The 71,085-nt window shown below is 46.8% G+C and overlaps 1 protein-coding gene and 1 long non-coding RNA gene across 2 annotated transcripts; both read left to right on the top strand.

Moving 5' to 3' along the window:
- Positions 1-31,000: 31,000 nt before the first annotated feature.
- LOC128796731 (uncharacterized) lies at positions 31,001-35,349 on the top strand. Its single transcript, XR_008433878.1, has 2 exons — positions 31,001-31,402; positions 34,349-35,349. It is a non-coding gene; the product is annotated as an uncharacterized LOC128796731 (long non-coding RNA).
- Positions 35,350-38,415: 3,066 nt separating this feature from the next.
- Positions 38,416-63,885, top strand: SLCO4A1 (solute carrier organic anion transporter family member 4A1). Its single transcript, XM_053958120.1, has 12 exons — positions 38,416-38,474; positions 48,782-49,760; positions 50,949-51,039; positions 51,951-52,072; positions 52,388-52,499; positions 56,788-56,942; positions 57,622-57,817; positions 58,368-58,533; positions 59,129-59,301; positions 59,710-59,774; positions 60,296-60,444; positions 61,239-63,885. Exons 2-12 carry the CDS (start codon positions 48,935-48,937, stop codon positions 61,386-61,388), a joined length of 2,205 nt encoding a protein of 734 aa, XP_053814095.1. The 5' UTR covers positions 38,416-38,474; positions 48,782-48,934; the 3' UTR covers positions 61,389-63,885.
- The last annotated feature ends 7,200 nt before the right edge of the window (positions 63,886-71,085 follow it).

Here is a 71,085-nt window from a genome sequence, read left to right as displayed (position 1 = left end):
TTATACATGTGAATTCATATAATGACACATAATTAATTTAGAATTTGGCATTTCCGAACAGGTAATGAAAATAGTTCATTGTTGATTAATCACTTGCAAAATAAATTATTAGCAATATCGCTGTTAGCATTATGTTTATTACTACAATTTAGAGAAATTAAGGCAGTTCACTCACATTAAATTAAACACCAAAGCACAGCTGTAATATACCCTAGACAATATCTACTTACTCGGAGAACAAATGTGATGTGTGCATTACAGTACATTTGCTGGGTCATACATCTTGGATGGCCTCTTCATGTCACCACCAGAAACCCAATCCCGACACACAGATGATTCCTGCCTCTTTCCCTAAGTATAAAAATAGGATCTGCTGGACTTCAGCACTGGCTCTGCACTGCAGCGTGCTCCAGGCAGCTCAGACCTGCCTGGGATGGAGGGAGGCTCTGCAGCAAAAAAACCTGGACCAGGGGACTGGGGAGCTAAGGGGGGTATGAAGAGCCACATCCAATTCATAGAGTCACAGAATGGGCTGGGTTGGAGAGCACCTTAAGGATCATTCTGTTCAACCCCCCCCAAAAAACCATTAGTGAGAAAGAAAATCAAATTCTTCACTCCTCAGCAGGACCCTGGGTCACCGTTATGAGCCAGATTATAGCCAAATTGCACAGAAATGGGATAAATCTCACCCTGACTCAACGAGGTGCTGAAGGTTTAAACAGATCACTTCAGTAAAAGCTGAATTTAATTTTAAGCAGCTCTCTGCTGGGGTGGGAAGAGATTTTGTCCTGTGGGGAAATAGGTATCCCGTTGCTTTTGACAACTGTTTTGTCTGGAGGGCATTCAGCCTGGAGTTTAAGGAAGCAATAGGGAGAAGCCAGTAGAGATGAAGAGGACACAGATCACCTCACCACATACTTTCTGTATCTGTCTCTCTGTGGTTTTATAGCTATGGGAAATAATCCATAATTAGGTGTATAAAATAGCTCTCTGATCTCTGCTTCTGGCCCAAAAGAGCACAAAATTGATAACTCAATTATCACTGCTGGAAATACAAATAAATTAAAAGCACCTGGTAGGAGGAACTCTAAGGGAGGGACACCCATGCAGCAGAGTGGATGCTGCTCTTCAATTGTGAGCTCACAGGCAATTAGAGCCCTGGGGCTGGAGCAGGGCTGGGGACAGGCTGGGATAGTGTCCATGGATAATCCCCAAACTTTGTGCCAAAGCCATCATCAGTGCAAGGCCGATACCACCCTCTGAACCCAGAAACAGAGTCAGAGTCAGAGTCCTTTGGAAGTAGTGACACTCCTCTGGAAGAGAGGGACCCATGGCATGACCAGTGAGCTTATCTTGGTTACGGGGTGAGGGAAAGCTGGGTTGGGTTTTAACAGCTTTCAGCATAAGAAAATAATTAGTGCCTAATCCTGTCGCCAGCAAATTCCTGGGAGTTTTTGTTCTGAATTTACAAGCAGAGCAGTGCAGGATATTGAGGGTCTTCTTCACTTTTTGCCAACTCATCTGGCATTACAAAAACCTCTCTCTCCACCAAGGCTTGCTTTTAATGACTCTTGTGCTGAATTAACAGTCTGCACCGGTGTGACAATGAGAACAGTCACTAATGACCACTCTGTTTGTCTAAGCCCCATGCTGAGCACTGACTTCAGTCCCTGCCACAGACTCTCTCTGCGAAAAGGCTTCTTTGTCTTTTTAAGCAATTTAAAATGTGTAGGATGAGCTGGCCTGTCCATCCCTGCCCCATTGATATTCTGCTGCCTGGAAGTGTCCTTGAGTCAACAGCAAGCACCTGTAGGGAAGTGTGACCTGGAATGATGCGAGGAGCAGGAGTAGAAAAGCCTTTGAAATTACATATATCCAGTTCTGATGACCCACACAGTAACCAGTGAAATATTTAAATGATCTGCCCTTTGATGCATCCTCTGCCAGAGCAGAAGGGCAAGTTTTATGGAAAGGTCTGGTTTTATTAGGCAACATACTCCGTGACCCCACGGAGAAGGTGTGACAGTGGTGACACAGGGAATATGTACAGGTATTATTTCAAAAAGGAACAGGAATCCAGACAACCCCCAGGCTCTGTCCCGAACTCATTCCCCTGTATCACACTGAACAGGACACTTCCATCCATGGAATTGTTTCTTGGACGAGGGAGGCATCACCTCAGCCATTGTGCAGGGCTTGAATGATGCAAACCCCAGCCTGGGCCACACACGCCCTGTGACAGCCCTGCTGGGGACAGGACATCACCTGGGGAAAGGTGCCAGCTCTTCTCATCCCTTCCCATCCCAAGCACTGCTCCTGCTGCTCAGCCTGCCCGCAGGCATGTGCTGCTTCTCTGCCAGAGCTAACCAGGGCAGCACAATAATATTCACTTTCTGGATATGACAATGTTTTATTTAGGCAGCAGTGCTGCCCCGAAGAAGCCAGGCACACGTCACCCTTCCTGTGCCCACTGCAGGAGGCAGGTGTTAGAGCAATTCCATCTGAAAGCTTTTAGTTCCCGTAACTGATGATTTATATTTGTGCTGGAATGGCAATAATAGTAAGGGTTTAATTGCTTTAATGAAAGTGGCTTGTTCTGCAATCGAATCAATTTGCTAAGTTTGGGTGATGGAATACAAGTCTGGATTTGACCATGCTCTTCATGTGCCATGAACAAAAAGGTGCAAGCCATTTCAGAAGGATCTAGCTTGGCATAGTGAAACTTTTAATAAGTAATATCTGCATAACTAACGGCAATAGGAGCAGCCCAACCTGAAGAAAACAGATTTTACAGGAATTACAGTCTCGCTGTCACATTTGTAAAAGGGACACATGCATTTTTCAGATCTTTGCACATTAATGGCTGTATTTGATTCAAAATACAGTCAGTGAACCCTCAGTAAATGGAATTAAATGGTATGTGTCTGATTTGAGGGTGACAATCCAGCAATTGTTTCTTGTTTGAATTACTACCTGCGTGGCTGGGCACAGTGGTAATTTAAACTATAATGTTTCATTCCTCTTTAGGTATAATTTGTCTGAAAATTCATTCAGTGCTGTTCTATACTCCCTCCTGAAACCCCTCCCTTTACCATTACGGCACGCTCAGGGGTGCTCTGCATCTTTTCTGTGTGCCTAGATTTTGACGTGGTTTGGGCAATTCAAGCACACAACGAACCTGGTCCTGGTGTTTCTCTGGACCAGCCCCACCGCCCCCTCTTGCTTTAGCCATGGGCTCCTCTGCTCTTCAGGGCACAGAGCTCCATTTATCCAGCCCCAGGTCTCTGCTTTGCCTTTGGCTCAGAGCTCAGGTGAGCTTATCCTTACAGGGTTCCTCAAATTCCCCTTCAAAGCCAAGAATTTGCAGTGGCTTTGTGAACATTTAATTTTGTGTGACCACAGTTATCAGCTGCAGGGCCTGGACCTGCTTGTGCTGTGAGAGCCATAAATGCAAGGGTTACTCTTCCTCCCATCTGTGCCTTGTTTTGTTGCTTTATGTACTTTCTTTACTTTTTTACTGTTCTTTCACACAGTACAGAAGTGGCTGTGGCAGTGCTGTGCATCTGCAAGGGGTAACAAATATATTGCCTTATTCTCAACACTCCCCATTTATAAGCAATTTCTAGTCTGTTTTCGCCCAATATTGATAAACAGAAGAAAATGGAATGTATTTTATTCACCCATAAAGTCTGACATTTCCAAAGATGGAATCAAATTATCCTCCTCATCTGTCTGCAGCTCGCTGGGTTGCTCGCTAGGTACAACTTTATGCCCGCAGAGTAATAACACCTGGTAATGGCACCTAATTTCAGAGCCTCCAGAATGAGCTGGTCTAGGACAAACAGGGTTATTTTGCTTACAAATAATATGTAACACAAAGACAGACTCTGTGTCCCGGGATGATAGCACTTTTTTCTCCCACGGGAAGAGGCTGGAAATCCCTGGGAAGCCCTTGTCAGCAATGGGGCACGTTCCTGGCAGTTCTACAAAGGCATTTGCATCTTCTTGAGTTCCTGCCACTGCCTGTGGTCCGGTTGTGATTCATGATGATGAACCTTGGATTTTGTCACTGCTTTTGGGGTGATTTAGATGAAAATTCCATGTGCACATTGTCTGAGAACGTGGTGGTGCTATGAGGAGCTGTAAAGAGAGGCAGAGCTCTCCACTGCCCGCAGACACAGAGGGTTGGAAGGAAGAACAAAGAGGAGATCATAGGAAAGAGCATAATGAGGTTTAAAAGATAATTAAGGCTGCTGGTTCCCAAACACTACAGCACTCATAGCTGGGCTGGTGAGCCCAGGGGAAAGCCAAGGGCTGGAGTAAAGCTGGCAGCTGAGGCGGGGCTGCAAATGTGGAAGTGCTGCTGCAGGGAGGGTCCTCGGCACCTCTGAGCCCTTGGTCCCTCTCTCCAGGCACAAGATGTGCAGACATGCTCATCCTCTGGGATGCATCTGTGGCATTGATGTGCCAACCTTCACCTCCACCAGGGGATCCTGGCACCTTGACAAAGCAGTTTGAAACTAGGCTGAGCTAAGGGGATGGGTGGAGAATAACAATGAGCAAGGACAGACTGGCATCTAAATGTGGAAGAAGCCAGGCAGCCCATGGAGAAAAATCTGGGGAAAGGAAGGAGTGGGGATGGAGTGAGACTAAGCACTCAGAGAATAAGTGCTGAGAAGGGAACATACCCCCCAAGGGCAGAGTAGGACAGTTCCTCCCCAAGGAATTCCCCGAGTTTCCAGCACCAGGAGGACCCCTTGGTCCCTGTGGTGATGTCAAATCAGGGGAAGGAAGGCTCTCCTCCATCCTCTTCAGGACTCAAAGGCTCTTGAGTTTCTCCTTCCAAAGCCAGCGGTGTCACATCCCCCAGGACAGGGAAGCACAGGGGTCTCAGTGACCTCAGATGTGCTGGGCAGGGGAAGAAACACCCACCCAATTCCAGCAGTACTTTGTCTAACCAGATTCCCAGCAGCAAAGCAATACAAGCTGCCTTCAGTGGAAATTCCACCCAAAATGAGATCTCCAGAGTTAGTCTACAATGCTCTTCCACTCCTTCATACACAAACCATTGCAAAGATGTTTTTGTTTGGGGTTGTGCTCCTCCATGCCCATAGTCACCAACCCCTTGCCTTTCCATGTTTGCCTACTAAATACTTTAATTACCTTTTTGCTTGCCTTAGAGTGCAGAATGAATAATTAGAGCAAGAGGCTGCATTTCTCACAATAAAGCTGTGATTTTTAAGTGCCAGAGGACATTTGTGGTGCTGGAAGGGAAAGGTAATTGACATGCCCTTAGGGAAACCTCTTCAGAAATTTGGGCCCTGGTTGCTTTGAATTTATTGTCAGTGGTACAATACAGGCAGGGAAGATGATAATCCGTGCAAGCAAACAAGCAACACAGCCAAAAGCTGCCAAAGGAGAAGTTCAGCCCTGTGTCTCTGATGGCTGCGACCCGGCTGATCCTCCAGTTCTTTCTCACAAACAGTGATGTTGGGGCATTACAATTCAAAAAGAAAAAGCCAATAAAGCTCTTCTAAACAGAACTGAAAGGTCTCATCAGCAAACCCAGGACCCAGCAGGTGAAGCCCAGGAGGTGCTGAGTGCTCGGCTGTCCCTGGGGTGCTGGGGAAGATGTGTTTGTGTGGGTGATGTCTGCTCCAGGGTGCCCCAAAACACTGCAGAGCTCTCCCTCAGTGGTACACAGCGATACAGAGCTGATCGACTGCAGGCTCCCCTGGGCTTGCCAGGATTTCCAGAGCAATGATAGAGAGAATTCGTGTGGCATTCCACACCCCACCATGGTGAGAGGAGAGCCTGTCTGCTCCCCAGCCCGCATGCCATAGATAAATAAATATCTCTCTATAAGATATATATAGATAAATATGCACCCACTGTGCTGCAGAGGCAGTGAATGTGTGCCAGGTGCACAGCACAGCCTCGATTAACCCTTCCTTGCCTGGGTCACCCTCCTCTGGCAACAAAACGTGCATTAATGGTGCTCTCAGGAGATGAGTTTGCACCAGCCTCTCATCAGCTTCTGCCTAAAGGCAGCTCTGATGTCCTTGTTGGGATATTTCCAAAAAGGAATGACTTCTCCCTTATCCCAGACCCCTGTCACAAACTGCTCAGTCTTTGGGAGATGGGCACTGGCTGTCAGCACCAGGGCTCTGCAGTCCCTGCAGTCCAACCTTCCCGGGATGTTTTGCTCCCAGCTGGGTTGAAGAAAAGGCTCAGTTCATTCATCCAGATTTACAGAAGGACTTGCAGTGTCCTGAAAACAAACTGTTGTAAAAATAGTAATAAAAATATGATTAAAAAACAAATTACAGCAGAGAAGCTGACCATAGCAGAGGCCCAACAACGCCGTGGTGTTGGATACTCCACTCCTGCAGCACCAGGGGCTGGGGAAAGCATTTGCTGCTACGGGGGTGCAGTGACCTTGGGACAGTCTGGGCAGGGAGCAGCACTTGGGGCTGTAGGACTTGCCTTGCCCCAAAGGATTTTGAGGGGTTTTCCAGTCACTGCCCTTCATCTGCGCCATTCCTCAGGGCAGAGAACAGCCTCGTGCCTGCCCTGCTCCCTGTCCCAGGCCGCACAAGCCTTTGACATTGTCACGTCTTCACCAGTCATCATGTGAGGGACCACACGCCTCATTTCCCCCCAGCAGCTCTCTTTTCCCATTCTGTGATTTTGCAAAACCACCAAACCTTCCCTCATTGTACCTCCGCTTCCAAATTGTGTGTCTTGTGGTCTCACTGCTGCCGAGATCGCAGCAGCTATGGTGCATTTAAATGGCTGATTTTTTCAGGATCTGATTCAGGTCTTGCCTCCAGTGATATCAGTTTGGCTGCTGCAATGGGAACACTGTGTTAAATGTGTTGAAGTGAAGGAGAAAAACACTTGGGAGCATCAGGTGCAGTGCAGGAGCGGCTGGCAGGCGGCACCTTGGCTCCCCTTCCTCCTGCTCTGCCTAAATTTGGTGCATGTCCTGAGCATGGAGCAATATCTGCCCTCCTGGGCTGCTGGGCGTCTGCCTGGGGCAGGCTCATCCCCGGGGTGTCACCGACACCTCCAGCTCAAATGCCAAGGTGCTGCCGTGACATCGTGCCCATATCCCCAGATATTTTTCCGTGCTCCAGAGGCACACATGCACTTGTGACCTCCTGCACGCTGTCCCCTTTGCCCGAGGACACAGAGCACGGAGAGTTTTGGGTGCTGCTAAATGTCTCTGAGCAGGGGAGGGCAGACAGGGAGGTGGTCTGTGCCAAGGAATGGGTTCTATCCTGATGTTTCCCCCTGACCTGAGCAGGGTTTACCTGCAGGAGACCCAGAGGAGAGGGGGAGCCCAGCACTTGGGGCCTCAGGACCCTGCACACCTGAACACTCCCTGGGAGATCGTGCACCTCCATTCCCCACCTGACACCGTAGCTCCAGGTGCGCTTTGCAAATTCAATGGAATTACGATTTAAAAAGTAAATTAATATTTAAATTGAATATTAAATTGAAAAGAAATAATCTAGAAAGAGCCTGAGAAGCACTTAATTTCTTGTTATCTGCAAGCACTTTTGCCATGGAGAAGTGTCTGTGGGGAGGCAGGCACAGGGCAGGATGGCTCTGGCAGCTTTTAGCTCCAGCTGCACGGATTGCCTGGGGACCTCAGCACCTGCAGGCACCAAGGGCTGCTGCTGCTCAGGAAGGGGCTGATGCAGCAGTGCAGCCCTTGCTGAAATCATGCACTAGAGCTGGGCTGGGAAGCAGCAGAGCATCCCGAGGAACACTGAAGAGGCAGAGCTGTGGCACTCGGGGGTGATGCAGCCGGGACACGCCGGGCGCCACTGCCCATGGGGACACCACAGCTGTCACCAGAGGCCACACGGGGCCCACAGTGGCTGTGCTGGCTGGGCTCAGGCCACCACATGCTCACACATAATTCCTGACCTCAAGTTGAAAATATAATTCTTTCTGCCACATCTGACATTTAGCTGTACAGCGATCCTTGCCAGGAAATTGCCATCGTTTCAGTTCTGCTCCCAGCTTCCCTTCTGATTTATATTTTTGTTTTTATCCAATTTTTCTGACTTGTTTTGGTAGGGTGGACAAAATGTTCTCACTCAAGACAGATGACAGTTTGCCGATAAGAGGAGCAACTTATCACCAACAGCTCCGATTCTTTCTCAAATGCTTAGTCTGTTGGAACAGCTTTAAAGTCTAATGTGATATCACAGGTTAGCCCCAAATCTGCTTCCCCTCCTGTATTTCATACTTTATGGCTCTGAGCATCACTCCTTTTAAAACAAAACACTTCAATCTTTTTCAGATCACCATGGCTTTCCTTCCCCCCCCACTTTTTTCCCCTCTTCTTGATTTAACTATTTAAAAAATTCTTTGGGCATGGCAAATAAAATAACACCAGAGATGAGTGACCTCTTGGAAGCTTGGTGTCCTTGAGTCTAACTTTAGAAATCATTTGTCACAGGCACAGAAATGTGCACTGCAATCAGAATTAGCTGCCAGAATTTTTTTTTCAAACAATGATATTGTAATTTGAGTGACATTCTTGATAATAGTTCAGGTTCTCCAGACTTCTCCCCATGTTCCAACAAACCATGCACTAAAAAATAAAACTTCTGTTTTTTTCTGAGTTTTTTGTTATTGTTGTTATTTATCATATGGAAAATAAATGAGAGGGAAAAGACAGACAAGGAGATTGAACAGCTTTGAGCTCTGGATATAAGCCCAGTAGGCTAACAGGGTATTATACAGTTGGGTCCAGTTCAGCAAAAAAAAGGACTTTCTATGAGAACTAGGTGAATAATTTGCAATTATTAATTTGGGACATTAAAATCCAGGTTATTTTGAAATGTGCATTATGGGGTGAAATGCCCTCTTCTGCTCGTGGTTGCTAGCAAAGCACAGCGTGCTCTGATCAGGGCTTTCACTGCCTGGAATTGTAGATTTTGTAGCAAAATCACTTTTGATCTGCAAATGTCTAATTCCTGTGTGAATGTTTATCACTCTTGCTCAGGCTGCACTGCTGCCTTGCACAGGACAAGGGATGCATTGGAGTTTGTGAAGGGATCAGGTCCTGTGATCCAGGAGCAGCTCCATTGGATTGCCCTGCATTAAATAGTTTCAATTTTTATACATCAGCACAACCCCCAGCTGCTGAAACCACCCTGTGAGTCTGCAAGTACCAACCAAGAGATCCCTGCTGGGTGCTCATCAGCTGCAGGACAGCACCGAGGGGCAGGGGGTATCACCTCCTTGGCTTCAGGGTCAGTCACTGCACACAGAAAAGTCCTGAAATCCTTTTTTCAGGAGCAATTGTGGGTGGGTTTGCATCACCCCAGGGTACACGGGGTGGGAAGAGCAATTCCTGATCCCTGGATTTGGATTATGGATGAGAACTCTACAGGGAACTCACTTGAATTGATACATCTTTTGTGAAAAGCCTCTGGATTTGTAGCATTATGTGAGAGCAGGAGAAAGACTCAATGTGCTGAAATTGGGCTTGCTGGAGCTGCTGCACAGTGGTTGTTCAGGGTCGGGTCTCTTGCAGGATTTTGAAATTTCGAATGGCCTTTTTGGGGGCTCAAAACACAGCTGCCAGCCTGCCTGCCTAACCCCACCACGGCAGACCCCTCTCACGTGGGTCTGGCAGGAAGGTATCCCAGGAAAAGCAAAGCTGCCTGTCCCTGCTGAGGGCACAGTGCCAGGGGAGGGCTCATTCCTCAGATGTGCCACAGCATCGCCCCACTCCCCAGAGTGGCTGCACCTGAGCAGCATTAACCTCTCCCAAAGGGGATTCCCCAGCTGTGCCCTGGGCTATGTGGAGCAGGGGGCTGAGCATCCCAGAAAGCACAGAATCCACGGATCCTGCCATAGCAGCCCTACATAACAGCAGCAAACCTCTCCCAAGGTTGACCCTCCCTACCATGCAGCACAATGGAGCCTCCTGGGACCCCTAAGACTAAGAAAGTTTGAAAATCAGCTCTAAAAATGTGTACAGCCAACAAGGTGTCTCCTTGACACCTGGTTGTTACCTGGAAATAGGACATGGGGGGTCTTGTTAGGGCTTCGTTTTCCCTGTGCTTGAACCCCCTCAGTGCTGGCAGCTCCTCCTGTGACTTCCCGAGCCCTGAATGTGCAGAAGGAATTGCAGGAGACACTTTCACATCTCTGTGTGATGGAGTTATCCTCCTTCCACTAAATAAATGCTCATGTGTGCACTTCTAGCCTGTATCTGAACAGGAGGCACCGTGCGCCCAACTCTTTCAATTTTTCATCCTCCTGGAGGAAAAATATGATAGGAAAAGCCTAAAAATTAAAAAAAGACAGAGTGAACAGCTATACCTAACACCTTTTTCAGCACAATCCACCCAATTATTTTCCTTTCTCTGGCTATTTTAGTTTTAAAGCTTCCTCCAAATGTAGGTCCCAGGTCAGCAGGGCATTAAGGCACCCCTGAAGTACTTTGACTTTAAAAGATATCTCATGGAAAGGACACTAATCATCTCTTGCATCTTTAACTAAAGATACAGCATTTTATCTGGGATCCTGAGTGTGCCTATAAATATCAGGCAGGGAAATGCTCGATCCATTACAGAAACAGGTAACCTAAATCATGGAGCAGGCTGGGGTTAACCTTTGTCCTGGGAGGGAGCTGGACCAAAATCTGTGCATGGCAGGATGTCCAGATGATGTTACAGTGCAAACAGCATGAACAGATGTTCTCATAAAGATGTCCAGAACAACCCCATCTTCTCCAGGCTGTCTCACAGCCCATGGGCATCTCAGGTGAGAGGTACCTGCACCAGTGAGAGGTGATGGCTGATCCAGAGCATTGAGGGTAGAGGACACATCTGGAGGAGACCCTTCACAAAACAAGATGGGCAAGAGCCTTTTTCTCATCCCTGCTGCTGGTGGTGGGTGCTGGATGAGTGACCCCAGTGAAGAGAGAGAAAGCAGGTGATCTGTTTGCCATTGCACTGTACCTAGATCACAGGTGTACAGATAAATTCAGAACTTCATGGCATTTCCAACCTTTTCATTTTGGCTAGCATTTTCCTTGCTTTTTATTATCCCAAAACCAATTTTCTTTTTCAACGCACTGCTCCCCCAGAGAAGGAAAACCTCTATGAGAGCCCCAAATTAGCCCCAAATCTGCTTTTGTGAAGCAGAGTGGGCTGTGGGCTGGGCTGAACAGATCTCCCTTCTTCCCCAAGCACAGCTGGGGTCCCTCTGCACCCCAGGACAGATGCTCACCTGCAAAGGCTGTTTCCAGGAATGTGCTGGCAGGGACAATGCCAGCCCATACAGCAGGAACACTGCTGCATGTGTTATTAGAGTCATTTGTTGTGGTTAGTGAGCAAAACCACCCAAGCTCATTTCTGTTCCATTAGAGGAAGGGAAAAAAAAAGGGAATAGAATAACTCATTTCAAGGTAATTTGCTGGGGATTTTGTGTATGATCAAGAGAGTTGTAAAAAGTGGGAATACTTGCAAAAGTTTGATATGGCTTTTGAGAGAAAAGTAGCACAAGCTTATCAAACATGGACAAAGTGAGACCTATGTGGGTGCTTTCAATGCATTTTGCCTGACTACAGATCACAAACTGCCCCTCTCTGGTCTGTCCAGCCCACAGCTGCTTTTCTGGATAGTTGGATGAATTTTTGGAGAAAGCTCAGAGGAATGTCACTGCAGTGGCTGGCAGCTCCTTGGGCAAGGATTTGATCCTGTGGTTTGACACACGCAGGGTGTGATTCTCCCCTGTGATCAGCTACCACATGGACTTGGCACAGGTCCTGATTATTTTCTCTGTTCCCCACATCTCTGGGGAAGTGAGAGAAGATCCATGGTGGGCAAGGGCCCCTTCCCATGGGACACCGAGCACAAGGAGTCCCTCCAAACATGGACATAAAATTCCAAACCACCACCAAAAGACAGCTCATAAAGCACTGGCTGCTCTTAGAGGCGGACTGGAGATTTCTCCTGCTAATTATAAAAATGGCAGACAAAACCCTGCACGATATGATTTCTTACATTAAACAAATTTTATGGTGGAGAAGACTTTTAGTGGCACTATTTGCAGACCTGGCCTTTTGCCAGCTCTCTGTCATTAATTCTGCTGATCTTAAGTATCAGCTGCACTTATTCCAAGGGGCTATAAATAAACCCCTGAAGCCTATTAAAGGAGCCAGCTTCCTCAGGCTGTTTGTCGAGCCTGGACAGACTGACATGGGCAGTGTTCAGGCAGCTCTGGCCAGTGCTGTGCATGTCTGGGTTCAGGTCTTTCACATGCTCACAGATTTATCTTTCACATTGCTGGGCACAAGGAACTTTTTTATTAAAAGAAAACCTCACTCTAGGCAGGCAACAAATAGTGCTGGTCTTGTTAGGGCCAGGAAAATCCTTGACCACATGCCTGAAGCATGGAATTATTGACCTTCCCTAGCTGGAAGGGTTAAAAATGAACAGGAGATTGGGAAAGGAGAAGAAGTGGAGCTGATATTTTATAAGACAAGGAGGTGTTTTAATGTAAGATACAGAGAATTCACCTCTGCCAGAATATTTATCAGTCACGCTTGCACTCAGGGTTCCCACCATTCTGGCTCTCCTCTGGGATTTGCCAGGTAAAAATCCAGGCTATGGGTGCCCCCCACCACCCTGAGGAGCCCATGGGCTGCAGGCAGGGTGTTCCAGGATGCAGCAGCCACGCTCTGCCTCTCTGGTGCAGCTCCTGTGAAAAATGGGTGGCAGTACTAATGTGTGCTTAATGACCCGTGCTGCAGAAATGACTACGATGCAGGAATTAAATTTACAATCAACTTCCTTTTTTCTTTTTTTTGCCTTTTATTTTTTTTTTCCTCCCTTGAAACCTTGAAACCAAAGTTCCTAATCAGAAAAGTCCATGTAAGTGCCTCTGTGCTCCCAGGCAGGGCAGGTGACTGCAGGCAGCCGCAGGATTAGAGCTGGGTGTTGTCACCGTGCCAGGCGTGACACGGGGCTGCTTTGGTGGCAGGGTAAATTGATGACACAATCTCAGGAGAGATCACTAGTTGATGCCAGGCTTATTTTTGTAAGTGCAAACTAATGAAATTTAGAGTTTTAATAAAAAAAAAAAAAAAAAGGAAAGAAAAAAGTGGAAGCTACAATTTATAAATGGAATTCATAATGGACCAGAGTGCCAATTGCATTAAGGAAACGAGCAGCTCAGGCTTTTACCCAGAAGAGTCCCCAGGATTTTTTTTTTGCAAGAGGCAAGGAGTCCCAGTTTGTCCCAGTGAAGCTCCTGGATCCATCTTTCCTGGGCTCAAACAGGGGGAAACCACTATGAGGGGTTTGGGATGATGCTTCTCCTGGAGCAAGCACTGACCTCTACTACAGATCATTTCTCCCTTTCCCATTCCCAAACCACTCAGCCAGCGACCTTGCTCTTCATGTTCTGAATTTTAAAAGGTAAAAACAAAATTGTTTAAAAGGCAGTGAAAGGGATGGAAATGTAACCATAAACCCACAGTAGAGGCATCCCAGAAAATGGAGGTGAGTATCCAGGAGGAGATAAAAACACATCTCCTGAAAGGAAGGATGTGCAGCTCAGAGCAAGCAGGAGGCTTTTTGTAGCTTTTTTTTTATTTTACAGACTTTGTGCTCTCTTCTCCTGTGATTCATCACCTCTCTACTCACAGATTTGGCCCTAAATACTCTGGTGGATTAAAGAAGATGGAGGGGGCTATTTTCAAGAGTGGGAATAGGCATATCCTCAGGCACAGAGCCTGGCTATGGCCAAATCTAGACAACTGCCATGGTTTGGTTTTTTCCAACATGAAAAATTCTGATCCTATGAGTCTATGGCTCTGTGATTCTGGGATTCTGTGTTATGGGGTCAACACAGCTTGTCCTGAGCTGGATTCAAGCCAACACAACCTTGGAGCACACGCCAAAGGCAGAAGATGAGGAGGTGAGAGGAAACCTTCAGATCTTCAGCCACATGTGCAGTGCCCTAAGCAAAATTCTTCCTCTCTCTTGGCTTGACATCAACAAAACCTCTGGAAATCCTCTGGTGACCAAAAGGCAAGTGAGATTCTACCCCAAATGTGGTGTTTCCATGGAGGCCGAGTAAAAGCACTTCTGTGGGCCTGGGGAAAGGCGGCAGCAACTTGAGCTGAACATGGGAAGTGGCTGCCAGAAGCAGGTGTGAGGTTGGAGCCTATCAGCAGCAAACATGTGACAGATTGTCCCTTGGGTCATCCTGCACCCACTGCCATGGTGACCCTGGCATCTGTGCTGCGACTGGCAGTGGCTGGGCTGAGGTTTTGCCTTCCACTGAGCCAGCTGTTTGGGCTGGTGACTTTTCTGGAAGGAGGGAACTTGTAGTGGGTGAGCAGGAACAGGCACTGGGGAGTGTGAAGAAGCACCAGAATGTTTCAGCATCCATTCCTACTCCTTGCCCAAGTAAGAAATTAAGCTGTGAAGAAAAGAGCTAATGAACACACCATCAGAAATGAGAAGTACATTAATTGGCTGTACAGCAATATGGAAAACTGGGAACTACTAATTTATGAGTACAGATTCTTTCTGGAGAGTATGACTTAAACTTGGGGAGGAAATCCATGTGCCTGGAATATTAAAATCAATAGTTTTAACCTATTTAGAAAGAATTGAGTGGGAAAAGAAGGCACAGGAGGGTTAATCAATATCAGAATTGACATTGCTGTGTTTCAAGCACCACAAGAAACTAAAGAGAAAGTGACCTCAAATACCAATAAAAACCAAAAGAAGGCATTTCTCCAGACCACCAACTCTCACTAGAAAACAGGGATTACTCACTTCCTAGTCACATATCTGTAAAATTTAGAAAATTTCCCTGTGCTGTCCTGGGGAACTTCAACTCAAATGATGTGAGCTGGAGAGGTCACAGTGTTGGTTTGGGGATTTTCTGAATGTCCTAGAAGAGCTTTTTCTAACCAAAACCAGGAGGATCCTCAACAGGAATGTCCTGACAGCTGCAGGACTGCTTTCAGACCCAAAAACTGGCTACAGCCAGCACAGAGGTGACCCCGTTTTGATCGTACATGCTGGGCACAAACAGAAAAGCCTGAGCTGACAGTGGGTCCCTGTGCTTTTCAGTGTTTTGAGCCAGGTCACCTGGAGGATTTGAAACAGAAAATGTGAGTGATACTTGGCAACTCCTTGTTTAAAGCAGCTCTGGCTTCTAGGAAATCTAGTAAAACGTCAGAGTTGGGAAAGAGAAGGTTATTCTGGCTGAAAAATGAAGCTCGAAGGACAGTGAAAGTAGGTAAACTCCCAGAAAGAAGGAAGTGAAGGTAAATAATAATGAACATAAATCAGCCCCAAGCAGAAGGCTGTCAGGTGAAACCTGTGGCTAGCAGAGCTGAGGGCAACAGGGATGTGCTCTTTAGATATAAGAGACTCAAAGTAGTTGTCTAGACAGAATAGCAGACATTTAAAAATGAATACATAAAAGGCAGACACTAAATATTTAATTTCTCTATTTTAGGGGAAAAAAATGCTGAGTGAAATAGCCATGTAATATGATGATGTGAAATATCTTCTGCTCCAACTCAGGATGTTAAACAGCTGTTACTACAGCTAGAGGATTTTTTTATTTTGATCAGCAGCTCCCAATATTCAGTGCCCGAGAGTTTTAAAATCTGTCCCAGGAGCGCCCCAGGCTGGCACAGAGTTTTCCAGAAGACTGAAGCAGTGTTGACTTTGAGCCAACGAATAAATGTCGATGAGGAGGATGACTTGCGTAATTATAAATCTGATTGTTTGATGTTGATTTTGTGGGGAAAAAAAAATAATGGAAGAGCTGATAAGGGACTTGATTAATAACAATTTAAGGAGAATAACTAATTACAATCAACATGAGTTAATGGAAAATAGATCTTATTAAATGGAATTGATATAATTTTTCAAGAATGTGATTATAGATTTGATTGATTTAGTACATTTCATCAACACTGTTACGTTTGACTTCAGCGAGGCATTTAACTTAATGTTGTCTCATTTATTAGGAAGCTAAAACAATGTAAAATCAACACAGCCCTGCTAAACGGATGAGAACCCTGGTGATAGGTTTAGACATATCTGAGGAGCATCCCAAGCAGCCACCTTTCTGTTCATCACTTTTAGCAAACGGTAGAAAATCAAAACTCATTACAGTCAAAGTTTGCTGATGAGATTTGGAGTCAGACCACGGCTGGAATGTGGATGGGTCTCTGCCTCAGACCTGCACTGTTCCTGAACCAGAGGGAAGTGAACTCCAGTTGGTTTAACACAAAGCCACACTTCCAGGAGCCAGGATTTCACTGCAGGGAGGAGAGATCCTCCTACACAGCGCTGGAAACTTGATAAAACAGTGGAGTGAAATATCTCTGGTGTAACACCTAATGGGACACTGCGGCTATTTCTGGTGCCTGCGACTCCGGAAGGATGGTGATGAACGGGAGAGGTCACATGGGAATGGCTGAAGCGTCACAAAACATGCCTTATAGTGACAGACTCAAGGACCCCAATGTGCTTAGCTTAACAAAGGGAAGGTTAAGAGATGGCTTAATGACAATCCAGATGTATTCAGACAGGGTACAGGGATGCAGAAAGGGAGAGCCCTTCAATCTAACAGACAGAGCGATAAAAAGAGCTGGTGACTGGAAGCTGACGCTGTTAAATTCCATCTGGGAAGGGTGTGCTTTATGTTTGGGAGAAATAACACCAGAACAACTTCCCAACAGATGGTTTCATCATCACTGGCCACTTCAAACTCATGCTGGTTTTTTTCCTTTTTTTTTTTTTTTTAAGCCATATCTTGGATCCAGCAAAAATCACTGTGATTCAACACACAGGCACCCACGTTGCATGAATGGGATGGGCCTTTTTAGGGGTTTTAATCTTCCTAATAATGAGCATTTAAGCCATCATCAAGCACTCAAGCATTGAGTGGAACCATTCCCTTTCCCCAGAGTTATTGGTCTGGACTTGGTGGGCACTCACACAGACACCTCAGTGCCATTGGTGCTTCATCTTTGCCAGTGCAGAAGCTGGAAAAGTCCTCTAAAACCACATAAAATGAGCCCAGCCTACACCCCCCTGCTATAAAAATACCCCAAAATGCAGTGCCAAAGAGAGCAGCTCAAAGCTCTAAGTACATGAAGAAGGTGCATTCCAGTGGTTCAGTAAAATCCTGCTGATTCCCATCTGCTGCCATAGCTTGATGGACTTTTCAGGGAAATGACACATCCGTGTTCCTTAAGAGTTGCTAAAATTGTGTGTGGAAAAGGTGCAGTTTCCTAACAGACGCATCTACACCCAGGACAACACAGAGTGAGAGAGTGCTGCAATCTTGGGGACTTTCTGCAGGAGCTCCATCACATCTCTGCTCTCTGGTTTGGAAGCTGATGAAATTTCCCCTTCCATGGAAATTACTCAGCAGAAGTCCCAGCTACAGACCCCTCAATCAGGAAACTCCAGGAGCCACACATGGACTTCTCCTGGGACTGGTCTGAAAGACCCAGCTGATGTCTTACTGTGCCTCCAGATGTACTTGGGGACCAAACAGGTATAAATGCATATACATATATAATATTTTTTTCTTTGGATACTAGGCCATTCTTTCTGTGTTTTAAGGTCAGAAAACAGTGTCACAAAAAAAAAGTTTTCCTTCCAAAGAAATACTGTGATTGGTAGAAGTGATTAGATAAGAACTGATATCAAAAGCTGGACAACTAAAGTTGTTTCATAATTGGTTTCTATATATGGGACTTTATCTTCTGGTGAAGTCTTTACCTTTAAAAGCAGGTCTGTACCTTATAGAAAGGATAGAAAAGAGAGGTCATTTGTTATCTTATCTTGTAATGAGATCAGCAAAGAAAGACTTTTAGGGCCCTCCACAGCTTATTCATGATATCAGTGTGGTTCTTCAATTGCAGAATCAATCCAGATGTAAACAGGGATGCTGGGACCTTGTCTCTTCCCTCCTGCCCACATCAAGGAGCATCTGGGACCATATCTGTGGGTCCTGAGCTGTGCTGGATTTACCTCTGGTGTGATCCAAGCCATTGCTGCTGTCCCCACCACCTGCCACCTCCCTGCTGCTGTCACCACAGTTGATAATCCAGATTATCAGTGAGTGGGGAGGAGGCAGCACTGCAGGACGTTGCCTACCCTAACCCTGCTCCCCACACACACCCCTTTGTGCCTCCTGCTCAGGGCAGAGGCAATCACCCAGAAACTTCTTCAGTAGTTTCAATTCAGTCTGCCAGAGCCCTTTGCTCCTAATGCCATTTAATCCAGCTCCTTGTTAGCCAGCCAATAAGATTTTCACTGATATCAGGTTTTGGCCCAAGAACTGAACATCTTAAGCATAACACTTACATTTTGTCAGAAAAAAAGCCTGAACCAGCAGAAACTCTTTTAAAGCCAGGGCAGCATCATTACCATAGAGGCAAACACTAATTTAATGTGGTTCACAGTAACAACACACCATTTATTTAAATACTTCACCCTTTAATTTATTCAGCATTTTATATTGAAGAGTATTTTCATTAGGATTCCTCTGCAAAACCAAAGGCATTAAATCATTTAATATACTGACAACTCGCTTAATTTATTTAAGCACAGGAGTCTAATTCAAAAAAGCCAGACCTTATACAGAGGCCTGTCTTTACAGCCCTGGCATACAAGAGCCTATTAATTTCAGGGTAGTGCATTACATGAATTTATTTTGAGATCCCAGTACGTGTTCTCCTCTGGTCAGCAGCCTGCTGTGGGGCTGCACCTGCCAGAGCTGCCTTTAGGAATTCCTCCCAGTGCACACCAGTCCCACTCAAAAGAAGCCTTTTGCTTCTGCTAGTGCTGGTGAGCACCCAGCCCTTTGCATTTGTCACCTGGCTGGGTTTGGTCCTTGATATGCCACAGAGTGACCAGCATGGCTGGAGCAGCAGAGGTCAGCAGGGAAACAGAGGCAAATCAGCAAGCACTGGGGTCATCAATGATGTCTTCAGTTTAGCTCTCATGAAATGGCACTCAGAGCACTTGGTAAAGTCTGGGGGATCCATTGCAATGCATCCCCAACTGAGCTGATATTGAATTAAGCAGAGATACTCAGTTCTGTGATAAGGCCTCTCCAGCCCTGCCCTGAAGGTGCTGAGCAGCCTCAGGACTGTCCACAGTTGTCACATCAAAGCTCTCACACTCTGCCTGAAGCAAATCCTCCCCTGATATTCTGGGTGTTCAGCTCCTTGGGCAATCCAGCCCTTGTGGCTTATTACTGATGTCCCCAGATGTGCCATAAGAAATGGCAGAGAGGAAAATTGTCACCTATGACAAAGCTCTGGGTGATATTGGGGTCCCTGCTGGCTCCTGGCTTGGCTGCTTTCCGAGACTGGTGCTGAAGCAGAACCTGGGAAACAATAGCACATTTTCAATAGGATGCACAGGGTGACATTAATAAACATGAGGGGGGTTGATATGATCAGGCAAAAGCAGCACAACGAAATGAGGTACCAAAAGCAGGCTGGAGAGGAGGGGAAGGCACCTGAACAGGGTGTTTAATGACTCACCCGGCTGCAAAATGCAGCGGAGGGCAAGGCTGGGAGAGAAAACCTTTTAATGAATTCAACATGTGTGCACCCTTTGAAGTCTTAGCTCCCCATTCCCCAGTGGTGTTTGACCCACCTGAAGATATGGATCATACAGAAAATAATAACCAGTAAGTAATAATAATAATAGTAATAATAGGAAGAGCAGGACCTTCAGCTTCAATTCATATTTATAATCCAGCAAATATCTCACCTAAAGCCACAAGATTTATGGGTTTGCATCTATAACTAATATCCTTCCTTAAGCAGGAAAAGGTATGTTTTCCTACAAATAAATCTGGTGCTTCAGACCTGGATTTTGAAGACTAATATTTAAATCCCCAGCAAGACACAGTTATTGATTGTATAGATGCATACAACAAAGACACACCATGCACATTTATAGAGATAGCATTGTACAGCTATTTTAAAAATAAATAAAGTTTCTCTTTATGCAATAGATAAAGCTTAATCAGGAAAAAAAGGAGGAAGATGAGGAGGTCGACTTGGTGTCTGCTTCAAACTGTCCCTATTTCCCAAAGATTTCATTTGCATCAGGCCCCTTGCTAAAAGCAGGGCTGGTTCTGGGCGCCGAGACACATAAAGGGCTTTGAGACAAAGGTAATCGATTTGGTTTTAGTGTTATGAGGAAAATAAACAGTTAGGCTGATATAACAGTAAAAGGGTCAAGCAGGGTCAGGGCTAATGAAGTGACTTACAGCAGGCTAGAATTAAAACACCCTTCCTTTTCTCCATCCTCCCCTCTAGGAGTGATCCTTGTGAATGCCCAAAATCACACCCATGTGTGACAGCAAAGCACCAGCTAAGGGTCACTTTGGGCTTTGGCTGAAAGTTTCCATGGCCAGCAGCACCTGCTGAGCTATGGAAAACCCCAACCAAGGCAAGCCCTGCCCTTCAGCTCCACATCAAGGACCACAGCCACTGCACATAGTCAGGGAGGCTCAAAGGTGCCCAAAATCAACCTTGCAGAGCTGAACTGGCCACTGGTGGTTGGAGGATCCCTTTTTCCTCAGGGGTTTCTTTTCACTTTTCTAAGTTGTAATGAGTGAAGTGGGAATATGCTGGGTAAGGAACCAAACCTAGGAAAATACAGCTTCTCTGGAGCAAGCATGGATATATCTGAACAAATATTAAGAATTACTGGAAATTTAAACATAGGCACTCAACTGAGGTCAAGGGTGGAAGCACCACCTCACTTAGTGGTGAACTTACCAACAGAGGTAAAACACTGCTGCTGTTCTGTATCTAAAGAGTAAAGACATGAACAGAGCCCCGACACTTGGACTGTCCTAAGGCATATAACACCCCCATTTAATGGAGATTTTAGTTAGTCATGTTCAAATACTATTAATCAAATAATTTTAAAAAGCTTTTATGCACTCAGTCATTTAAGGAACTTATCAGTGACTGCATGTGAGAGCCTCATTCAAACCTCATGGGGAAAGAGCTTGTTGTCCCCAAATTATGGGCTCCCAGATGGGAGATTACACCCAGGAGAAGGAGAAGGAAGGAACTGGCAATAACACTTGGGTGGTGCCACAAAAGGGTGTGAGTCCCCAGGCAGGCTGGCTGCACCCTGCTTTGGGGAGTCAGCTTCACCACCCACGGACTGGAGATGGTCCCTCCCAAATGTTACTTTCAAGTGTCACAAAGCCTCTGTGGAAGGAGGGAAAACAAAAAGCTAAAGAAAGCTTTGGGTGAACGCTGTGCTGCTCCAAAACCTGGTGACCATGGAGAAGCTTTCCCTGCAGAAATGCTGTCCAATGCACACCCTCATGATTTTCATCTCTGTGAAGAACATGGGCTGTGGGTGCCCAGACACTGCTCTTCTCTGCAGCTCTGAAAGGGGAGGAAATTCATGGCTGTTGCTCTGCAAGGCCAAGCACCAGTAGCACAGGGGCTTGGGAAGCTGCAACCAGTGTGGGTTACTCAGCCAAGGCAGAGCTTTGCTGCAACTTGGTTTTCATGATTTAGCATTCCTGCTGTAAATAATTGATACTAATGTAAGTGAGATAAGAGACAGACTGTCTGTGGGCTGGGAGGAAGTGGATCCTGGTGACATCCACCTGGAAATGTGCTTGCGGGTTTGTCTGAAATAAAAACGTTGAAAAAGCCAAACACGATGTCCAAGAGGTGGGGAGGGAGCAGGGGTGGGAAAGGTAATCAGTGATCAGCCCCGAGCACTCTCATATTTCTAAGAAAAAGGTACCACAAATAATTTCCTTAATAAGAGAATTCCTGCACTAACTAGCACGTTCTCTCTCCCTGAACATGGCTCTCACACTAGTCCTGCATTGCCAGAGAGCTGGGTGGGTGTTAGCACAATTTAAGGAATTAAAATGTCATTAAGGGGGTGCATGGAGCACAGCCTTCCTTGTTGGACACCATGCCAGCAGGAAAATGCCAGTGAGCTCAGCGTATCTGATGCCTTTGGCTTAGGTTATCTACAACCAGCTGAGTACCAGGAAGGAGCTCTCCTGAATCGCAGGCTTTGAAACTGGAGAAGGCAAAATTATATCTCTGGTCCTGCGAGGGCGGCCGTGAGACAGGCGATGGAGACAATCCTGCTGGGTGGAGAAGGGGAGATTTCCCTGCTGGGAACCTTGGAATCCAGCATGTCCCCAGGCCCATTACACCATATCCATTTCTAAACCCTGATTTGGAGGCTGCTATTGGCATTTCACATCCTCTGAGGAGTCTGTGCCCGGCGGCAAACCGACAGTCACTTCCCCCTGCATGACATAATGCCTGTTTTCATCCTGTCTAGTGGATATTAAAAAAGATAAGTGTCAGCTGAAAAGAAAAATGACATCACTATTGAGCCACTTTACAGCTCTCTGCTTCTCTCTCTTGCATGTCTCCGTCTTCACATCCCACCTGTGTTGCCTGTTGCTCATCAGCCCAAGGACCTTCCTGTAGCCACTGCTCAAGGTACGTGTGCCTGATGGTTTTAACTTGCTGGAGGATTCAAGTGCCAAAGTGAAAGGAATTTGCAGAGGCAATTCCTTCATTTTAAACTATTTTCTTGTAAACATAGGGAAGGTCCCTCATGTCCTCTGTCTGCCGTGCCTACAGCAGGCAGCTTGTTGTACTCCTCTCCTGAAGGCCACACCTTTTCACATTACTCTGGTAAGCACATATTCAGGGCTCTAAATTTGTTTAAAAATACAGTTCTTAACCTAGAGATTTCATGCAGAAAGGCAGAGGAAAAAAGCTGCTTTGGAAATGTTAGGATGGAGCAGCACTGACTCATCAGTGATATGAATGGGGAAAGCCAGAGGGACCTTCTCATCTCTAATGTGATTTTATGATTCAGTGAATAATGCATATTAGCATAATACTAACTAAAAAAATCCATACTCATCATAGAATCACAGCTATCAACATTATCCTATTATTAATTATTAACATTTACACTATCAATCAGCCCCTGGCTGACTGATAGCTTAAAATCTTGCATAAAGATTGTTACAACAATAGCCACAGTACATCACGTAATGTGCTTCACAGTCGGGTTGTCATATCCTCATCTATAAAGCTTTTTACTAATGCACTTTACAACATATCTTACAGTACATGGATGAAGAATGTGGCTGCACCCAGTAATAATTCCATTAATTATGAATAAAGCATTTACAAATGACATCCTTATTTAAAATTAGTGATGAACACATTTTGGTTTAATGCAGATGCACTGTGTAATTTGTAATTGGATAAAAAGCAATGCTGGCAACATGGGGTAAGGAAAAAGGGCCAAGATCTTATGGTCTTTGCATCAGCAAGGAAAAGAGGGGAAAAAACAGTGGAGAAAATGATTGACAAACAACAAAACATTGGCATAAAGCTGACCAAACTCCAAGGTGATGGTTGAAAGCAATGATTAAAGGTGCCCTGCAGAGCTGAAAGGGAAAAATCCTTACCCACTGACCTTGCACTGCGATTGTGTTAATAAAACTCACTGCTATATTAATAAAGTCTATATTTTCATTGCTTTCTCTCATTTCAGTGTTTTCAGCTGGCTGGCAGCTCACCAAGACTCGTTAGCCACATACAGTTTGCCTTTGCAGTACCTTGGTACCGCTTTGTCCTGTAGGCTCCCGGAGATGGCAGAATATTTATTACATACAATATTTCACTGAGGCTACTTACGTCAAGAGGCTATAAATACATTACTCTTCCTAGTTTACTTAAGGGATAAAAAGTGAGTAGCTAAGTTTACAGAGCAGGCTCAGGCTCTATTAATGTGTGGTCTGTTCATTTTCATATAGATCTCAATTGTTTGAAATTATTTTCCAGATGAATCCTGTGAGTGATTCTTGCCTTGCTGATCATTTCCGAGCACTGCTGGTCCACTTCTGCAGTGGTCATGTTCAGGTTATTACATGTATTATGGAAGAAAGGTTAATTTAAACTCATCAAGATTTTTGGTAATAAAGTAATGGATATTTATGTGGTCATAGTTTTCTACTGAGAGCCTTGTGCCAAGAACTTCTTATACTGAGGTTCAACTATTTCAATATGTCCCAACTGGGGAGGCAAAAATCCCAGCAGCTCACTTCTGGCCACAGAGCTGGGGGGACAGGAACTTTGGTGGTCAGGAGAAAATCAGCAAACTCCTTTTCATTACTTTTCTCCTGAGTTTCCCCAGTGTTTACAGCAGTCTGGATCAGCAAAGTGCCTGGATAATGCACAGGCCGTGGTGTCATGTGTTGGTCTGTTAGCACAGAGCCAGAGCTTGCATGCTGCTGGGTGCTGAGGGCAGTGCAAGGTTCTGCAGACTGAGAGAGTCAGAGAAAAGAGACCTGGATCCATCACATAAAATTAAGGGAAAAAATTGGCTCAGGAGGGACCTAGTTTTGGGTTCATGCAGACCTTTCTGCAGGTTTTCCAAGGAGATGAGATTGCAAGAGCCAAGCCAGGCAGGAATTCTGTCTGAATTATTTTCACATTCCCTTTTAATGTCCCATCCATGGGTGATACCTAATGCAGAGCATGACACCTGACATGGCCCTTTCCCCATATTTTCAAGTTAATAAACATAGTGAAAAATAATACACAGTGTTTATTGCCTGCACTGTCAAGGAAGACACTGCATTCCCCCTCTCCCCCCAAACCCAGGCAGTGTAGGAGAGGCTGCTGTAATTACAGGTCTCCTTGTGCAAGACTGCTTTGAAATTCCCAATATTTCTCCAAACCACCAGCAAGCTGGTTTTCAGAGCTGCCTGACAGAGAATTTATTTATTAAGGTCCTGGCTGTTTGCAGCAGTGGCTGGGCAGCAGCAGTTCCACAGAGTTATCAAAAATCTATTTCCTTGCAGAGTCACAAGTAAAATATCAAACCCCCTTTGAAAAGCCAAGTGCAACATTTACATTTTAATCTCCCCAAACACTTTCCTTTCTGACAAACCGGGTTTTTTGGTCTGTGTGTTATGGAGAGGAAAGGCAGCAGGGCTGGAGGAGGAAGGTTTATAGCCCTGGGAGGAAGCGTGGGCTGCTCGGAGCGTGTGACACCGCTGGAGTGGCACGGTGACTGCAAAGACTGTCACCCTTCAGCACTGCTGGGGCCAGGTGAAAGAGAAAAACAGCCTGGCCCCAAAATCTAGCAGTGCAGGGGCATCAAACACCGAGCTGGGTTAGCAATGACATGTACACGTGTGAAAGAGGAGCACCAGCCCTGTGCTGTGCTGGGCACAGCCTCTCCTGGCTGCAAACAGCCCACACAGGGGATCAGTGTGGGCTCGTGTGCGGCTGCCAGTGGCCACTAGCAGCCACTTACCTATAGGGGCAAATAGCCTTTATTTCACTGTCTCTTCACACTCCTGCCTACAGGTTAATTGGGATGAAGTGGAGGGGCCCAGCTCCACAGTTTGCAGTCTGGCAACAAAAGCGACTCTGCCTTTGCCTTGCTACCAGCGGGGCTGAGGTCCTGCTGCCTCCGTGGAGTCGCTGCAGCAAACCATGAATTATGGATGAAATGAAAAATCCCAGCCCGGTGCACAGAGGGAATATGCAAAGTGCAGAGCGATCACCTTTGTGTGTGAGCCTTGCTTTGTGCCGCCTTCACATGCCATGAGGCCCAAAATACTGGGCTCTGCTTCGGCCTGCCCCTCCCTCAGCCCACAGGGTCAGGATTCCCTCCTCCCGAGGGATGTGGGCTCTGAAATGCCATTCCTTAATTTGAAAAGCATGTCCTTGTGCTTTGTGGGATCTTCCTGGGAGCTCCTGAGGGTGCTGCGTGGATGAGCTGTGTGGAATTCACATGCACAGGCATCAGGCAGGACGGGTGTCTGGGCTGGGCTTGCCCTGGGGAGATCTGGCATGGTGCAGATCCCTGCTCCAGGTGTGTCCTGAGCACATGGACACACATTCCAGGTGAGGTGAGGCAGGAGTTCCCACCCAGGCTGGCTCTGAGAGCCTTTCCACACGCAGAGGAGCCCTCCAGGGATCTGCAGAGGCCACAATTCCACCAGAGCTCCCTTTTCTTGAAGCCAAGTGTTGGAAAAGTGCTTGGCATGCTCTGACTTCAAGACCCTGTGATTTGGGGAAGCTCAGTCCCTCTACTCATAACTTCTCCTTCAGAGAGAAGATGTCTTTCAGGAACCATTTTTAAAATGTCTTTTAATTTTTAAATGCTTTAATTCATTCCTTGCAAATGCAGCTCTCTGCTTTTGTGCACCATCTAGTAATGTGCTTCCACACAGCCATTTCTGAGTGTGCAATATCAACATCTGTGCTAAAATCAAGGAGAAATTTTTCCCTGAAGCAAAATTTTGCTCTGTATTATTGTTACTTTTTTCCCCTATTTAATGATTTGCTTGTCATGGGGCCTCTTCAGCCTCTTATTTTCAGGAAATGAAGGTTCTCTGCCTCTCGCTCCTTGTCAAAGACACCCTGGCAGGAGAGACCATCGTCACCCTTGTCCCATGTCCTAAAAGCATTTTATTTAGTGCTCACTAAAACTGTGCTGCAGTAAAGCACCTCACTGAACTGGGTGCCTGATATGCAGCAGGTTGGCAGAATTAATTCATTGTTGTTTCTACAGCATTTTGAACTTCTCCTGTTACGTAGGTGTCAATAATGATAATAAAAATAAAACAATTGTTTTATTATCATTTTTGTTTTTATTATGACTTTCCATCATAGCCAATGATGAACATCCCCCTGTGCAGATATTTAAGCTATCCAGTGGGAGATGGTTTGTTCTTAATTTTGATTATTTTAAGAAGTCCTTCAGCACATCAAATAATCTCCCTAGGCAAGGATTTATAGGAAGGTCTTGAGAACTGTCAGAGTAATGCTTTTCCAGCAGTGAAAACTCAACCTCCTCTTTGATTTTCATTTCTGTTTTGTCCTGGGTGTAGCTGCAGCGAGTGCTCGGTCACAGCCATCAGGATGGAGGAGATGTGTTGTCAGTCGTTTTATTTTTGATCCCATTTGAATGTGTCAGTCAACTGCCTCGAATCAAAGAAAGTGAGAAGGAGCCTTTAACAGTTGTGATTGAAAACTTCAGACTTACCTTTTTTTTTCTTATTTTTATAGACACTAAGTAAATGGTTGGCAGGTTCTTGTGAATCATAACATTTCTAAATATATCAGAGGCTTTTTGCCAAGCTGCTGGAGAAGGTGGTGTCTATTCCTATTGACTCCTTTCTCCCCTTCAGATTACTTTTGCATTTAATAATTTCAAATCATAATGCAAAAAATCAGGGACTCTTAACTAGGCTGGCTAAGGCTGTGATTAATGAAAGTGTAATGCAAGCTACTGTACAGCCATTAGAAACCAGTTAGCTAATTAGTGTAATCACAGAGGTGGAAATAATTAAGAGACCATAAAATAGAGGTAACCAAATAACAACGTTTTCCTCTGACCCAGAACTGGTGAGAAAAGGATGGTTTGTTAGGTTAGGAACAGAGAGGAGTGAAGATGGAATGTTCAGTGAGTAATCACTGTCAGGGAGGTCTCAGAGCACAGACAAGTAGAACCGAGCAGATTTTACTCCAACGTAATCCAGACTGCAGCAGAATCCTCTGGCAATGGTGCTTCACACCTCTGCATCCCTCTCCTATCTTATGCACTGCCACAATTCAGTGACAGACAATCAAGACAGTGTGAGGCAGGAGCTGGCTGCCTTGCTTTTTCTTACTTTGTTCCCTTTCTCCTTTCCCAGGTTATTAGCAAATATAATATTAAAACTAACTTCACCTTGCAGTGCCTGAGTGAGTGACCAGGTTTGGTTTCAGGAAAAGGAGAAATCAGTGTCCTAAGGTGTTTAAGAAGAAAATCCTGTTAGAGGATTCCCTGTATTTATAGAGCTCCTAGTGTATTCATGTATGTTATTCACTATAGTTTCACAGGACTCTACAGAGTATTTCTGGGCAGAGGAGGATGGTGTAGTGATCGATAAGGGTGGCAATCAGTTCCAGAGCTGCTCCCAGGAGATGGGTGTCAAGCAGATGTGTCATCCCTTCAACCCTTACCTGCTGCTTTTGCACCCAGCACACTGGATCCTGAACAACCCCAAAATGTGCCCCAGTGCTCCCCATGCAGGACTGTCCAGGTCAACGAGAGATGTGGGACAGTGTGGTGGGCTGGATCTCACCCTTGGGGATTAGAAGTGACCTACGTCTGGCTGCTGGATGAAACAGCTCCATGTAACAGGCAATAAAGATTCCTAACCTGTAATTTTCCAGCTGGAATGGGTCACCACTATGCCCATCTCCATTGGTTCTTAGCATTTCTGCCACGGTTTGTGTGTGTTTCGTTTGACCTGGGTGTAATGAGCAGAGAAGAGGAACGGAGCTGCAGACACACAATCAAGGCTCAGCCGCCAAGGCTGATGAGTCTGCCGAGACTGCTAAGTGGGTCTTCATTAGCTATTCACAGGCGAAGAGCAACCCTTATTTATTCTTCTTTCCTAGGTGAATCTATTTTTGAATATCTTTTGTAGTGATCTTGTCTGAGGAGGGTGGCGGGGAGATCGGACGGAGGGCACCACTACTGCCAGTTAACTGGATTATTGTCCTGGAAAAACAGGCTGTGACACCAAGCTGGCAGCAAGCTGCAAAGAGGAAACAACGTGATGCCATTTGGAGAAGGAAGGAATCATTTCCCCAGTGACATCTCTGGTGGGAGGCAGAACTTTATCTTCTCTTTGCAGCTCAAATGAAACATCACAGCAGTAGCATTAACTGTGCTTCCACGTTTCCAGTTTGTCTTTTCATTAACTTTTCTTTTTTTTTTTTTTTTTTTTTTTTTTTTTTTTTTTTTTTTTTTTGTGCTATAGCAGGGAACACGCTTTCCAGGGAGGGTTTGCAGGTGAGTCACTGGAGCTGCAAGCCCAGGATGTCCCAGGTGGGTCCCCAGGCTGTGGCACATGTGGCACTGTTGCAGCCTGGTGGTCTGCAGTGAAGAAGGGAAAACTGATTTATGTCTGCCAGTCTGGTGGAGAGGGGATTTTGGAGCAGCAGGTCACGGTGAGCCTTGCTCCAGGTGCGCTTTCATCCCCCCAGCTCGGACATGTGGATCACGTCCTGCGACATCCTCGCAAACAGGACAGTGCTTGACCTCCGGCAGCACCAGTTTCATATGAGCAAGACGCTTTTCCACACTGGGCACTTTAACGCTCTCCTTTAAGCTTTTCCTTGGGCTGGGCTGGGCCGGTGAGGTGCGGATCCTCCCACCCTCACCTGCCTGTGGCGAAGGCTGCCCTCTCCCGACGCGCTGGCATCCGAGGGAGGCGGTGGCTGAGCCGCGACAGCGTCCCCTGCTCCCCGCTGCACCGTGCTCAGCCCAGCGCCGTCCCGCCCCATGAGCACACACCAGCACGGCCTCGGGCATCCCCCGAGGTGCCCGGCCCCATCACCTCCTGCCTCTGATGCTGGATCCAACCTGCACCGCGCTCCGGCATCACGGGGATGCTGCTTGAGGAACCTCCTGCTGATTTCCTACCGATGCCAGCCCTTCCAAACCTGCCCAGTTCCTTCTTCCTTTTCGTTTCGTTTTTATAATCTGGTAGTGTAGGTGTGAATCCCGTACTCCTTTGAGTTATTTTTTCCCAGCTGAGTCTGTTTGTGCTGCAGACTGTGTGGGTGACACCCTCGGGAAAGCCACGTTTAGCAGTGCATTGCTCCAGGAAAGTGTTTTTATATGAGCAGAGATGTGAGACAAACTCTTGCACCTCTGGGGCTGGCAAACAGCTGATCCATGAGAGATGACTTTTTTTTTTTCCCCCTTGTCATTTTGACCTAATTTGCTGAAAGAGAAACATCATCCAGCCTTCCAGGAAATACCACAAATCTTCTATCTGACATGAGAACATAAACCTTCAGTAAGGGTTCATCCATTCTGCACCTTAAGCCTCTGGAACCGAGTTGTGGACACTGGAGTAGGAATCTCAGCCTCCTGAATCCAGGGCTGCTGAACCTGAGTCCCTGCACCTCCCCAACTCCATCCCCATCCCCATGGGGTTGGCCCTTACTGAGCTGGTTCTGCACCAGCTCCTCTTGGAAAAAGTGGGGGGTTTGCCTGAATCACCCTGAGTCTCTTAAACTTTTGTGGGTGACATGAAACCCCCTCCAGCGCTGTATGTCTGGCTGAAATGAAACACAGCTTTACAGCCCACAGTAACCCACCTTCCCATGCTTCAGCCTCCCCCAGTCACCTCCCAGGAGAGGCTGTTGCACTGCAGAGGTTTCGGGCTCTGCACCCCACGCTCAGCAGGGCAGCCCCAGCTCACACCTCCGAGAGCACATTTCCTGAGAGGATGCCTGTGGGTCCCTGACCTTGCCTTTGTGTACCAGCCTTTGTGGGTTGTGCCCCCACCCTGCCTTTTGGGGGACCATGGAGGCCTTTCTGAGAAGGCAGCAGAGCAGCTGTGGGGCTCACATGTGGTTATTTGAAGACAACAGGTTATTTGTGGCAAGACGTGGCTGCAAAATTTTCCACCTCCCATCCTCCACGAGTGGTTCAGGAGGTTTTTTTTTGCTCAAGAAATTTGTGCTTTTATTTTTGCTCCCCTTGGGCTATATCCCTCAGTGTGCAAACTCTTTGCTTCATGGCTCTTTCCCAGAGTAGAGGTACCCCAAACCCCACTGGACGCGGGGAAGGACTCAGAGCCACCTTTGCACTTTGCTGTGTGTCCCTCTGGATCAGTTCAGTGACATTCCCAACCCTCAGCGTGCTGGGGATTATGGCTTTAACTGAGCCCGCAATGAAACCCTTCCAAAGGCTCCAAACAGCAAAAGTTGTTTTTTTTTTTTCTGCCTGGACCACTTTTCCTTGTTTTACCACTAGATGGGAGAGTGAGACTGGGCTAACTCAGCTGCTCCCCTCCTTATCCCGGTAGGAATTCCGAGAAGAGAACTGAGAGATGCCTGAAGGTCATCCCACCTCAGGATCGGGTAACTCCCACAATGGCTAGTTGTTGCTCAACCCCAAAAGTGCCCTGTTAGGGGCACTAAGGCTTGCCTGGTGCTTTCCCAAAACACCAGGAACCCCGTGGATCTCACTCTGTCCTCATGGAAGGGGCATTCACTTACACAAAGACTGGATACATTCTTGGGGTGAAACACTTCATATTTTTCCTCAAATCCACCTGTCCTAGAGCAAAGGGAGATAGGGGAAGCACTTGCAATTCATTCCCCTCATCTGTACCCCAAATTCTGCTTTCCAGGAATCCAGGTGCCCCCAAAAATTGTTTGGAGAAGTTAAAAATCACAGAATGACAGAATGGTTTGAGCTGGAAGTGACTTTTGGAGATTATCTAGTCCACCATCCAAGAGGTAAATATAAAAAAAACCAGCATTTTCTCCTCTTTTCCTTCTACAGGATTTTCTTTCTCTTAAAGGATTCTTGTGTAAGGATCTTCCCAGTGATACCATTTTCCTGCAGAAAATAAAACTGGGCTGCTGCAATGATTGCATGTGGAGGAGGAGAATTCATGCCTTGGTCTGACACCGCTCACCTCGGGATCTGCCGTGGGTGAGGGAGGGGCAGCCCGTGGTTCATTAATGTCTTAGTAAATTTACTTTAACTGCAGCACTTCCCAGCTCCTGAGACTTCCCAAGGGTTTGCTGAGATAGGGTTTATTTAGGAATTCTATAGCTACAGAAGCAGTTTCTCAACCCAATCAGATTGTCCAGTTGGGCTATTTTTATTATTGTTAGGTTTTGGGCTTTAAAAAGGAACATCTTGCTTCCTGGGATTTCACAGATTTTGCAAGAAAGCTCACAGTAGACAAATTTTCCAACTGCCTGTGTGATGAAATCAGAAGATGCAATCCCTGTAAAGTGGAAATTATCTTTTTGGAGGGTTTTGCCCTCCACCCAACCTTCTTAAATTGCAAGTTCTTTAGAGAAGTGACTCATTTTATTTGTTTAATGCCTGGCATAGTTGGGTAATGAGATGAAATAATTCTAATAACTTCCCTAACTGCAGTATCCTTGTTGCCCCTATTGGGGTCTCCTGGCTTTGCTGCCACAGGAAATATCTGACATTATCCTGCTAGACAGGAATAACAGCTTCTTTAGAAGACAAACGCTGGCTTTTTACTGGATCTATCTACTCTTATTTTCCATAAGCAACAGCCACCCCACCCTGGATGTGCAACGAGGCCATTGAGTCACCATGAAGGAGTGACCAGCTCATTCACCCCCCAGGGGAAGACCAAAAATCCCCTCCAGAGAAAAAAAGAGACATCTTCCTTCAGTTGATAATTAGAGGTGAAAAAAAGGACATTCCAGACTTGGATTTTTAAAATCAGGCAGAAGTAGTGTGATCAAGACCTTATCTGAGATAGTGACAGAATTAGCCTCGTGATTTCTTCTCCACGTTTACAGGGATAATATTTTTCCAAAGTTCGAAGTCTTCCTCTGCAGGAAGCATGTGATTTTCAGTCACACCATATTTTGGTGCTATGAACAATTAAAAAAAATCAATTTCTGGAGCGATATTTTCTATGTTTATAATCTCAGAACTAATTACGGGACTGGAAAATCGATAGCTATCTGGAAATCTTTCCAATACGGCCAACTAAGCATGCTAGAGATCATGCTGGAATATATTCTTCCCAAACACATGCTGCTCCTGACCATCTCCCAGATCCCAGATGATACCACTATCAATAAACCTCTGTACCTCATTGCACTGCAGCAGGGGGCATTGGGCTGAGAGAATTGCTGTGAGCTGGAGCAATGCTTGTGCCAGTATTGCAAGCCAATGACAAAAAAAAAAAAATATGAAAGACTTAGTTCAACAGAAAACTAAAAAACTATTATGAAATAAAGTAATTAAAAGTCCATGCCTTAGTAATAATGTTGTTTTTTCATTAGGATTTATTAAAATGAAAAGTAGAACCTTTGGTGACTGAAAACAACCTCATCTTGTTTCCCAGCAAGAGAGAAGCCGAGTTAAATGGGCAGTTTGATGGTGATTACACTTCAGAAACACACGTAAGGAGGAAGGGTGTTGCTCTGATGAACAGACCTCCTCTTGCTGTACAAACACGCTGTGTTGACCGTGGCAAATGAGCTGGAATCAGAGCTCAAACCCTTGTGCTGGTGCTCTCCACCACTTCCCACACACCGCAGGCATTGCCAGGATCCTCTCCAAGATGCTGCCGCCTCCCTCGTGCCCTGTGAGAGCTCAGTGTCTCTTCCTTGCCGTGCTGGAGCTTGTGCTGCTGCTAAATGAGGACTAAATATTCCCACTGGACACAGTGCCAACAGCGCAGTGAGGGAAGCACAGACCTGGGTGCAGGGCTCCCATTTGCACTCCTGCTTGGTACAAGAGTGTGATGAATTCTGAGCTGTCACAATGCCACAAAGCATTTCCTCTGGTTTTATATGTTTTTTCTCTGATTATTCTTCATAGTTTTTTCCCTCCAGTGAACTGAACAGAGGAAAAAAACAGCTCTGGGGCAAATCTCTGCCCTCACTGCCTTCCCAAGCTGGGGGATTATCACAGCTCCCCAAGGTGGGGGATCCTCCTCATCCTGGATTCCCCCAGCTCCCCAAGGGGGGGATCCTCATCCTGGAGTGGAGCTTTGTGTCTAGCAGCCCATGGAGGTAAGGGGCAGCATATGCCTTGCCCCAGCCCTCATCTCAGGAGACGAGCCATGATTTATAGTCCCTCCTAAATAAGAATTTGGGAGGTTGGTTATGCTCAAAGAATTTAAATTTTGGAGAGGAACACAATGCATGCAATGATCTGGGTGGTAAATATTGTTATTATTAATTCCTGTTTGCACTTCTGTAGCACTCCCACATGCAGCTGAGGAGCTCCTGTGCACATTGGGACAGAGGAAGGAGCCCTTGAGCTGCTGACAGCCTGCCCAGAACAGCGGGCCCAGACCTGAGAGGGGCCAGGGGTGATGAGGGCAACAGCACCCAGAACACAGCAGCGGTGTGGCTTTGCTAATCTGGGCTGCTTTCTGCCAAAAAGCAACAGTTACAAGAGCGTTGTGTTCATCACCACCAAAAGGGAGTGCAAATCTCCCTTTTAACTGCTCAGGCTGAAATGTCCTTGGTGGGGATGCAGAGCTGCTGGGGCCATGCTCTGCTCAGACTCTGCAGGGACAGACCTGCAGCTGCTGCACTCAGCTTCAGCGTGTGTTCCCTTCACATGATGGTGTCTTTGGACTCTGCTATCATTCTTGAAATTTTAATTTCATATTTCCTTCCAATAAAACTCAGCTGGAGTGCGAGAACTCACTTCTGTTTCTCTCTTAGGAAAGGAAGGCTGCGGTGTCTGCACATCACCTAAGGGGAATGACCTGAGGAAAAAGAGCTCAGACCCTTCAGAAATCTTTCAAAGAGAAGCCCCAGCTCTCCTTTATCTCTTTTAAAATTAACACATCATACTTTGCACATGTTGAGCAACAAAGTTCCTAATATAGCTTCCAAAAACCCCCAGGCCCAGTGGGGCAGTGCCATTGTTTTACAAAGAGGGTGAGAGCAGGACACTCACTCCCCTGGCCAGCGACAACAGCACCTCAGGGTCACCCTGAACTAGAGGTTTGCACAGAGATTATGGGGTTTAACAGCCACCAAAGCATGTGTCACCCATGAATTTGTATAATTCTTCTTTAAAGACAGTTACACTTTTGGCTCTGTGATGCCTCGGCCACCAGTTGCTGTTGTTTAATCAGCAGCTCCTACCTCACCCTTTCATTTACAGGAACCTTTGCTCTTGTAATAATGAAGGCAACTCACAGATCTGAGCAGGACAGATTCTGATGGTCCAGTTTGCAAAGACAACAGGGTCTCACAACAGGATAACACAAGGGCTGGTAAAATCCCAGGGGAGATTTTCAGAAGTGCTACTCTCACTGCAAGCCAGCACCAGCAGTCTTGAAAAATCCCATATTTATTTGTTATTTATTATATGTTTCCTATTAATAAATTTCTGTCTCAAATTATACTTATAATAAAACACTAAAAATTCTGCTTTTGGGAAAAAAAATATCCAGATCAGTTCTTCCTTCCTGGAGATTTGCTGCTTGTTCTGCAACAGGAGATGTGAATTATGGAAGTATTAATAACAGCAGTATCAGGAAATGATCATTCAGGCAGCAGAAATCCATATGAGACATTATGGCTTTAAATAAATTGTTCATTGCTATGTTAATCTAATCTTGTAAATACGTGCACACTTAACCATATTAAAAATGTAAATGCTCCCAGACCTGGACTTCATATGATGAATAAACAACTCCCCCTTTTTTGCCTTGTCAGCTCTGTTGGTCTCAGAAAAACAAGATTTGATGGTCATTGAAAAAGTTGGTGTCTGCACAGATTTAGCCAAAAGATTGTCACGATGATCACAGGGCCCACGTGGCTCACAGGGCTGGACTAGAAGAAACCTCTTTCAACATCTGCTCATGACAGAGCAATTCCAGCTTCAGGAGTGCCTCCAGCCAGTCACTTCCCCTCTGTGGCCCTGAATTTGCATTCATTAAACCCAGAGTTTTAATGATTTATGGAGATTTATAAAAAATGGCAGTGCAGAGCTGCTGACACTCCCAAAGCTTCTGACAGGAGTATAACACATCATAAATCCATCCTGGTGTGAAATATTGAATGAAAACTGGTGCAGGCATATCTGCAAGTGTTAACATGACCCATAAAATCAGGGATTCAGACTAACTAAAATTATCAGCGTGCCCCAAACCCAAGGAGATAACAAATATAATAATAACAGTATAATAATTATACTAATAGCGTTACCAGTCTCCTTGTCATTGTTTATTATTGTCACTGCCCTGATAATTCTCAGCTCCAAGGATGGACAGAGGCAGACAGGCCCCATGCTTTGAGAAACAACCTCTGTGCTTTGGGAAACAAATTCCAGCTTCCCCTATCCCTCAGAACAGCTACCAAGATGTTTGGGATAAGCCTTTGGGAAGGCTCTGGAGGAGCCTTCTGCCACTCACACAGCAAGGTGTGCATTGGCTCATGCTGAGCCCCAGGGTTGGGGAAACTGGAGTTTAAGCAAACATGCCCCTGGGACAGACTCCTTTTTATTTACAAGTGAATCAGCAGAGATGGCAAGGCTGATTTGCAGTGCCTGCCCAGCATCTCTTGAAGATTTTAGTAGGAGACAGACTTCTACCAGACCTCTGTCCTGCCTTGTCACACCTTCCCCCTTGGTTACCTTATCACAGTTGCTATTAGCTCATGCAAATCCACAGCACAAGCTCCTTATCTTTACATCTTCCTCATACAAGAGCTAACCTACTTCAAGGTGCTGAACAAAAAAGAAAAAAAAAAAATCACTAAAAACAAACTCAAAAAATTACTCTGCACCTCTGAGGACAACTTCAGCCAAGGCAGAATAGACCAAAATACATGTGGAGAAGTGAGCTGAGCTGAGCTGAGCTGAGCTGAGGAGCAGGATACACCAACCTGCAGCCAGAGCCAATGATTCACTCAGCTCTGCACCGTGGAATAGGAAATGTGGGGGCATTCCCCAGCTCAAATGCCCTGGATGCACTGCTTCACCTTTGCACATCTGTTGTCCTTCGACCCTGTTTATTTAGAATAAAAATGGTTTGAAACAGGGCCTTATTCATCAGTGACTGCACAACACCAGCCAGAACAATACCCCAGCTTTGTTGTGCAGGAAATGATTTGTATATAAAAAAGCAATATCAGTTTGTATACATGGAGCAAATGTTTCCTAGTTTTCCTGGCCACAGCCTGTTGTAAACAACAGGCTCTCCTACACTTCATTTTACTTTAAAAGCAGCTTCAACAGCTCCCAATTCAACCAAAAGGACCCCACAAGGACCCCATCTACCTCCAGCTCCAAGGGAAGCAAGAACGGCACAAAAAGGCAGCATCTTCCAGCTCCATCTTGGAGCCACAGAGGATGAGGAGGAGGCAGTGATGTGAACAGCACATTACCAAGCCCAAGACAAGCTTTGATGAGCTGCTGGGTCTGCTTCTGCCACAGCCTCTGCCCCAGCTCTTGGTTCCTTGATGTCCTTGGACACTGCTGCTCCTGCACTGTGCACAGAGGGGATGGCAGGGCTTGGCATGGCAGCTGGATATCAGATGTCTGCCCACGTCTTTGCCCTCCTCTCTGCCTCATGCAGTGTTAGCTGGGCTTTTCCATTATCCAGGTTATCCTGTACACTCCAGGAAATGGAGTGCTGATTGCACTTCAGGAGCTAAACATGCAGGGCCTGAATTATTTATCTATGAGCATGCAGAACCGAGCCAAATCCCCAAGTGATGTGGAACAGCTCTTGGAAGAAATGCAAAAAGGGATGCAAAGGCTGCACGGGTGGGCATGAGAAGCTGCATGGTCAGAGCCTCACACGTGCACATCACATCTGCTGGGACTCTTCCTGCCCATCCAGGTGGTTTGTGTACTGGAGAGTGTGGAGCGCTCAGGTGTGGGCTCTGATCCGGAGACTCTTCTGTGAAAACGCTCAAGAGCCACCTCTGTGCCTCAAACCAACCACTGAGATGACGAGTCCCCAAAAAGCAAAGAAAAACGCCCAAACAAATGTGCTAATGCAAATTCAGGGGGTTTGGGGTGTTCCACAGCTCTCCTGCTCAGCTCCCTCAGCTCCGGAGGAGTTGTGCGTCCTCTGCTATCATTAGCTCAGTCGTTTCCCGTCTACCAGCACGGTATCGTGCCACGCAGATAGTGCCACGATAGCCGTGTTTGTGTCCCGGGTTCAATAATACCCCTGCACCTGCTCCTCCACTTCCCCTTCTACGCCAGCTCAGCTCCAGCAATAGCTGCAGGAAAGAGCAAAGTCCTGTCGTTGCTCTCTGCCACCACAGATGCAGATGCAGCTCCTCTAGCACTGTTTTCCCCTCGGTTTGGGGCAGAGATGCATCCCAGAATTTCTCCATGAGCCTGCCGGGGGTTCAGGGAGGCTGGGATAGCCCCGGACGAGGGTGGGCAGCCCGAGCCTGGGGGCTGCGAGGCTGCAGGTGCGCAGGGGGCCGGGAACAGGCAGGGTTTGATGTGATGCCGAAGCCCTTACCCCTATCCCTACCCCTGCTCTCTCCTCACCCCCTTCTTGTCGCTCCCCCACCCCTCTCCTCCTTTTCTTGTCCCAGACACAGAACCCTCTCCCTGCCCTTCCTCTCCCGCTCCCCAGCTCCCATCCCCGTCCCTCTCCCCGCATCCCTCCCGTCCCTCCCTTCGCCCGCATCCTCTGCCTTTCCCCGCTTTCACTTCGGCCTCAGTTTCCCCCCCATTGGCCCGGCGGGCGGCGCCGGCCCCGACGATTGGCGGAGGTGTCCGTCCGTCAGGGCTGCCCGCCCCGGCCCCGGCCCCGCGCCGGAGCCCGGAGCGGAGCTGGCGGAGCGCGGGCAGCGGCGGCGGCGGCGGCAGGTACCGGGCACCGGGCATCGCACCGGGCAGTGCAGCGGGCAGGGGGTGCGGGGAGAGATGCGAGACCGGGGGATGCCCGGGAGAGCCTCCCCAGCCTCGGCAGGACCTGCCGGGCGGCGCCCGCGCGGCTGCGGGGGAGCCCCGAGGGCGCGGGGATGGGCGCGGGGGATGCGGAGCTCACGGGGGGCTCGGCCGGGGCTCAGCCCCGCTCGGGGGGCTTTCGGTGGCCACAGCGCGGGGTCCGTGGCGGGAGCAGCCCGGTGGATGTCACGGGGGGAGAGTCACCGAAATGGCCCAAGTCATTGAGGTTTTCCGCTTTGCGATGGTGCGCGAGGATGCTGCAAGGTTGGGTTGCTGCCTGGGACTGTGCTCGGACGGAATCACTGCGGTTTGGGGTTTTCCTTGTAGCGTGACCGTGTCTTGCTATGGAGAATTTAAAAGATGCTAATTTCCTTTAAAAGTAAGGAGGGGTAGTAAAGTGGCACGGCAGGATCCTTACAATAAGAAAAAAAAAAAATGTTACGTTAATGATAAATTAATCTTTGTTTCCCAGGAGCAGAACTGAAGTTAGTAGCAGGATGCTGGGTGGAATCAGAGCACTTTAGTTACTTGCCCTATATTACTTTTATAACCCATTTGTTCAGATGATACAAATCAAAAGCTGCTGTAATAAAACCATGTTTTTCAGCTCTGAGAGTCTAAAAAGCACAAGTGGACCTTAATCACATGAGTTTGTTGCATTAACATTTTATTACCATTTTATAGGCTGTTTGATTTTACCAGGCAACACACTGCAAGCCTGAAGTTATCCCTGCCTGGCACCTCTTTTTTTTTAATATATATATATATATATATATATATATATATATATATATATATATATATATATATTTCTGGGCTTCTACTTTCTGTAGTGCCACTTGGTTGTAAAAACACACATTAAAATAGCCTTTGAGGCAGAAATTAACACAAAGGAGATAATCAGAAAAGTGTGTCAGAGTTCTTGTAAACGTGAGAAAGGATGAAGCTGTGGGGGGAGCGGGTTAGTCAAATAATGAAAAGGAAAAAAAAAATGTAGCTATTTATATGCAAAGAGGTCTGGCTTGCAAACTGCCAGAAGTGGTTGGAAACTGAAGCAGCAGCTCTGTGCACTGGGCGGGCTGGGGGGGACAGATCAGAGCCACCTGCCCCGCCACGACTCCATCAGAGCCCTGCGGTGAGTGATGAGCGTGCTCAGGTGTCACAAGTGCCACCTGAAGCCCTGGGAAGTGGCAACTCCACTGATACTCCCTGAAGTTCTCCTGCCCATGGGGCAAACCTGCTGCGTGGCAGTGGCAGAAACACAAAGTGGGATGAGAGATGAGACTGGGAAGCAGCGATTCCTGCCATATTGGGTTGGATATTCTTGGCCAGTGAAACCAGGAGCTACCTGAGCAAGCACTTGCTGGAAGTCTTTACAGAGATTAGAGATTTGCAGGCAAGGGGGAAGATGGGATCAGCCACTAACAAAGGAAATACCCACCGGCTTAGGGAGATCAGCATCCAGCTGCTCGGTGCCTCATGACTGCAAACTCCTCCAGGCAGTTTTAATCTTTTTTTGTGCCTGTACCTTTGCAGCATGGAACATGTTGGGGGGGATCTTGCCCTCCCATGTGAGGCTTTACACCCTGCAGTAGCAGGGAATCATGGCTCTGTTTTATGCAGCTCATTTTGCTCAGTCCACCCCAAAAAGCATCACTGAACACTTATTTTGCTTTTCTTTATTTTAATTGGGTGTGCCAAGCCCAGAATCCTGACTTTGCACGGATGAAGGTGCTCATATGCAGGATGCCATGCATTCTGCTTTGCCATTTGGGTTTTTTGTCTTCCTCATGTGTTCCTTGAGGTGTTGCCTGTAAGGTGATTATTCAGAGCCTGGGACATTTGTATATTGCATAATCACAGTGAATGGTGGAAAAGTTTTGCAAGACTCTGCACCCACGGAACAGAATTGGCAGATTTTTGCTGGTAGGTTAGTGAGATGCTGGGTATGATTTCAGGGGAAAGGTTCCCCTTTGGATTTTGTGCTTAATGAATTGAGGTCGCTGTGTTAAGGCAATGTGTAAGAATTATCAACCACACACAGGCTCTTACAGGTGTAATGAACTGCATCGGCCTGGGTTTCTCTGGCCACTCTGAAGGGTGCTGTGCTTCTGCAACAGTTAAAAACTGCATTGTCTTGGTCTGGCGAGGGGCTTATCCTTGTGCAGAGAAGCAGAATTTGGGAGCTGGAGCAGCCCAGAGCATGCCCCAGGCAGGATCAGGGGCTTTGTCCGCAGGGTCGGTGGCAGCATGGCTCTCCCTGCACCTATGCCCAGCTATCCCAGCCCTCTCTGTCTGTGGGATCTCCTCTCCTGCAGCTACTCTCCTTTCCCTTTTCCAAACTGATTTATTCCTAGGCCTCCCCACCACAGAATTAGTTTTGTTCCATCTTGGCCCTGAGTGACCTCGTGGCGTGCGAGCGCGGACGCTGAACGGCAGGATTGGAGAACAAAGAGTTCCTGCACGCACGTTCCGGGGAAAACGCTCCCAGAGAGGTCAGAGACTTCATCTGCTTTATGAATCCCAGACAAAAGCATCCATCCTACTTCAGTAGATAGGATAAGTGATTGTAGACAAGTGCTCAGAGAGGGCCACTAACTTCAGTGGATTTTATGTCAGAGCTCTCTCTAGTACAGAGGAGAGCATGTGATGAGGCAGTGAAGTGTTTATTATTAGCAGAGCAGTGTTGTTCTAACCTTAAATCTCTCTTCAGGCAGAAGTACCCCTGAACCTGTTCTGCAGTGTTGCTTCTGCCAAAAAGAGTGTCATTCCACCTCTCGATTGTAAATGAGCTTGAGCAGTGGGCATATGTTAGCATTGGGAAATATTCTGTTTATTCTGGTTCACCTCATTCAGCAAAGTGCTGAGCCTTTCCATCAGCTCTTGAAATTCCTAAAGTCCCCTTTATTCACTTGTGCTACTTTGCTGACATCTGTAGAGTTACAATAAAACTGAATTTAATTGCTATTGTTAATGGCATATTGCTGTATGGCACCAATAATCTTCAGTCACTGGAACTCCCAGAGCTTGGCTTGGTTGCTTCAAGAAAAAAATGAAATGCTGACAAGCTTTGTTTAACTGTAGCTGATGGTTTGAAGGAGTTAAGGAGTCATTTTCATGTTGAGAAAGCAAGATTAAACACTTTTTTCCCTCAAAAATACTTTGATTTTGTAATCTGGCTGAAAAAAAATCCAAGAAAAAGTATTCCCCTTCGGCCCTGAGTTTCTGCCCTTCACCTCATAGCTGCTCTAATTTCTGGTTGTGGGATTTTGAGTCAGAGAATGAAGAGAAGTCATCCCTTTGAAAGTGTTCATCATTTCCTCTTGATGACACAAATAGGGATCTGCCCTCTTCAGAGAAATCCCCCAATATACCACAGCCTGTCAAGATCCAGGGTATTGCATGAGCAAATGCAAATTATCTGCAAGCTGACATTCTGTTTATCTAAAATAAAATGAAATAAAATGAAGTGTGACTCCTGTTTAGATCATCTTTAGGGGGTGGGTGGGGAGTACTTGGTATCAGGAAACTTAGAGGCTGCAGATGCCATGTCAGAAGTCTTACAGCCATGTGAGCCTGTGCCAGTGCTGGACCAAATTCCCTGTGCCACATCAGGTTTGTGCTGAATGGGTTAATTTTGCACCATCTGGCTTTGTGCTAGATCAAATATTGTTTCTGTTGTGGTAGCCAACATGAGGCCAGAATAAGCTGGGAGTAATATCCTCGGCTAATCCAACAGAAATATGATTATGTACCTGTTCCTTCTCCAGATCATATCTGCAATAATGGGTGATTTAGCAACGCAAAATAATTCTTGTGGAGACAGGGGAGAGGACTGAGGGTGGGGCATTTCTGCTGGGAATAGTATCTGACAGCTGGGGTTGTTCAACCTGGAGGAGATATGGCTCTGGGGAGACTTTAGAGCCCCTTCCAGTGCCTAAAGGAAGCTGGAAAAGGAATTTTTACAGGGGCATGGAGTGGTTGGACAAGTAGGAATAGCTTCAAGCTGAAAGAAAGTAGTTTTAGGTTAGATATTAGGAAGGAATTCTTCCCTGTGAGTGTGGTGAGGCCCTGGCACAGGTTACCCAGAGAAGCTGTGGCTGGCCCATCCCTGGAAGTGTCCAAGGCCAGGCTGGATGGGGCTTGGAGCAGCCTGGGATAGAGGAAGGTGTCCCTGCCCATGGGCAGGAACTGGATGGTCTCTGAGCTCCCTTCCAACCCAAACCATTCTGCAATTCTGCGACTTGAGGGCTGTGGGTAACCTGAATGTGATGATCTCCTTGCAGTTGGCAACAGACACACAATAGGAATGTCTAACTCAGATTAGGTACTTAGCTTTAAGCAAGTCACTATGAGACAAAAAATTGCAGTCCTAGTGCAGAATGGCTTCCTAGGGAGTCACCTGAGACACAGAAATTGAGGTGATTTAACTTTGCATTTTGCACGCCGCAGTGACCTCCAAGGTGCTAATCTGAGGTTAACCAAAGCAGAACAGCTGGAGTTCTACTGCATTTTGAAATATTGCACATTTCAAGCAGTGAGTTCATTTAAGTGCTGTCTGGGAGGCTCTGCTGTTCCCCTGCTTGGCAGGAATCTCAAGACTAATACCTAAGAGGATTAGGGAGCATCGCTGGATGTTAAACAAGATCTAGGCTAAGCGGTGTGCACCGGTGAGCTCGTGCTCCCAGGGCTGTTTGGGGAAGCTGTAACTTGCTGATCTAGAAAAAACAAGGGGGTTTGTGGGGAAATACCCTTCCCTCAGCTGAATCCTTCGTGTGTGTCTCTCCTGCTCCCACCTGGCTCCGTTTTTCCACCTGCCCATCTCATGTTGTCCTGTGCTCACTGCAGTGGTGAGTGTTGCAGGAGATGAACAGCAAGTTTCTTTTTCTGTGATGATTTTAGCTCTTCTAATGTGCTCCACTGAGCTTTGTGTTGTCCGGTTGGACTTGAACGAGTGGGCATCCAACCCACCAACACAGGGCTGAGCTGGAGAACTTGTCATAGAAAGCTCAAGCTGAAGTCTGTCCTTGGCTGGTAGAGCAAAATGACCTTGTGGTACATGATTTTCCCCAGAAAGTCCCCACAGTGCAGAGAAAGAGGGGCTGGAAGTCAATTGTGTCTCAGGAAAAAGTGAGGTTCTAGGTAGTTTCATGGTAACATTCCATCTGGTTTTCTTTTTTCTTTCTACCTTTTTATTGATCAAACCGTAAGTATAAAAAAGTGTAAGTGCCTGTAAACCATGGTAGGTGTCAACATTAATGAAATACATCTATTCTGAAATACATCTATTCTCAACATCCTTGAGTTGTGTAACACAGGATGTTGCATTTTTTGCATTTTAGTGCTTCTATCTTTAGAAGCACCAGACAATCACATGTCTCATGTTCTTTATTTGGGTTTTGCTCATTTTGTTTAATTTCTTACATCATAAAGGATTTGCCTGAGTCTGCATCTTCTGCTTGGAAACAAAGAAAGGACAGCTGTAGGAACTAACTGGTAATCCTTGGGAAGAGCTGACCAGCAGCTCATGCAGAAAGAGTGTGCTGAATATAGAACATTCTTTAATGGGTTGTGAGAATCCAAATGATGGGAAATAACACCATGCAGGGCTCGGGGTTGGGAAAATGTATCTGGAAACACCCAGCTCCACGGGCAAGTGACAGTGATGGAGAGCACAGTGCTGTGCTAGCATGGAAACCTTCCCAGCTTTGGCCAAATGTATGGGTAGGAAAAAGACATTAAAGCAAGAGTGACATTAGGGAGGGGGAGTTAGGAATTAGCATAAAAGACCCTTTTGTCTGGTTAATCTGTGCTATGGCAAAAAGCAGTGTCCGGGTTAAATCTGCTCCGTACGTTGGCACTGCAAGTTTTTAAAGATGGTCTGAGGCAGCTGCAGCCAATTGTATTTGCACAGATAAGCTGGAACAAGTAAATAGACTCAGAAAATCTGGCTAGATTTATCTTCAAAGCATTTTGAAGCAGCTAATTGAAAATTATCCAAGCCACCTTCCTGATTTCTTGCATATATTGCAATAATTTCCCAGTGAATAGAAAGCACTTGGAAAACATACAAAGTTTGTGAGTGCTGAGCTCTATTATTTGGAATTTATGTAATTATAAATATGTCCTTGCTCATGTGATAACTTGAAGCCAGCTTCTGCTGCTCTCTTTCATGCTTCAGACTCCACTAGGGCTAATCATGTGAAAGCAGGTCTCTGACATGAGGAGTGGGTCAGGATATTCCTATTACCCCCCATTCCTAGGGAGTTCCTCCCTCATCCTCTGTCTGTCCCTGCAGCACTGATGGTGAGCACAGCATTCGATGCATGGTCAGCTGGCTGCTCTCTGGGTGTGTTTCTCATTCCTGAAACTTTTCCATGTGTGCAGGACCATGCTGTTCCCACAGGAATTGCTTATCAAAGGCTCCAGTCTGGTCCTCATGCCAATCCCACAGCAGCAGCATCCTCTGTATTGCTGATCCAAAGGGATGCTTTTAAAAACTGGGCTTTAAGGTTTACACTTGGTGTGAGCTGGGTTTACACTTGGTTTACACTTAAAATATAAGGTTTACACTTGGTGTGAGCTGGGTGAAGTTCCTCAGCTGCCAGGAAACCAGTTCAGTGTTACTCAGAACAACTCACTCATCCCATTCTTGCTTTTATCTCCCTTGCACTGAACCAGTGCCATAAGGACAAGCCCTGTTCACAGGACTGGATTTATCTCACTTCTGGGAGGCTTCCCCACTCCTAAAGCAGCCAGTGGATTACACTTGATCCATATGGTGTTTATCAGCCATGACAGAAGGAGTGCTGCTAATCCTCTGAAGCCAAACTCTCCGAGGAAAATTCAGTGTGTGTTACCAAGAGAAGTTAAATGGACAAACCCAGATGAATTTTTCCCTTGCTGCAGTAATATGAGCTTGGTACTTGGATGTGGACTTTCCCAGATTCTAAGTACTTGATCAGTAAGTCCAGGCTCACTCACACATCGAGGAAAATAAAAATTGAGGAGACCCAGGGGAAAATAAAGGAGACCCATCACAACCACCAAGCATTGCCTGGGGCTGCTCCTCTCCTGTTTGCAGAACACTTCCTGATCATTTTTAATCCCTTTCCCCTGTTCATTAAGAAATATCTCCATGTATGCAACAGAATTGAAAAAAACGCTAAGTCTACTCATAAACTGTGCTCAGCTGTGGAAAGCAGAAGTTATGTATAGATGTTATTTGCCACAATAATAGCATATAAAAGTCAAAAAAACGTAATGTGAAAAGGAAGATTAACTATTATTGGGCATGCTTCAGCAAATGGGATTATTTTGCATGTCAGTTATGAGTTAATTTGCAACATTAATCTCATTGCAGTCCTTGGCAGAAATACAAAATGTTTTTAATTGGTCCTGTGACTTTTTAAATGATCACCTGATAAAAAGCTCGTAAGTTTTACTATTGATTTAATACTAAATATTATGGGGGGGGAAGTCTTTACAGATTTCATCAGGAAATACAAATCATATGCTTTCATTGCCTTGCTCTTTCTGCTGTGTTGACTCGGTAATGTTGGCACTCTGAAACCAGCTGTACAGTGGGAAAAAAAAGTAGAAATCTTGCAGCAAAATGAGGAAATCTATGGCAGAGAGATAATAGCATTGGGACTGATTCAGTGTAAGCAAGAAATCACCCGCTGAGTCATTAAAAACAGAGATGAATGGGAGGCAGTAAATGGATGGCAGGGAAGAATATGAATGATTAGGAAGTGCATGAAGTTGCTTGGATTTTTTTCCCCTGAAGATTATACTTTGTCCTCTAAAGTGGCATATGGCTCCTGTGAAAGCTGATAGCCACAGTGAACGTGTCACAGCCAGTTTATAAATACTTCAAGAGATGCCAAGCAGCTCGGGGGGCAGCACAGAGCAGGAGTGGGCTCCCTGCCCACGGCACCTGGGCACGAGTCATTAGCCCAGGTCCACTGGGACGTGTACAGGAGGGAGGTGTTGGGGCTGAGAAGACTTCTGGGTGTGGGGAAACATCTGCTGCCTGGAGGAGAGGTTGGCTTCTTTCTTGGAAATGTTTCACCCTGTTTGCTGTTAACTCACACTAACAGTGGCAGGAGTTGAAGAGGGGATGATTGTGGTCACCTGGGTCTGATGGCCCAGACTGCTGCCACCAAGGAAATAAAACCTTTGATGAAGAACTGTGATCTCTTTCCTGACTCATGAAATACTAAAATTTCGATATAAATTCATGAGGTATCAAAGGAGAGATCCCAGTGTTTAAAGGAGTGTTTCCTTCAGGGTGAAGCTGGGCCAGTTGGGGAGCTCACAGCTCCTGCTTGCATATCAGGTAATAACAGAGTTGTGCTTTTTCTGTCTGCTGAAATCAGTGAGAGCAAAATCAATCCCCAGCCAAGAAACCTTCTTTACAAGTGCAGTCAAGTGTAACATCAGACATGAGTCTGATACAAGTTTGATAGGAGGAGGGTGCAGCTGCAGCCCTGGCTGCTGTGCAAGGAGGCGTTTGATTTACATGAGTACGAACCATTCCGCCCCTTAGAGCCTGATTCAGCGCCTAATAATCACTCCTGACTTTAACAGAGTGCTAAAGCAGGCTTATTTATTGCTTCCAATATTGCAGCCAAAGATGAGAAACAGATTTAGAGCTGTAACAGTCATAAGAACACTGAAGAGACAAAAAAGTGGAAAAAATAGAGCCTTGCACCAAGGCATCATTTTTTTTTGTGCCAGCACATTACAACAGTCTGTCTCTGCAGCAGAATTTCAACCCCTGCAGTCAGTTTTTGCATTTACACTTTACAGATCAAAGTTACCTGCTGTACTCAGCCAGCTAAGGCAGGAGTTACCTGGAGGAGTCCAGCATGGAGCTGCAAAGCAGTGACCTCCTGCCCACCAGGCTCAACCTGCCGTGCGCTGTCATCAAATCTCTGCTGGAATCTGGACCTTGAAATAGGAAATAGTTCATGAACACTGCTCCCCAGACAGGGTAGTTAAGATAAAGTTATTTGCAAGTGAAAGCTGGCCCTCATTTGTTTAACCTACTTTGAGCAGACGTTTTGTAGCACTCCTGACATGAATGTTAAAATTTGGTAGCACATGTGGGCTGTCCCCTGCCCTTCTGGGGTAGGAGCAGCACCTTGGTGGTGCTCTGAGCATCACTTTCTGCCAAGTCCTCCTGCCCCAGTGCCTGCAAGACCTGCTGGTGCAGAGAAGCACATCTATTTAGCAAATGTCAATCATTTTTTTACAGCAACACACAGATAAGTATTAAAGTCTTCACCAAAGGCTGCAATATTCCCAGGTTACAGCCATCTGAACATAGTTCATTTTATCAGGGAAAAAAAATGCCTTTTTTCCTCTTCCATGCTGATGAAGCTGTCATCTCAGGGGGAGCATTTTTGTGGGAACCTCTTGAACAGATATTGGCAAAATTATCGAGAAATACAGGCTGCTTTGAGGATGGTCTCTAATTAAACAGTTCTCACTTAGCATTTTTTTGTATATTTAAGACCGGTATTCAAGGGAGAACATTATTGTCATCATTTATAGTTGAGCCAAGGCATTTAAGGAAAAATACTCTTGGTTGCTGGCAGGGTCAGGTGATGCAATGCACAGGAACAGGGTGAAAGAAGGCAGTCTGCATTGGTAATCAGGTTAGAGTCAGCTGCCTCTGCCCTCCAGCCTGCTCTGAAATGGCATGTAGTCTAATTAGTTATAGAAAGGATTTTACTGAATACTTGTAAACAGATCTGAGGGCTTGGAATAAAATCAATCTGACTGTGGAAACTTTTCAGGATAATTATAAACTGTTATTGGCAGAGTGTGAAAGAGAGACCAAAGGACTTCTAGCAGTGGGAAACTTGTAGCTGTGTGGGCTGTTCTCAGCAGGGGGAAGAAGGGGGATGGAGGTTGTGAGGGTCTCACTGGGTCTTTATCAGAGGAGGGATAAGGGGCTTCAGTCAATGGGGACATTGCCTTAGAGTTGCTTTTCTTTTAAGGCTCTTGAATGTTTTGTTCTTTTCTGTAATGTTGGTGATGCCCTGACACCTGACGTACCAATACATCCATCCCATGCTGGAAGGCACGTGACCAGGTGAACTGCACAGTGAAATGCTTATACTTATTAAAAAAAAAAAAGTGAAAAAAAGAGAAGAATATTTGAGGGCTTTGAGCATGGTTTTATATAAAGGCATGTAAAAATTCTCTTTGCACAGATCAGAATGGTCTTGGCTCAGACTTTCACCGTCTCCCTACTGAAGTAAGTGCTGAAAATTGCATCTTCTGGACAGGCTGGTCCTCGCTGCCCCACAAAGCCACCCTGGCCACCAGCCCACCTCAGTCTGCCACTGGACTCTGCATTCCCGTTCATGGCAATGCCCCAGAACTCCACCAGAGAAAATGGCTTTTGTTTCACTCAGCCCCTCGACTTCTCCTGCGCGTGCCCTCATCCCGGCGAGGCCGGCCGGCCGTTGGGTGCAGTGAGCGGGGGGGATGGCTGCAGCACCCCCCTGAGCAATGGCATCGCATCCTCGGGGGCTCCCAGCCCCTCGGGCTCCTGCGCCGAGCCCCTCTGCACGGCCAGCCCGGCACAGGAGGAGACGCCGTTCGAGGAAGGGATCAAATACGTGTCTGCTGAAGGGGAGGAACTGGCCTGCGGCTGGTGGGGGTTCACCCCCGGCTGCTTGCAGCTCTGCAACACCTCCAAAGGGGTCTTGTTCTTCCTCTGCGTGGCCTCCTTCCTGCAGGGCATGACCGTGAACGGCTTCATCAACACCGTCATCACCTCCATCGAGCGCCGCTTCGACCTGCGCAGCTACCAGAGCGGGCTGATCGCCAGCTCCTACGACATCGCGGCCTGCGTCTGCCTGACCTTCGTCAGCTACTTTGGGGGGAACGGCCACAAGCCCCGCTGGCTGGGCTGGGGGGTGCTGGTCATGGGCTTGGGCTCCCTGCTCTTCGCCCTGCCCCACTTCACCACGGGGCAGTACGAGGCGCGCTCGGCAGCCCAGGTGGGCGTCTGCGGGGGGAACCAGAGCCTGCCCTGCTCCCAGGCTGCCTCCAGCCTCTCTGGCTACAGGTTTGTCTTCATGCTGGGGCAGTTCCTGCACGGGATGGGAGCCACGCCGCTCTACACGCTCGGCGTCACCTACTTAGACGAAAACGTCAAGACCAACTACTCGCCCGTGTACATTGGTGAGTGGGGCTGAAGGGCAGCTCCAGCCCTTTAACAGCAGGGTGATGGGAGGGAGAGGTCACAGTCCCCAGCCCACACTGGGGGCACCTCGCCCGACACTGTTTTGTTCCTGTTGAGGGGCGAGGTGGAACTCAGAGGGACGTGGCAGCTGTTGGGGAGGTTTTGATTATTTACCAGGAGGAAAACTGTGAGCTCGGTTGGGTGTTTTTCCTCCCGCAGCTCGTGCCATGTGGGTGGGGAGTGCCTCCTGCTCCTGGCGTGGGGCCAGCCCATGTGGCATTAGCATCACTGGCAGACAGCCATGAGGCTGTACCCCCATCCGTGCAAGGGGGCATAGAATCACAGCATGATTTGGGCAAAAGGACCTTGAAAGGTCATCTAGTCCAACGAGAAGGGACACCTTCAACTCGATCGGGTAGCTCAGAGACCCATCCAGTCTGACCTTGAATGTGTCAAGGGATGGAATATCCACCACCTGTTTGGGCAGCCTGGGCCGGTGTTTTATCACCATCATTTATATCTAATTAAATCTTTAGATCATCATCCCTTCAGGCCTCAGCACAGCAGGGATGGTCACTGGGCTGCTCAGCTACTGCTGGTGCAAAGCACAGCCAAGAGAACAGGCTCAGCTCACTCCTCTGTAGCACTGGTCACTCAGCAGCTGCCAAACACTTACAGTCCTGCTGGTGAAAGTGCCAAAAAGGTGATCTTTTAGCAATTTTAAAATGTGTCAGTCTGCCCACGCTGTATCAGAAGGCTGTGGAGTGTGGGAGGAGATCACCAGCAAGTTGATCTTTCCATGTTTCATGGTTTAAACAGCAAACTGAAATAAGTGCCAGTAGTGCTGTATTTAGTGTAGACATTTCATGTTGTCAGTGGGGAGAGAATCCTGCTGCTCATTGCTGTGGCAATGATGTGGCAGTGGGATCAGCTGCATCCCTACTAAATATGGTTTAATTCTGAACCAATTTTGCCTGCCCCATACTATAAAACTTCCCAGGTTGGATGCAAAAGCTTCCCTGGAACAGAAGCATGAGAGGAAAACTTGTTGGAACGATCTGGGTTTGTGTTTTGGTGGTTTAGGGGGAAGGGCATGAGGCAGCCAGAGGCTGAGCATCCTGCATCCAGGGAATCGGGCTGGGGATCCCTTGGTGACGTTGTCTAACATGACTTGTTTTCCCTTTCAGCTGTTTTCTACACTGCTGCAATCCTTGGGCCTGCAGCGGGTTATCTGGTAGGAGGAATGTTTCTAAATATTTATACTGAAATTGGCAGAGAGTAAGTCGTTAAAAAAAAATCTTGTTCCTTTCCCTTTCTGCTCTGTGTTTCCTTTGGGGTAGAACAAAATAATACCAATGATCTGGAGCAATGAGCTGGTGGCTGGGTGGAAGTGTGCCTGGGGTGTTGGGTGGTGTGTCTGCAGGCAGGGAGGCTGGAAGGGTGGTTTGCATTAGCGCTGCTGCTGAAGGGAAATTGCTGACAAACCTGTCAGCTTAAATCCTTCCTCACGCTGCACTGCCTGTGCTAATGAGGCTGTGAGCAGCAGGTGAAATTTCTGAATGAGTTCCCTGATGAGGTAGTGCTCCCAGCAGTGCTACTCGCCCTCCCAGTCATCACACCAGGGTGCTTAGTCCCTCCTTGCTTTGTAATATTTGTGATTTATTCTTTTCTTACAGGCTCTTTGGTAGATCACAGAATCACAGAATGCTTTGGGTTGGAAGGGACCTAAATGATAATCTGGTTCCAACCCCTCTGCCTTAGGCAGGGACACCATTTACTTGACCAGATAAATGGATTAAAAAGGGGGAATGGGTTTCCAGGGGAAGAAATTAGTTATTTCCACCAGTTTTCTTGCAAAGGGTGTTTTTGGGGCGGAACAAGGATCTTGGCAATCCTCAAAGCAGAGCTGAAAAGCAGCAGTGAGGTGAATGTGCAAACCTGAGATTAAATGAGAATGAAATGGTGTGGTTTCCTGGGCTCGTGTTGTGCTCTGGTGAGGCAGTGCTGTGCTGAGGCAGGAGGAATGGTGGACATGGCATCCCCACCAGATCACTCAGTGTCCTTCGCTGTCACCCCCGTGACCCCCCAGCCCTGCCAGCCGCAGGGAGAGGCGCACGGAGCTGCCCCGCTCCGTCTCCATCCAACCATCACCTCTCTCCCTTGTGTCCCTTTGGCTTGGCTTCTTGCAGGATCGACATGGCCCCCGAGAACACTCTCTGGGTGGGGGCGTGGTGGATCGGCTTCCTGGGGGCCGGGGCCGCCTCCCTCCTCATCTCCATCCCCATCCTGGGCTACCCCCAGCGCCTCCCAGGTATGGGGCTCCTGCTGGGCTCGGGATTTGGGGCAGGGACTGCCGGTGCTCCCGCTTGTCCTTGAGCTTCCATCCTCCTGCACGTGTGTAGCTGGGGGTGTGGGAGCAAAGGAACAGCTTCCTGCATTTAAATTGTAATCCCTAAATTATTTCACCCCTTGGGCTTTCCATCTGCCTCTGTTACTGCTTCTCCCTTGCAGCTGTTGGTGGAGGGAGGATGTCATGTTGCATTTTCCCCCTGCACATCCACGGCTGCAGAAGCATCCACAGCCCGTGTCTGACACGCTCCTCGTTCCCTTTGCCTCTCATTTTCAGGATCCCAGCGCTACATCGTTATGAGGGTGTCAGAGGCTCATCAGCTAAAGGATGGGAGCCACAAGAAAGCGTCGGATCCGGACTTTGGGAAAACGGTGAAAGATCTGCCTCGGTGAGAAAACCAGCCCACACAGAAGTTAGGGAGCCCTGTGCAGAGGGGAGGGAGAGTAATGAGCCCAAGCTGAGCTTCCTTCAGTTCTGCCAGCTCAGAAGTGCCCTTCTTCAAGCAGTGGCACTTCCTTGCAGAGGAGGTGCCTGATCCTGTCAAGGTCTGGGAGCTCTTGGCAAGGAGGCTGAGCTAGAACTGGTGCTGAGGATCACACAGGGGAGCAGGGGACAAGTGGCCGGTCCCATCTGGGCTTTCAGAAGCTCATGTCCACCTGCAGTCCTGTGCCACACACTGAGTTTTGCTGAGAATGGCTTGATGCCAAGCTTTAGGTGATGGGAGATGCCCAGGCATTGCCAGCTCCCTCCCTCTCCCCAGCAGCATTATTTCTGGCTTTCTGCTTCTGCCTGGCCTCACCTGGCCCAGTTGCGTGTTTCCAACAGCTCCTCCTCCCCAGCCCCTCGGGGCTTTATTCCTTTCCTCTATTTTTACTTGGGTTAGATCCCTGTTTTGTTATTTTTAATGAGAACGAGATGAAACAGGCCTTGTGATCCTCACAGCTCCATTCCAAACCCAGGGAACAAAATATACCACACTGTAACTTTCAGTTCCTTTTCTCTTTTATTCTTGGTTTCCTTTTTTTTTTTTTTCTTTTGCCTTCACATCTTCCAACCACCTTTTATCTATTACTACTTCTTATCTCTCTAGCAAGGCAGTGACACAGCAACTTGCTTAATCTTGAGCTGCTGCTTGGCTCTGTGATGGGAACAAAGCAGGAGCCAAAATAAAATGTGTTCTTTTAACCACATATTTTTGTTATGGATTTTTGAAATATTTTATGGGTTTTTTTTTTTATGTGTTGAGTTGTATTGAAATGGAGGGCAGGGGGAGAGGTGCTGCTTTATTTATTGCTTGGGGTTAGCTGGCATGGAGGCTCTGGATGTTGCAGAGATACCTGGATATTGATTCCTTTTGGAGCTTGCAGTCAGTAAAGGGATCTTCCTTTTTTTTTTTTTTTTTTTTTTTTAATTATTTCTCCCAGGACCGTTTTTAGGGAAGGTATTTTATCCACGTGTGATGCCTGCTCGCTGCAAAGATGTTGCTAAACCCCAGGCTGCTGCCAGCAATCACTTCTGAGCATTAGCTGTGTTCTTTGTTGTGCTGGCAGAGGAGGATGGAAGCAGGTGCTCAGAACAGGAATTTTCAGCGCCAATTGAGCTGTGTTGTGTCAACACAACAACTCACACCCATCTGAAATTCTTGGAGACTTTGTAGGAAGTTTACCAGGGGTTAAGGCAGTTTTATGGGGAATATTACGTTGAACAGATTTCAGTGCTGTTATTAAATGGCATTCTTGACTGGGTGCCATTTTCCGAGGTCATGGTTCATTCTCCTCACGGAAATTGAATTCAAAACTTGCATTTAAATAACGATAAGTCTGTGACTAAAACCAACACAAACAGGGCAGCAGAGAGGGATGGAATTCAGTGGTTGATGCTTTTCTTGCTTGTCTGGAGCAAAGCTCCTACTGTTTGTGCTATCTGACAGCAGGAACAGAGACAATCCTCCTCCAGGAGCATCTTTCACACCTGAATACCAAATACCCAAAGGGAACTTGTATCAGGCAATTCAGACCAGTCCAGACCTCAGTGTGGTTTGAAAGCAGGAACCCAGCAGACTTTTGTGGTCCCTGGTTTTGATTAATGAAAGGGAAGTGCCTTCAAGGCTTTCTGCTCTGGAAACTTGCATTAAAGAGGAGATCCCATCTGTGCAGGCAGCTCTTGGGGACACGTGGACCAGGCTGGAGGGTGAGGCTGAAGGACACTCACTCCCTGTTCCTTTTGTACTGGTCAGGGACTGTGTACTACACATTTTCTCACAGTACAGGCAGTAACAGTCTCACAAAGGTAAGCAGAAATACTGATAAATAAAATACTGTTCCATGCCATCAGGTCCTTTCTAAGTGAGGTTCATGAGTTGCTGCATGCACAGTGCTGCCTGAGAGCAGGAGCTGACAGGAATGCAGCCCATACAGCCTAATCCTCTGCCCTGGAGGCACTTCTGTATTAACTCTTGGGTTGAAAAGGCCTGATAAAACAGCATTTTCCTTTCTCTGCTTCCATATGATTGCTCTCATGGAGTAACCCCTCCTGTCAGAGCAGAGGGACTCAAAGGGAGGGCATGTAGAGCTGTACCAAGAGGAGGCTTTGTCCCTGCAAGCTGCAGGGTGGAGTTTGTGAGGATCACTCCCTGGCCTGGCAAGCCCTGATCTTCAGCATGAGCAGCTGTGGTCAGTATTTCACTGATCACTCCTGGACTAGGGTGGGACTTAGAAAAGCCATGAAATGAAACAAAGGGAGGTTGGTTTATGTTCCTGTGGGATGCACGTGGTGCCCTCTGTTCCCTTGGTGCTGGTGGCAGTGGGTGTCATTTTGTGCTGGAAAAGCCCCCATTCACATGCTGTAATATTGCAGAAATATCCATTTATCTGGGGTGTTCTGGGCATGCCATGCTCAGAGGAGCAGGCTCTGATCATGCAGGTGGTCCCAACCTACTCAGAGAACCATTATGTGAGAAAGAGTTTCTGTATGTGCCCGTATCAGTAAAACCTTGGAGGGTCAGCTTTTTTAGGTGGTGGGATTCTTCTCTGCAGTGCTGGGGCTCCTGAAATCCCTTTGGCTGCAAGAATTGAGCACTGCCAAGGCTATGCAAGAGTTAGGTGATTTCTGGGTGTGTTCAAAGTCCTGCTGATGTAATAAAAACGTTTGTGCTGTCTTTGGTAAGGTTTTATGTGCTACAGCTCCTCACAACTACATCTTCTGTCTTCAGACAGATTAAAGTCAGTAAATCCTTATTCTTAGTGCTGAAAGGAGTTCCTTTGCATTTTCCTACTTGCAAGTCCAGCCTGTAACTTTTGGGCAGAGGGTACAAAGTCACACTAGTGCCAGGGAGTAACTCTTCTCTGTAAAAAGGTGAAGGCACTGTCCGTTTTCTGCCTCAGCCACAAGATCTACAAGCATTTTCTCACTAAAATATTAGGCTTTATGCTTCTAAATTAAGCACAGTCAAAAAGATCTGGAAAATAAAATAGTACATTAAACTAATCCCAAGAGCTAGGCACTGTAAAGCCCCCTGTAATCAAAGTGTAGGAATGTGTGGTATTTCTGTCTTTCAGCTTCTTTGTTCTTTTGGTATAATGAAATTCTCCAGTTCATGTGAGTAAAGTTGCATAAATCTGACTCTGAGCCTCAGCACGTCTCTCCCTTGTCTGTAACAAGGCAGCTTTTCTCTGATCTCACATTTCCACCAGAGCAGGAGGTGGTGACTGTGCCTTTCTGCTCAGTGAGCATCCCATGGCATTGCTCTTGCAGGATTTGTGCCCATCCCAGAGATGGGATAACCCATGGCACCGGCCTGGGCTTGGCTAGGGGGAAGTCATGGGGCAGAATTTGAAGCTGGTTACAAAACATCCCCTGCAAAGCAATGTCAGTCCTCTTAGTCCAATATCCGAGATAGTGAGAGTTAATTGAGACCATTCCTGTGCCTGAGGGCCTTTTCTGCATCTCAGGGATGGAATTGTTGCTGGATCTGCATGTAAATGACACATGGCAATTTCTCAGGCATATCTGCAGCTCTCTCCTAAATCCCAGTGGGTCAAAGTAAAATGGAGTTACTCAATTTATACATTAAGCTTCAAGTAAAACTGGGCTTAAGCTGTGGCAGAAAGATTGCTTTCTGTTTTTCAGGTGTCTTGGAGGTGTTTCCTGCATGTAGAAAGGCTTGCTTGGTATTTCCCCTGAGTCACAAAACATCTATGGTTATCAGAGGTTGTTATTGTTCTGAGAGTGTGGGTGCACAAATAATGTGTGTATGTGAGGATGTAGCACAAATTTGCTCTTGGTTGAGTTGGGAGCCCCAAGATATCTGCCAACAGGCACTAATAAAACCTTGAAATGGTGGAGATTTGGTGAGGAGTAACGTCCTCTCAGTATTGCCCCATTTAAACAGACAAAGTACTCAGCCTGACCCTAAATGTTGGAAAATATTACTGAAATCATCCATGTAGAAGTTGTGGGTGCCCTTAGTGTGAGTTCCATCATGCACATACCCTCTGTGTCGCTGGAAAAGCTCCTTCAAACCCCAGTTAGCTTCCTTTTGGTGTTTTTCCTTTCAAAGAGTTGCAGGATGATGGGATGCTGCCTCATCTTACATGTGATCCTTCTGACTTAGAAGACCAGAAATCAAAATGTGCCTGAAATCAGTGATTCAGTTCCAATATATTTCTTCTTCCCAGGTCAGTGCTGCTACTTCTGAAGAACCCCACCTTCATCTTCCTCTGCTTAGCAGGAGCAACTGAAGCAACCCTGATTGCTGGGATGTCCACGTTTGGACCCAAATTCCTGGAGTCTCAGTTTAGTTTAAGTGCCTCTGAAGCTGCCACCTTTTTTGGTAAGGAAAGCATGTTTTTGCAATGTTTTCCCATTTTGCCAGCAAATAGAAAGAGCACTTTTAGCTTGTTTAGAATGGAGACAGATGCTTTGCAGTTTAATTATGGACTGGTTATCCCCTTCAGCTGTTAGATGGGATCATTTCCTATCAGCACACCTACACCCTGTGCATTTCCAGAGCTGCATCTACTGACATCAGGAGGAAATGTGTCACTTCTGTAGCCATCTGTTACCCTCTAGAGGAAGGCAAAATAACTGTAATTCCTCCTAGTGCATCACCAGGAAACATTGGCTGAACGTTTCCTCTGAGGAGGGATGTCAGAGCTGGAGGGGATATTTTGTCAGCATCCAGAAACTGGGAGGATCCTCACCTAAGTGCTGTAACATAGACCAAGGAATGGTGTCCAACAAGCATCAGCACTCATGGTGTGCTCCTCAAAGAGTCAGTTTTAAGATCTCTGGGTAGGAAAAGCTGCCTTTACAGGCTCATGACACATTACCTGAACTGTTACAGAGGACTACCCACTACAGCAACATCCACTGAACTCCCACCAAGAAGCCACACAGAATGCAAGGAGTCATTTATATGCAAAACACACTGCAATTAATGTATTCAAACCTGAAAACTCCTTGCTGACATTTCTAAACTCACTTGTGAGTTTGTTCCTCTTCTTTTTCAGGTTATCTGGTCGTGCCAGCCGGAGGGGGAGGCACATTCCTGGGAGGATTCCTCGTGAATAAATTTAAACTGCGCTGCTCAGGAATCATCAAGTTGTGTTTGCTTTGCACAGTGTCAAGTCTGCTGGCCATATTAGTTTTTTTTATCCACTGCCCTAACATGCCCATGGCAGGAGTCACCCAGATGTATGATGGAAGGTAACAACAACCACCCTGTCTGTCTGTCTGTCTGTCCTGAGGGGCTCTGCTCAGAACAGGATAACTCAAACACACAGTGCTGGTGGAAGTCATGTGTGGATGTGTTGGGGGTGAAAGTTGGTGTCTGGTCAGTCCTACAGGCAGAGGTGAGACACAGAAAATAAATGTCCTGAGTTTTGCAGAGATGAAGTTTATGGAAGAGGCTCCCTAGTTAGTAAGGGAGGGAAGATCAGCAGCACCAGAGTGGGAGATACTCCACTCTTCAGCTGCCTTTGCAGCAGCCCCCATCTCTATCCAGTGGGATAAACTGGACCAAAAGTGGGAATCTCCTCTCTGAATGGAAGTGTCACCCTAAGAGCTGGTCACTTAAACTCCCTTGGTGGCTGTGGGAGAGACAGCTCCAGGACATGTTTAAAATTTGGTGGGATGAAAGCCTTTCCAAACCTGGCTTTATGCTCCTTGGGGGTCCATCACAACTCCCACTGTCCCTTCCTCTCCCCATTTCCTCCTGTAAAGTGCTGCTCACTGACTGCTCCTGTGTTTCCCTCAGTGCTTTGCCAGGTGGGCACCTCAACCTGACAGCAGCCTGCAATGCCCAGTGTGGCTGTTGGCAGGACACCTACAGCCCTGTCTGTGGCACTGATGGCATCATGTACTACTCCCCCTGCCACGCTGGCTGCAAAAGCGTGTCTGTAAACCTCAGGAATGGCAAGAAGGTAGGTCTGAAAGCACTGGGCATGAACAGGGTGGTGGCACATCTCTGGAGTGATTTGGCTGGCTCTGCAAATGGTTTGAGCTTTGTTGTAAATCAGTGTAAAATCAGGCAGGGCAGGGTGGATGTTCTGAGGTACCACGTGAGATGAAGGCAGAAGGTCCTCTGAGGTCACCCTGCTTTGCTTCTCTCGTTGTGTCCAATCGACTTTGCCTCATTCTGGGTCAAACTGTGCTGAAATCCATGGAAAATCACCCAGGCAGGCAGGGAGCTTGGTAAGCCCCTGATTTCTCTCCTAGTGCTCATTTTGGGTCTTGGATGAACATGATGCACCTCCTCATCCTTCCAGCATGTTGCTCATGGAGTCAGGCAAAGGCTTAGGGAGGCTAGAGGTGGTACTCAGCTGCCTGGCAGAGTTGATTTCCCTTGCTTGATTGACCTGTTTGGAAACAGAGGTGTGTCAAAAATGCAGCTTGATTTCTACTTTGTTCTGGGAGTCTAACCAGCTGCTTTCTGCCCTCCTTGAATTTCTTATTTTTAAAGCTTTGACTGTCACCACGCTCTCCTTGGCAGAGCCCCCACCAGCCTTTCTTTCCCAGGTCTACCAAGAGTGTAGCTGTGTTGACAAAGCCCTCTTGCCTGGCTCTGGCAAAGCAGAGGCAGGGAAATGCACCTCCTCCTGTGCCAAAAAGCCCTTGCTCCTGTGCTTCATGTTCGTGGTCATCCTCTTCACCTTCCTGAGCAGCATTCCTGCCCTGACTGCCACTCTGAGGTAAGCACAGGATGGCCTCGTCCTCTGCCAGCACTGCAAGAAGCCTCAATATCCTCCTGTCTGCTTTATCCTGCTGGATCAAGCATGGGAAAGGTGTGATGGGAACCACTGAGTTAGTGGCAGCCTGGAGACATCAGGACTAGTTCCTGTCCCAGTCTAGCTGGGAAAGGAAATTTCAGCACTGGGAGCTTTGTCCTGGGACATGGGATACACACATTTACAGCAGGGGTGGAGGGACATTGCACTGGCGTGATCCTAAATCTGGATGGAGGATGCTAAATCTCATCTCAGGGATGGAGGTCCCAGGTGTGCTGGACATCCCAGGTGTGCTGGGCTTGAGGACTTGGAGTTGTGAAGCAGGGAGGTGCAGCCTGGCAGCATTTTTAAACAAAGCCTTTTCTTCCCCAGGTGTGTCTCTGACAGACAAAGGTCCTTTGCACTCGGGATCCAGTGGATTGTGGTACGAACCTTAGGTATGGAGCAGGGGGAATTTGCACACCACAATGGTCTGGTGGTTCTGGGAGGTGTGTGTCAAGCTGTCACCAAGAGTAAAACACACTCTGGTTGGAAAAGAAGGGAGTAGGACACATAGTGCTGAAAAGGAGGATGCTTTCTTTCTTTTGCTGTCATCCAGGACAACCTAATTCCCTTTGCATGTGATTTGCAAACTCAGTGGAGGGTTCTGTAACACATCACAGGTGACAGAGGTTCAATGTCCTGCCAATGTGCCCTAATTTTAAGGAAAAGGAGCAGAGATGTTGAAGCTCCTGTGAGTGTCTTTTGGCTCTTGTGCAACATGTAGGTCAGGATGGCCAAAAGACCTGCTGGACCCTCAGATCTTGAAATCCAGCATATTTTTGATACCTGGTGGCTCTGGATGCTGCAGGATGAGTTCTCTTATCCTTACTATATAATATTATCATGATATCAGCAGAACTCGGTGCTTTTCTGCAAGGTGCTGCCCAAACTGAAGGTGCCCTCTCTCTGCCCACAGGAGGCATCCCTGGGCCCATTGCCTTTGGCTCCATGATTGATAAATCCTGCCTGCTCTGGCAGGACCAGTGTGGCGAGCAGGGCTCCTGCTACGTTTACCAGAACTCAGCCATGAGCCGATACACCCTCGTCGCTGGACTGGTCTACAAGGTGATGCTGCTGCTTAACTCCACTCCCTGGTAAAGCAGCCAGGTTTTTAGGACATAACGTTTTGCTCTGGGAAAGAATTTTACAAAATTGGGTTGCCCTGATCTGGCCCACCCCCAGACAAAAATAAATTTTCACACAAGAAATTTCTCAGGGAAGGCAAAAGTGCCGTTTGCTTCTCATCAGGTAATGGTGCTCCAGACACCATCATTCTGTTAAATTCCTATTATTTTCTAGGATTACAACTTCTATTGCACCATATGAAATACCTCCTTCCAACAGCAACAAAAGTAATTTTTGCTAGAAATGGAGTAAAATACCCAAGTGCAGTGTATTAGTGAGAGTGAGGGATGGCATTGTGGGCAGGCTGTAAATAACCATTCCCCAGTCACTGCTAGAAAATAAGAGAGCTTAGAGCTGTGGGCTTTATTTATTAGCAGAAAACCATCATTTTAACTGCTTCCAAACAAGCACTTGCCCTAGATAGTAGTGTTTAGCAGCTGCTGTGATAAAGAGGTTTTCAAAAGCCTTCCAGCAAAAGGCTGAGGCAGTGTTGGCTCATGCAGCACTGTGTTCCAGGTGTCTGTGTGGGGCTGAACTTTTCCAAATTCCCATTGCTATGGGGCTGGCTAAATTCAGATTTTTACCCCCTCTAGTTCTGTGTGCTGCTCTGCTTCCCAGGCTGGCCAACATCTCCTCTTCCCCAAAGCTTGGTCAGCAAAGCTCATGGCAGATGTGGGGTGGGCTCCTGGTTTTGGGGGAGAGCAGACAGTAATGGGGTGTCTCCATGGCTGCAGGTCCTCGGGACAACCTTCTTTATAGTGGCCTGTTTACTCTACAAACCCCCACCTGCAGAGTCAGCTCCAGGCAGCTTGGATGCATCCGAGAATGGCACCAGTGACCTCCAGGAGCACAAGCCTTCACTGCCAGCTGAAGAGGATATATAGTGCTGTCCACATGCAAGTGACTTTTTCAGCCTCAGAAATACCACAAGAAGACATTATGCAGTATCTCAAGGGGTTTTTAAATCAACAGTAATATTTTAAATTTTTATTCTTTTTTTAGTTGAAGATAAATAATTTAAGTAACCACTGGTGTGCTTTGCTATTTTCTTAACTGCAGAAGCACATTTAAAGTTGTGTGCTGGTGCCACGTGCAGTTATTTAATTTTATTTAAAGAAAGGGCTACTATAGCTTTATTCTGTGTCTGTGACAAGCCAGGACCACGTTCTCCACTCGTGGAAGTAATCATTGGTAACTCCAATGGAGCATGTGAGGCTTAAACCACCAGAGGATCTGGGCTGACTGTATTGAATATCTCAATTGTAAAGCCAACTGTAGCAAAACTTCTGCTGGGATTTCCAAGCTGGGGAGGAGCACTGCTGTTCTGCAGTCTGCACTGCAAAGGGGTCAGCTGGCCCTTGAACTGCTGCATGCAAAGCAGACAGCCCTGGCAGTGTCCTCCTCCTTCCCATGGCACACAGAATCACTCTGTTCAGGAGCAGCTTCTCTCATTATGCAAGTTCCTATTACTGGGAGAGGAGATTTGATTAGCAAATCCATCAGTACACTACAGGCAGCCATTCCCAGAGCTGCCAAGCACTGTACACTCACTGCCTCACTCATTGCAGGGTTTACACCGTGGTGACAGTTTGGTTTTTTTTATTTGTGTTGTTTAAAAGTGACGCCTTTTGTAATGTACTGTGCAAAACCTGAACTTCTTGCTGTTTGCTGGGCGTGGGAAGATGTGAGCTACAGATCTATGCAATGTTAACTTGGGTTGTTCTGTAAAGACAGTGGGTTTGGGTAAACAGAAAGGTTGCAGTGAATTTAGTTTGTCTCCAAACCAGTAGCCTGAGGGATGGGTCTGCCTTGTGGAAGGGGGATGCTGGCTTGTAACTGCTTGCAAGGAGAGAGCGCAGCATTCCCCAAACGACCTTTGAATGTGCTCTTGCAATATTGATCAGAACCTTTCTGAGGGGCAGAAGTGGAATTGGGGCCTGTGTGAGTCTGGCTTCCCTCTCAGTGCAGATGAGGCCAGGCTAGTGCTTGGTGTGCCAGTGTTTGCACAGCCACATGGTCCAGGTGCATGCTCAGGGGAGGCAGAGGGAGCCCCTGGAATCCTGCCTGGTATAACCATGGTCACAGGACAGGACAGGACACCAGGACAGGACACCAGGACAGGACCTGCATCACTGAGCTGCACAACTGGTGCTTCCTTCGTGCCAGCTGCGACTCACAATTACTTTGTAGATGTTTTTGTATATTTTGTGTATTTATGCTTCCACAAATGGACACAGCACAGGATGGGCATTTGCTTCCTTCATTAGCAAAGGACTGACTCTCAGAGTGTTCCTGTTGCAGTCAGGGATGGTGCTGCTGGGAGTGTAGTTGATATTCAGGTCAGTGGAAGAAAGCAGCTTCTTCCATTCACAGATCCCCTTCCACCAAAGCCAGAGGGTGACCTCCCTGCTTCCAAAGCCCTTGTTTTCCAGCCCCTGTCGAGTGCTGGGACAGACTGTGCACCCCCTGCCCCATCCCTGGAAGTGCTCAGTGCCAGCTTGGGTGGGGTTTTGAGCAAACCTGTCTAGCTGAACATGTCTCTGCCCACAGCAGGGGATTGAAACAGAATTATCTTTAACCCAAACCATTCTATGATTCTGTTTTTATCTCTAATAACTGCTGGAAAAACTAAAAGTGATAAGGGCAAGATGGATGGTGGCTTTTGGCTGCTTGTGGAAGGACAGCTGGTGCAGCTTTGATGGGGCACAGTGTGCAGGAGAGCCCTGTTTTTCTAGGGAGGCAGGATTAGACCCACTGATGCAGGATTTAACCCCAACACTGCCCCAACACCTTCACCTGGGCTTGGAGCCACCTGCAAACACAAGCCTGTCTCCAGGCCTTGCCCTTCCCAGCTTCGACACTTGGGGTACAAGCAGGGATCTTAGATGGGGAAATGCACGAATGTATTTTGGGAGCTTATTTCATCTATGATGTATTTATGAAAGTTAGAAGTTTTTCTTTATATATATATGTATGTATGTATGTATGTATGTATGGGTGTATATATATATATATATATATATATATATATATGTGTGTGTGTGTATGGGTGTATATATATATATACCCATACATATATATATATATATACCCATATATATATATGGATATTGCAATGCAATTTTAGTGTTTATAAAATGAGCTTTACCTGAGTGTGTTGTTTCCAGAGCTAAACAAAAGCTCCTTGGATTCTGGGCATTTATTATGTTGCTGTGGGACTGGTAATTCAAGGATTTTAGTAAGCAGCAACATGACATTCCTGTTCCATAACCAGGCTGTTTAGGTATACAGGTCATTTAAAATATTTGGAAGTATGTTTCCCAGTCTGATATGAAGTATTATTTTGCCATAAAAGCATAGAAATATAACCATTCTTTCACAGGTACTTGTGTGTGTGTTTTTCATCACTTGTCACCCTTCCCCAGCTGCAGTTCTTGGCAGGGGTGTCTCCATGGTGCCATTTGCTGCAAGGCCATCGCGGCATCTCTGAGGAGGAAGGTTAGAACTCAGGTTTGTGCTTCATTTGCAGCATTAATAAAGCCCCTCATGGCTACAGGAGGTCCGGGCATCAGGTGACATCGAGGCCCTGTGAGTTGGTGTCTCCTGCTGGCTTACCCTCTCCTCCTGAGACGGGGGATTGTCGCTTTTGAAGGCAAAAAGAAGTTTGTGCTTGCTGGGGAAGAAGAATCATTTCCCTTCTTCATCCACAGACCGACCCTGTTGAAGGCATGGAGTGTGTGCCAGCCCTGCGGTGGGTAAGTAGAGGTCAGAAGTTGGTGTCACCTGTGGTTTGCTCGGGGCGATTTGGGAATGCAAACAAACCTCACTTGGTGCTGAGCAGAGCCGCGGGGAAGTGAAACAAATGAGCGCCCGGGGGAGGGCACCAGCAGGAGCTGGATGTTATTTACTGTGAGCAACATCCCAGGCAGTCGATGAGCCGTTCCTCTCTGCTGAGGAGTTTGTTTGGAAGCTTTCTAGAGGTTTTAAAATGCCAGTAAATAAAAGCTTTGAGTGACACACAGATGGTTCTGCAGAGCCTCCAAGCCTTCTGCTGCTGCCGCGGTCTCTCCCACGCCTGGCACTGCAGGAGAGCCTCGGTTCCTCGCTGTCCCAGCAGCTGCATCCTTCGGCTTCCCCTGCCCCATCCCTGCAGCTCTCCTGCCCTCGTGCCAGAGACAGGAGCGGGAGCAAACCCCAACAATTCGCTTTCCATGCTTAGCTTCATATAACACAGGAAGGAAAAAGAAACACCAACCAACCAAACAGAACGTGATTGGCATGGTGTGATTTCAGCAAAAGGAAGAACGCCCCTCTTTTTCCAGGGGTCAGCCCCTGCTCCTGGCCGTGGGTCAGGGTTTTGTGCAGGGCCAGGTGGCACTGGGGAAGGTGCCACTAGATGGCAATGGAGCACGGTGCCATGGCCAGCAGCTCCGTGTGCTGGTGACAGCGGGTTCCTGGTGCTTGATGGAGAGCACAGAATTCCAGCCAGTGCACTGGATTCCAGCTTTGCAACAGCAAAACCACAAATACGTTTTATGAGATCCAAATAAGGTCCAAAAGTAAAATTGTAGTATCTAGTGATGCATTATTCCAGGGAAAATGTACAATTTGTAAGCAGAAAGCTGTGCAACGGGTGAGGGTTCAAACAGAGCAGCTATATTATTTCTAAAAAAACTGGTAAATTCTTATTTGAAGTGTTCCCTTCCCAAGCTGGGATGGAGGGCTCTGAGCTGTCATTCAAAGGGAAGTTTTTGTATTTTGATTTTCTTTCTTCAGATGTTATAATTTGGGTTGCTATTTACCTGATCCTTTCACCTCACTCTCACACAAGCCTGACTGGGTTCTCCTGAACTTAAAAGGATGTTTGTTTGGAGCACAGGAATAACCCCTGGTGCTCTGGCCCAGGTGGAACTCCATGGTAAACCTTATACTGAGCCCAGTGGTCTCTGTGTCAGGCTCATAATTAATAATTTATCTAATTTGCTTTAAAATCAAACAGAAAAAAAGAGGAGTGGTAGGTTAAGGGAAATGTGTGTGTTTTACCAGCCAGGGCAACCTCAACCCAGCAAATGTGAGGGTGGCCAGGAGGTATGAGGGGTGGCTGTGGGTCTGCCAAGGGAGCAGAGCTGGCTTTCCATCACACAGTTCCAGGGAATTTGAGGAAGCAGAATGGGCTAGCATTTTCTCTTGCCAAATAATTTTCTCTGGAACAGAATAAATGCCAGGATTTTCTTGTCTTCTCTCAAGTTTTCATATTGACCTGCAAGCAGCAATTTTAGAAGAGGAAAATGAGACCATTCTGCTCCTTCTAATGAGGTGCTGCATGTCTTCTCCAGCCAGGAACTTGCCATCCAATTTCCTAGAGATACACAGAAGAATGAATCTCACATTAAATTCGAATTTACCGAGGTGTTACATCTCGCCTGCTTCATTATCAAGTAACACTCTGTCAGTTAACAGAGTCCTGAGAAACCTAAAAGTGCACACAAAGGGAGGAACCCACCACAAATTCTCTTACAAACCTCTCCTTCTAGTGAGGGGGAAGCAGAGCTGCTGTAGAATGAATGTTGCAGTAGTTCAGTGAAACACTGATGCACGAGTAACTATAGAAACTGTAGCTCCACACAAGAGTGTTCAACATACTAATGTGCCCTGCTTCAAACTCGTGTGAAAAATGTGATCTCTTACTATTCTGGCTTTCTGGTTTAAAAATACAAACCTGTTCCAAGTGGAGCAATGCTCTGAAAGTTGATGAAATCACAGATGAAGCCTTGCACCTCAGCAGAGGGAAGAATAGAAAATCCTGAGCTACCCAAGCCTCTGTGGCATTGCAGATAAAATCTGCCCTGTAGTTCAGAGAATCATGGAATCATGGAACCATGGAACGGTTTGGGTTGGAAGGGATCTCAAAGATCATCAATTCCACCCCTCTACCATGGGCAGGGACACCTTCCACTATCCCAGGTTGCTCCAAACCCCATCCAACCTGGCCTTGGGCACTGCCAGGGATGGCACAGCCACAGCTTCTCTGGGCACCCTGTGCCAATTCCACCTGTACACTTACCACCTGAAGAGTAGCAATGAAAGTATTTTTTATAGAAAAAGTGAATTGCTTGTTGTCTCTGCATGCCTTCATTCCTAAAGAGGGATTGGCAGAGGATTTGTCTTGGGAGATGTAGACACTTCATTTTGCTTTACTCTGTAAGGAAAAAAAAAAATCAGGAGGGTTGAGCTTGATGCACCAAAAAAAGGATGGATTTTTGATTTTTAAACATCAAGGTCCATCTAACTTCTCAAAAATTTGCTGCTCCCTGTGCTTCTCCTGAGGGACAGCCCAAGCTGCTAAAGAAACCCAGTCAGGGGCCTTCTGAGGTGTGGTTCATCTTTCTTTAACAATATCTTAAAACCTTATTTTCAGCTATTTTTTCCCATTTTTCTCTTTTTAAATGTGATAATTCCCAATTCCCCACCAGCAATCTGGGAAGATCATTTGTGCAATCCTTTTAACACTTCAGTTGGATCTGCTCTAAGAATATTCCCTCATTAAGGCACTGCAGTGTCTTTCATTTTCTCTGTGCTGGGAGCTGGGCCCTCAGCAGTGTGTTACCTGCATCTGCATAAATCAGATAACCGGGAGGAAAACTGATGAAGACCCAATTTATCAGTGTTTTTCAGAGATCTCACACTTTGCAGGTCGGTGGACTTGTGAGTGTTCCTGGCACCTTATCTGCTTCTTGTCTTGCTCTACATCTTACGATGCTTTTCTCGTGGAGATAAGGCTCCTCTCATTTTCCCATAGCTCTGTTATTTTGCTGTCCTGGAGATCCCCGCAGCTCCACGTGGGCTGGCTCCTGGGAACGCCCGGCTGGGTTTTAGATTCCTGGGGAATCCTGTGAAGGCTGGAGAACATCTGCTCCTCCCTGAGCTCCGCTGGGCCAGCGCGCTCCAGCTCTGTGGGCGCTGGGAGCCGCCCAGAGCACACCGAGAGCTGCTAAACCTCTGCCTTCAGCCTCAGGCATTTAAAAACTGTGGGGACAACTAGAAATCTTCCCACTGGGCTGCTCTCCTGCCCGTCCCCAGGGTGGGCACAGGGGCTGTGCAGCTGCTCCCGGGGAATCGCCTCCCTCCGGAGCATCCCGCAGCCAGGTGGGTGATGCTCCCTGCGAGCTGCAGGGGAAAAACCCAAGTGGCTGTAGTCGTGTTTTGCTAATCTAATTAGGCAAAAGAACATCATTAATACTCTGTGTGTCTAATTGATTAACATTCCCGCTAAGCGCAAGGTTGCTCTCATTAGCGGAGTTTCGGAGCCGCCAATTCCTCTTTGCCCCAAGTTGCAAATGTGTTGTGCTATCTCGAAGGCAGCGCCTCCTCTCCGCCTTTGTGAAGTGCTTTGCATTTTTACGGGGCTGTTAGTGATGAGGAAAGGGAGGAGATGGGGGAAAACCCCCAGTACAGAACAGCAGAGGGTTTTGCACAATGAAGGTTTGTTACCTTTTGTGCCTCATTAACAGTGAAAGGCAGAAAAATTAATATTTTTTTCAATCTCATAACAATAACATCATTTTTTTTCCTATCCCAAAACATGACAACAAGATTTTACATTCTGCATAGGAAAAAAAAAAAATTAACAGGGGCTTCAGCGAGCTGAAAACCTGGAACTATACAACTTGTTTCCATTGGAATAAATCAGACCTCAAAATTTTCATTGTGCAGGTCTTCTTTCTTTTTTTTTTTTTTCTCCCTTTCTTTTTTCATTCAGTTTCATAAATATCTGTATACTAGTTTTTGCTTATACCAGGAAGTTTCAGTTCCTAAAAGGATAAATGTGAGATGATTTATGTCTCTTGCCAGATACACACTGACCAGAGGGATTTCCCAGGCTCCAGCAGCTGATCTGGGTGTAGGAACAGAATTAGATTTAGACCACCAAATTATTCCTTTTGCAAGCAACTAAATGCAAATTCTGCTCATATTTTCCCTTTTTCTCGTCCTACAAGAGGGATAAAAGAAGTTATAAAAATATTAAGAGCTCCAGACTTTCTTAGGGAACTTACCAAGAGGCTGTTTTTCAGGCAGCTTTGCCCTGTTTCCTAGAGGGAAAAATGTTTCCCAGGTTTTTTTCTCAGTTGTATTTACCTGCCCCAATTTTCCCCAGCAGCAGAAATCAGTCTACAAGTTACACATGGTCCATCTGAGCCCATCCAGGGCAAATAAAAGCCCAGGGTGAGGCCAGTGCTACAAAACCTCCCTAAATGTGGGCTGGCCTCTGTATTCCCTGGCCGTGTTTGGTCTCATTCCCCAGAGTGGTGACAAATCCCCTGTGAATCTGGGTCACACCAGGACAGTGACAAAGGGGCAGCACAGGCTGTGTGTGCTGTGGCTTCTGCTCAAGGACAGCCCCTCTCCAGCTGGGAAAAATGGGTTTATTCTTCAGGAATGCACATTTAAAAAAAAAAAAAAATTGCAAAGCAGATTAATGCAACTAATTGAGTTTCATACTTTCTTCCTATAGAGTCATTGTGGAATTTTATTTCTGTTTGTTCCAGGGGAGAAAAAGGCACTTCCAAGAAGCAAATAATTGTATTTACAAAATTATTTTTGTGTTCATGGGCTCCTGGGGGAAAGCAGCGGGAATTAGCGGGGCCGTTGTGATCTGACTCACAGATAAACTGCTCAATGGACCCACTTCCCAGACTGCTGCTGCTAATTTAGGCTGGCATTTGTTGATTATTTTCCTTTCATGTTGCTCGTTTCCTCTCGCCCACACTTCTCATTTCAGCAGGACAAAGCATCCAAAGGCTCAAGATGTTAAGGGAAGATCCTATCGCAAATGCTGCCCTGTGCCAGGAGGCAGCTGCAGGTTATTACGGTTTATTCTTGTATTTTTCTGGCTTCCCATTTCCAAAGGGACACAGCTCAGGGAACCCAGACTCAGGGAAACAGTTTTCCTATCTGGATGAGGAGTCCTGTTAGTGCAGTCGAGATGGGACAGAGGGGCAGCAGCCTTGGGAGGTGATTTACTAACCCTCCTCCTCCAAACAGCTGCCCTGGGGGTCTCTCCCCTCCACAGCCACAATGCAAGGAAGTGATCCCACTTTTATTAAAATAAACTCCTTTTATGTCTGTGCAGCTTGGGAAAAAGCACCCATCCTATACCTGGAGTCCAGTTCTTTTAAAACACATATTTTTGCATGTTTTCAGCCTAAAATAGGGCTTCTGTGGATTTGGGGGGTTTTACCCACATTTATGCCAGATTAGGTTTTGAAAGAAATAACATCTTAGCTTATTCCACTCAGGATCACAGCAAATCCTCTACCTCTTGAGAGCTTTAGTTACCAGATTTCGTAGAATTCTTATACAAATCCTGTCAGTAGATTAAAGGCAGATCTGAGCATTTTATACCCTCCAGAGCTGCAGGGCCAGGGCTCCTGGGTCCCCTTGTGGCCCAAAATGGGGGACAACCCTCCCCAGGCACACTGCAAAGGCTAAAAAGCTCTCGCCCTCATCTCCTCAAAATCCCTGAATAAAATAAGCCAGAGAGGAGGTTTTCATCATTCCCTGGATTGTCTCAGCATGAGGAATAATTGCTGTGACACTGATTTTCTGTCTGCTCTATTAAGCCAACCTTGGGGACCGCGGTCCCCACGAGGACGTGGCCTCCCAAAGGTTTCCTGTCACGTCTTCCAGCCCTTCTGGGGATGCCTCAGCTGCCATGGGGGGTTCCAAAGCAGCACATGACGTGTGTTCAGGCACCTGAATCCCTCCTCAAATGTCAGCCTCCTTCGGAAGTTTTGCACTGCAAAAATTCACCTCACTTTCCCTCTGGCATTAAGTTATATTGTGTATTGCAGGAATATGCATACACAGGGCTAGAGGAAGAAAGAAACACTTTAAATGAAAGATCAGGTTATGAATTAAAGATAAAGGAAATGTGATTACTGCAGAAACCAACTGAGAGCAGGCAAATGCTGAGGTGGATTAAGGAGGAAGCGCTCACTGAGCGTTGCCACATTTGCTTCTGTAACATTCTGTTTATAGACATAAAACCAAAAACAATATGTAGTTTGAAAAGAGCAACATTTAACTTCCCCCATGCCAAGTACTTTGATTTAGGCTTCTCTTGGTGTGCCAGGTGTAATTAAAACTCCTAAGCAGCTGTGGAAATAGTGGAAATCCATCCTTTCCTACCTGCAGCCAGTTGAAGGGTGTCACTGGAAGCAGGTGGTTAAGAAGGCACCAGGGAGAAATCATTCCTGGTAACCTTTTGGCTGACAAGTGTAATGTCAGGGGCTTCCCTTCCCTCTCTCTGCTCCACAGCATTCCCACCTCACTGCCTGGAGCTTTTTCCCTTCTCTCACACACAGGCAAGGAGTGACACTGTGCAGCCGTGGGTGTCTGTGGGGAAATTCACCCTGTGCAGCCTCCTGACAGTACAGAGTCCAGAGCTGCATCCTTCTGCAGTCCTGCTGCCTAGTTAGGCATTACATACCTGGGTAGTGATACTAAATGGACCCAGACTGGAAAGTATCTTGGAAAAGACAAAAAAAGTTAAGTTTTGACTCAAAATAACATGACAACCAT

This window comes from Vidua chalybeata, chromosome 17 (genome assembly GCF_026979565.1).
Source record: "Vidua chalybeata isolate OUT-0048 chromosome 17, bVidCha1 merged haplotype, whole genome shotgun sequence".
Taxonomy (NCBI): Eukaryota; Metazoa; Chordata; class Aves; order Passeriformes; family Viduidae; genus Vidua; species Vidua chalybeata.
The sequence above is the reverse complement of the archived record's forward strand: the minus strand, read 5'-3'. Positions and strand labels throughout refer to the sequence as shown.

What these genes read in the sequence shown, in the direction of transcription:
- SLCO4A1 (XM_053958120.1), top strand. Translation starts at nt 48,935, where the DNA reads ATGGCAATGCCCCAGAACTCCACCAGAGAAAATGGCTTTTGTTTCACT. An exon ending in TATACTGAAATTGGCAGAGA is followed by an intron (nt 51,040 to 51,950) that starts GTAAGTCGTTAA and finishes GGCTTCTTGCAG; the next exon opens with GATCGACATGGCCCCCGAGA. An exon ending in TCGCTGGACTGGTCTACAAG is followed by an intron (nt 60,445 to 61,238) that starts GTGATGCTGCTG and finishes CCATGGCTGCAG; the next exon opens with GTCCTCGGGACAACCTTCTT.